Source organism: Pelobates fuscus, chromosome 1 (assembly GCF_036172605.1).
Source record: "Pelobates fuscus isolate aPelFus1 chromosome 1, aPelFus1.pri, whole genome shotgun sequence".
NCBI classification, from domain to species: Eukaryota; Metazoa; Chordata; class Amphibia; order Anura; family Pelobatidae; genus Pelobates; species Pelobates fuscus.
Window position 1 is genome coordinate 2,349,765 of NC_086317.1, and position 72,089 is coordinate 2,421,853.

A 72,089-nucleotide genomic window follows, 5' to 3' on the forward strand; every position below is an offset into this window, starting at 1 on the left:
ATCCCCTTTTATTACACCCTCCCTGGGGATATCCCCTGTTATTACACACTCTGGGGGGATATCTCCTGTTATTACACCCTCTGTGGGGGATATCCCCTGTTATTACACCCTCCCTGGGGATATCCCCTGTTATTACACACTCTGGGGGGATATCCCCTGTTATTACACCCTCCCTGGGGGATATCCCCTGTTATTACACCCTCCCTGGGGGATATCCCCTGTTATTACACCCTCCCTGGGGGATATCCCCTGTTATTACACCCTCCCTGGGGATATCCCCTGTTATTACACACTCTGGGGGGATATCTCCTGTTATTACACCCTCTGTGGGGGATATCCCCTGTTATTACACCCTCCCTGGGGATATCCCCTTTTATTACACCCTCCCTGGGGATATCCCCTGTTATTACACACTCTGGGGGGATATCTCCTGTTATTACACCCTCTGTGGGGGATATCCCCTGTTATTACACCCTCCCTGGGGATATCCCCTGTTATTACACACTCTGGGGGGATATTTCCTGTTATTACACCCTCTGTGGGGGATATCCCCTGTTATTACACCCTCCCTGGGGATATCCCCTGTTATTACACCCTCCCTGGGGATATCCCCTGTTATTACACACTCTGGGGGGATATTTCCTGTTATTACACCCTCTGTGGGGGATATCCCCTGTTATTACACCCTCCCTGGGGATATCCCCTGTTATTACACCCTCCCTGGGGATATCCCCTGTTATTACACACTCTGGGGGGATATCTCCTGTTATTACACCCTCTGGGGGGATATCCTCTGTTATTACACCCTCCCTGGGGATATCCCCTGTTATTACACACTCTGGGGGGATATCTCCTGTTATTACACCCTCTGGGGGGGATCTGGAGGAGCTTAGGCATGTCCCATGTGATTTGTAGAAAGGATCTCAATTTACCAGGTGGTTACTCTGCGTTCCAAGCTAAACCCGGAAGTATCTGTGTGCGTGTCACCTGGAAAGGGAAGTGACGTCACATACCCGGAAATCGCTGGGTAACACGTGTCTGACTCCCATGTGTGAATTGCAGGAGTGAAATCATGAAGTTTTCATACAGAGTGAGTTTATTATAAATATTGTATTATTACACCTTCTATATCCGGTATATTATATATATATTGTATTATTACACCTTCTATATCCGGTATATTATATATATTGTATTATTACACCTTCTATACCCTGTATATTATATATATATTGTATTATTACACCTTCTATATCCGGTATATTATATATATTGTATTATTACACCTTCTATACCCTGTATATTATATATATTGTATTATTACACCTTCTATATCCGGTATATTATATATATTGTATTATTACACCTTCTATATCCGGTATATTATATATATTTTATTATTACACCTTCTATATCCGGTATATTATATATATTGTATTATTATACCTTCTATATCCGGTATATTATATATATATTGTATTATTACACCTTCTATATCCGGTATATTATATATATTGTATTATTACACCTTCTATACCCTGTATATTATATATATTGTATTATTACACCTTCTATATCCGGTATATTATATATATTGTATTATTACACCTTCTATATCCGGTGTATTATATATATTGTATTATTACACCTTCTATATCCGGTATATTATATATATTGTATTATTATACCTTCTATACCCTGTATATTATATATATGGTATTATTGTACCTTCTATATCCGGTATATTATATATAGTGTATTATTATACCTTCTATACCCTGTATATAATATATATATTATATTATTGCCGATATATCCCGGGGTTTTTTATTTCCCTACCCCTATACCGGGGATATCCATTGCTCAGGTGACCATCTGCATCTGCTGTATCAATTGCAACCATGTATACAGAGATACCTCTATGCCCCTTGGGGCATTTGAATCTCAGCCCCAAGCTCTACCCCCCCTGAACCACTTTCTTACCAAGAGGAGATTATATGGCATTCCTTCCCACCTTTCCTTGTACCTATAGACCTGTACGCTCTGGTACTTATCTCCCCTAGTGTATGATCTATTTATTAGTTTTGTAAGTTTTTAATTAGGTTTAATAAAGGTTGGGCTATCTGTTCCCCCTGTATATATACTTATTCCTTATCACTCAGTTTGATCCCCGATCCTTTGGGTCACTCATTGAGATTTTTTCTTCTACTCTGTATATTGGAATATACCTTGTATACACTGTATATTTCTATTCTGTCCTGTATTGTATTATTTATATGATACTTTGTATATCCTGCATTCTCTGTGGTCCGTGACCCTCACTCTGGTCTCCCATATGTTTGTTGTTATAGTTCAGCAATCTTCTTGGTGCATTTTATCGGCGTGGGAATTTGAACTTCACCCCGGATGGAAACTCTCTAATCAGCCCTGTGGGAAATCGGCTCACTGTTTTCCACCTCAAGAAGTGAGTGCAGATAAGTGTAAAGGGTTACTGGTGAAATATCGGTATGTTTTAATTTGTTCAATAAATGGTGAATGACTGTATTTCTCCCTCAGTAATAATGCAGAGACTCTGCCCATGGCGTCTCGCTGTAACATCTCTTGTGTTGCTCTGTCTCCCGATGGCTCATTAGCAATACTCGTGGACGAAGGTAAGTGACCATATGCAGTGGGTAACCTCACTTGTCTTTCTTGTTTCTGTTAATTTTTCCCCCCCTTTTGTATAGTGACCGTACACATGGTTATTCACATGGTGTTAGACAGGTATCCTATAATGATGATTAAAATATTCATTTCCACTATTATATCCCGGTACTTTAAAATCCATACTTTGTCCCATTAGTCTCAGTTTTCTCTTGTCCTGGATGGTAATCTTTCAATCCGCTCTGTAAACGATGGGAGTTGGCACTGCAGTGTTTTAGCTGGTCTTTATGGTGTCAATGTGGACTCTCCTTTCTGTGTCCGTTCTTTGTGTAGAATGGTAAATGCCATGGTACTGTTATTAAGCCAAGGCTAGACCACCTTGATCAGGTCTTCTATGAGGGAGTTAGCTAGGCTAGTTAAAGGGGCACTAGTGTCACCAGATCTACAGCTTAATGTATTTGTTCTGGTGAATATAGTCAGTCCCTGCAGGCTTTTTTCCAGAGAAAAGGTAGCGTTTATATTGCTCCCTAGGGACACTTCCAGTGGCAGTTACTCAGACGGCCACTAGAGGTGCTTCCTGTGCAGCACTGACGTTCAGTGTCTTCATGCTCAGCAGGGAGACGCTGGACATACCCCATAGAGATGTGTTAATTTTATGTATCTCTATGAGGAGGTGCTGATTGGCCTCCCTATGCTTTCCAAGTTTTTATGTTCTCAGCCAAGGGGGTAGAATCGTCCATGACTGACCCGCACGGCGCTGGAGAAAGGTGCATAAACTGTTATTTTAGAACATATTTGTATTCCTTACACGATAGTGTTCCTTTAAGGGAAGTACCCAATTGAACACATTGCAAAACTAATACACACACACACACACTCACTGATAGGCGCACACACATACACACACACACACGCTCACTGACAGGCACACATACACACACACACACACACACTCACTGATAGGCGCACACACATACACACACACGCTCACTGACAGGCACACATACACACACACACACACTCACTGACAGGCGCACATACACACACACACACACTCACTGACAGGCGCACATACACACACACACACACTCACTGACAGACAGGCACGCACGCTCACTGACAGACAGGCACGCACGCTCACTGACAGACAGACAGGCACGCACGCTCACAGACAGACAGGCACGCACGCTCACTGACAGACAGACAGGCACGCACGCTCACAGACAGACAGGCACGCACGCTCACTGACAGACACAGGCACGCACGCTCACTGACAGACACAGGCACGCACGCTCACTGACAGACACAGGCACGCACGCTCACTGACAGACAGGCACGCACGCTCACTGACAGACAGGCACGCACGCTCACTGACAGACAGGCACGCACGCTCACTGACAGACAGGCACGCACGCTCACTGACAGACAGGCACGCACGCTCACTGACAGACAGGCACGCACGCTCACTGACAGACAGGCACGCACGCTCACTGACAGACAGGCACGCACGCTCACTGACAGACAGGCACGCACGCTCACTGACAGACAGGCACGCACGCTCACTGACAGACAGGCACGCACGCTCACTGACAGACAGGCACGCACGCTCACTGACAGACAGGCACGCACGCTCACTGACAGACAGGCACGCACGCTCACTGACAGACAGGCACGCACGCTCACTGACAGACAGGCACGCACGCTCACTGACAGACAGACAGGCACGCACGCTCACTGACAGACAGACAGGCACGCACGCTCACTGACAGACAGACAGGCACGCACGCTCACTGACAGACAGACAGGCACGCACGCTCACTGACAGACAGACAGGCACGCACGCTCACTGACAGACAGACAGGCACGCACGCTCACTGACAGACAGACAGGCACGCACGCTCACTGACAGACAGACAGGCACGCACGCTCACTGACAGACAGACAGGCACGCACGCTCACTGACAGACAGACAGGCACGCACGCTCACTGACAGACAGACAGGCACGCACGCTCACTGACAGACAGACAGGCACGCACGCTCACTGACAGACAGACAGGCACGCACGCTCACTGACAGACAGACAGGCACGCACGCTCACTGACAGACAGACAGGCACGCACGCTCACTGACAGACAGACAGGCACGCACGCTCACTGACAGACAGACAGGCACGCACGCTCACTGACAGACAGACAGGCACGCACGCTCACTGACAGACAGACAGACACGCACGCTCACTGACAGACAGACAGGCACGCACGCTCACTGACAGACAGACAGGCACGCACGCTCACTGACAGACAGACAGGCACGCACGCTCACTGACAGACAGACAGGCACGCACGCTCACTGACAGACAGACAGGCACGCACGCTCACAGACAGACAGACAGGCACGCACGCTCACTGACAGACAGGCACGCACGCTCACAGACAGACAGGCACGCACGCTCACTGACAGACAGACAGGCACGCACGCTCACTGACAGACAGACAGGCACGCACGCTCACTGACAGACAGACAGGCACGCACGCTCACTGACAGACAGACAGGCACGCACGCTCACTGACAGACAGGCACGCACGCTCACTGACAGACAGACAGGCACGCACGCTCACTGACAGACAGACAGGCACGCACGCTCACTGACAGACAGACAGGCACGCACGCTCACTGACAGACAGACAGACAGGCACGCACGCTCACTGACAGACAGACAGACAGGCACGCACGCTCACTGACAGACAGACAGGCACGCACGCTCACTGACAGACAGACAGACAGGCACGCACGCTCACTGACAGACAGACAGACAGGCACGCACGCTCACTGACAGACAGACAGACAGGCACGCACGCTCACTGACAGACAGACAGACAGGCACGCACGCTCACTGACAGACAGACAGGCACGCACGCTCGCTGACAGACAGACAGGCACGCACGCTCGCTGACAGACAGACAGGCACGCACGCTCGCTGACAGACAGACAGACAGGCACGCACGCTCGCTGACAGACAGACAGGCACGCACGCTCGCTGACAGACAGACAGGCACGCACGCTCGCTGACAGACAGACAGGCACGCACGCTCGCTGACAGACAGACAGGCACGCACGCTCGCTGACAGACAGACAGGCACGCACGCTCGCTGACAGACAGACAGGCACGCACGCTCGCTGACAGACAGACAGGCACGCACGCTCGCTGACAGACAGACAGGCACGCACGCTCGCTGACAGACAGACAGGCACGCACGCTCGCTGACAGACAGACAGGCACGCACGCTCGCTGACAGACAGACAGACAGGCACGCACGCTCGCTGACAGACAGGCACGCACGCTCGCTGACAGACAGGCACGCACGCTCGCTGACAGACAGACAGACAGGCACGCACGCTCGCTGACAGACAGACAGGCACGCACGCTCGCTGACAGACAGACAGGCACGCACGCTCGCTGACAGACAGACAGGCACGCACGCTCGCTGACAGACAGACAGACAGACAGGCACGCACGCTCGCTGACAGACAGACAGGCACGCACGCTCGCTGACAGACAGACAGGCACGCACGCTCGCTGACAGACAGACAGACAGGCACGCACGCTCGCTGACAGACAGACAGGCACGCACGCTCGCTGACAGACAGACAGACAGGCACGCACGCTCGCTGACAGACAGACAGGCACGCACGCTCGCTGACAGACAGACAGACAGGCACGCACGCTCGCTGACAGACAGACAGACAGACAGGCACGCACGCTCGCTGACAGACAGACAGGCACGCTCGCTGACAGACAGACAGGCACGCACGCTCACTGACAGACAGACAGGCACGCACGCTCACTGACAGACAGACAGACAGGCACGCACGCTCACTGACAGACAGACAGACAGGCACGCACGCTCACTGACAGACAGACAGGCACGCACGCTCGCTCGCTGACAGACAGACAGGCACGCACGCTCGCTGACAGACAGACAGACAGGCACGCACGCTCGCTGACAGACAGACAGACAGGCACGCACGCTCGCTGACAGACAGACAGGCACGCACGCTCGCTGACAGACAGACAGGCACGCACGCTCGCTGACAGACAGACAGGCACGCACGCTCACTGACAGACAGACAGGCACGCACGCTCACTGACAGACAGACAGGCACGCACGCTCACTGACAGACAGACAGGCACGCACGCTCACTGACAGACAGACAGGCACGCACGCTCACTGACAGACAGACAGGCACGCACGCTCACTGACAGACAGACAGACAGGCACGCACGCTCACTGACAGACAGACAGACAGGCACGCACGCTCACTGACAGACAGACAGACAGGCACGCACGCTCACTGACAGACAGACAGGCAGGCACGCTCACTGACAGACAGACAGACAGGCACGCTCACTGACAGACAGACAGACAGGCACGCTCACTGACAGACAGACAGACAGGCACGCTCACTGACAGACAGACAGACAGGCACGCTCACTGACAGACAGACAGACAGGCACGCTCACTGACAGACAGACAGACAGGCACGCTCACTGACAGACAGACAGATACAGCAACACTCAATCATATTTTCTCAAACACCAAAAATCGGTTTTATTTTAAGTCCTGACAGCCTCGCTATCTTTGGGAGAGCTGGAGTGGATGCTTCCCCTGTGGTCCAGTGGCGCTGCTCTGGTCATCTTCTTGCTCTGCTCCTTGTGCTATTAAGTGATCCTGGTCTAGGCTGACGTCATATTATTGGCTCCTGGCATGAATGCAGGGCACGCGAGGAAGCAGAGCAGGAAGATTAGAGCTCCCTCGCCGGCTGACAAACACCCGGGAAGACTTCCTAGTCATAATGGCGAGCATCTGGGATCTGGGATTTGTTTAGCCATAAAGGAGTTTGCAGGAAGTAAGTGGTTTCAAAACAATGTTCTCAGAAGCTAGTCGCTTTACTCCAGTTATAACTGCTATACCTAGAAAATCTAGGAGATAATACCTTCCTCTGCCGCCGGTGTACTGCGGCTAATACTGAGCGCATTTCCCAGAAGTCTGTTTTGTGCTGGTTTCTTGCTCCCTTTAATGGCCTCTTTCTGGTTCTCATGGCTTTCTCCATTTCCCTCACAGAAGGTGCAGCTCTACTCGTTAGTTTGGTTACAAAGTCTGTTCTGAACCACTTCCTTTTTCACCAACCTGTGCACAGCGTGCGTTTCTCCCCGGACGGCAGGTAAATGAAAACCCACGCTCCATGCCGCTCCCGTCTTTCTCTTTGTACTCCAAGCACAGTGACCTCTCTCTTCTTCTCTACAGAAAGTTTGTGGTTTGTAAAGGATCCATAGCTCTACTCTATCACGCACCGGGGAAGAAGCGAGAGTATAATGCCTTTGTATTGGATAAAACGTTTTATGGTCCTTACGATGAAACATCATGTATTGACTGGACAGATGATTCCAAGTGAGCTGAGCACATATACTCCCTCATGCTGGGGGGGGCAGTGTGGGGAGGGGGGCTGATGGAACATTGAGTCTGGGCAGAGTGGGGATGCAAGGTGGTCTGGGCAGCGGGCAGTGTGGGGATGCAAGGTGGTCTGGGCAGCGGTGGTCTGGGCAGCGGGCAGTGTGGGGATGCAAGAAGGTCTGGGCAGCGGGCAGTGTGGGGATGCAAGGTGGTCTGGGCAGCGGGCAGTGTGGGGATGCAAGGTGGTCTGGGCAGCGGTGGTCTGGGCAGCGGGCAGTGTGGGGATGCAAGAAGGTCTGGGCAGCGGGCAGTGTGGGGATGCAAGGTGGTCTGGGCAGCGGGGAGTGTGGGGATGCAAGGTGGTCTGGGCAGCGGGCAGTGTGGGGTTGCAAGGCGGTCTGGGCAGCGGGCAGTGTGGGGATGCAAGGTGGTCTGGGCAGCGGGCAGTGTGGGGATGCAAGGTGGTCTGGGCAGCGGGCAGTGTGGGGGATGCAAGGTGGTCTGGGCAGCGGGCAGTGTGGGGAGGCAAGGTGATCTGGGCAGCGGGCAGTGTGGGGAGGCAAGGTGATCTGGGCAGCGGGCAGTGTGGGGATGCAAGGTGGTCTGGGCAGCGGGCAGTGTGGGGATGCAAGGTGGTCTGGGCAGCGGGCAGTGTGGGGAGGCAAGGTGATCTGGGCAGCGGGCAGTGTGGGGATGCAAGGTGGTCTGGGCAGCGGGCAGTGTGGGAATGCAAGGTGGTCTGGGCAGCGGGCAGTGTGGGGATTTTAAGGTGGTCTGGGCAGCGGGCAGTGTGGGGATGCAAGGTGGTCTGGGCAGCGGGCAGTGTGGGGATGCAAGGTGGTCTGGGCAGCGGGCAGTGTGGGGATGCAAGGTGGTCTGGGCAGCGGGCAGTTTGGGGATGCAAGGTGGTCTGGGCAGCGGGCAGTTTGGGGATGCAAGGTGGTCTGGGCAGCGGGCAGTGTGGGGATGCAAGGTGGTCTGGGCAGCGGGCAGTGTGGGGATGCGTGGGAGTGAGAAGGCTGAGGATGGGGACTGTAGGAGTGAGAGGAAGCATGATGGGGGTCATTGTGAGTGAGGGAGAGGCTAAGCAGTGGGCACTATGCAAGTTATGTTCCTGGTGAGGGGGCATATGACCCAGTTTGTAAATGTGTGAGTTATTATCTTGTATACGTTATTTCAGTCTAATTGTTTTGATCTCTCCACCCAGGTGTTTTGCTGTGGGTAGTAAGGACATGTCCACCTGGGTATTTGGAGCTGAGCGCTGGCAGAATCTCATCTATTATTCGCTGGGAGGACACAAAGATGCCATAACCTCTTGCTTCTTTGAGGAGAACAGCCTAGACGTGAGTATTATTTAATGGCCAGTGGAACCTCCATTCGTTGCAGTCTCATCTCTGAGTTATACACAATAATAACCACCAACACACAGTGATATATACTTATTATAGGAAAATCGCGATATAATCATAGAATGTGAGGGCAGATAAGAACCATTCGGCCCATCTAGTCTGCCCAATTTTCTAAATACTTTCATTAGTCCCTGGCCTTATCTTATAGTTAGGATAGCCTTATGCCTATCCCACGCATGCTTAAACTCCTTTACTGTGTTAACCTCTACCACTTCAGCTGGAAGGCTATTCCATGCATCCACTACCCTCTCAGTAAAGTAATACTTCCTGATATTATTTTTAAACCTTTGTCCCTCTAATTTAGACTGTCCTCTTGTTGTGGTAGATTTTGTTCTTTTAATGGTGTATATAGTGTACCTCTGATAGGTATTGTGTTTAGTGTCTGGTGAGTGACTATAGACACTCGGGTTGTAGATCAGCACCAATCCACCCATCTTCCATTGCCTTTTTTTGTTTTATCTTAGTTATACACGCTCAGTGTGGATGCCACACTCTGTACATGGCAGTGTGATACGGAGCTGGCTGGGCTCATTCCTAGACATGAAAGTAAGAAATGTCGTGAGATGGACACAGAGGCCGATGAAGGACAAAATGAGGAAGTCCGAGGTTCAGCCAATCCTAGTCCAGAGGAGAAAACTGGCAGAGTGCAGTATAAAAAGACTGGCAGGTATGGACGTTCTGTGAGTGGTGGATATGTCCCCAATCATCAAATATACACTGGTTCCACAAATAGAAACAAAGTATAAAAATACTGCCGGTGTTCAGTGACCTATTATACAAAATATTGCAGGGTTTACCAGTGTCACTAATGTTGCAAACATTCCTTTCTGTGTTTTGCTGCCACTCTCTCTATATTCACAGTCTCTCTCTCTCTCTCTCTCTCTCTCTCTCTCGTTGTAATCAAAAGTATTCAACCCCCATTGAAAATCATGTTTATTGATAACATTTACAGACTTTCAGCTGTTTGCAATGAACAAAGCAAATAAAATGATTCAAGTGTTTTTTTCCCCAAATTCAACTGAAATTGCAACTTATACTGTCTTCTCCAGTCTCCGAATTATTCGAGTTATGGCAAGTTATGGCAAGCATTCTCAGTACGTAGTAGAGCTCCCTTTTGCTGTTATAACCGGTTGCAATGAGATGCACAGCCAGGCACCAGCTTCTGGCCGCGTTCCTGAGGAATCCTAGCCCATTCTTCTGGTTTGTGTGCTGCAATCGCCTTCTTAATATCCCACCAGAGATTTTTTATGTCAAGTCAGGTGACTGTAACGGCCACTGAGAACTTTTCCAGGGCTACTTCTGCAACCAAGTATTGATGGAATTTGAGGTTTGTTTGGGATCATGGTCTTACTGGAAGGTCCAATGATGCCTAAAATTCAGCTTCCTCACAGACGGCATGACATTTTCTCCTAGGATTTCCTGATACGAATGAATCCATCTTGCCTTACACATGCTGCAGGTTTCCAGTGGCAGAGGATGCAAAGCAGCCCCAGAGCATCACCGAACCACCACTCTGCTGAACTGCTTCATTCTTCTTCCTCCAGACATACCGCTCGTGCGTTGCGTAGCGCTCGTGCGTTGCGTGGCGCTCGTGCGTTGCGTAGCGCTCGTGCGTTGCGTAGCGCTCGTGCATTGCGTGGCGTTCGTGCATTGCGTGGCGCTCGTGCATTGCGTGGCGCTCGTGCATTGCGTGGCGCTCGTGCATTGCGTGGCGCTCGTGCATTGCGTGGCGCTCGTGCATTGCGTGGCGCTCGTGCATTGCGTGGCGCTCGTGCATTGCGTGGCGCTCGTGAGTTGCGTAGCGCTCGTGAGTAGCGTAGCGCTCGTAGGACCCAAAAGTTTCAGTTTTGTTTCATCGCTTCACAGAACAGAATCCCAAAACTTCTGTGGCATATTTATATGATTTGGAGCATATTGGAAATGAGCTCTTCTTGTACTTTTGGGTCATTCGTGGTGTTCATCTTGGAGTTCTGGCATGGAAACCTTCTGTGTTTAGTATGTGCTACATTGTACTCACTGAAACCCCCAGTGCTTGTTGCCACCAAGTCTTACTTCAGATCTTTTTCAGTCACTCTCAGAAATCTGACTGCAACTATTGATCGCTTCCTTTTTTCCAAACATCCAAGCGGCAGTCATTATAAGTGGGATGTAGCTGCCCATTTCTAACAGGACAGGTAGCATTGAAAAGGTTAGAAAACAAAATGCAGTGCCCCACCCCCAGTCTCGTCCCTTCCTAGCCCTGTAAAGGACAACTCCACCCTGAACTCCCCAGTATATAACCAGCTGAGAGAAGAATAGACTTAACTTGTAATGGCATCAATGTTACTATGGTATATGGCAATAAACATTCTCATTGTAGCACGATGTTGTACAGTAGTATCTTATTGTATAAATGCGCATTACATTTGCCATCAAAAAGTATTTTTCAGCTTCCAGGTTTAAAAAATTGAGGAGAGTATTAGGTACGATGGCGCATTAGATTTGAGTAAATACAGTGTGTATGTTTATATATATATACACACACACACACACACACACACCTGAGTAAAAAATTATCCGCACTATGACTGTAGAATTTGTTAATCAACTTTTAGAAAAATATATAATTTTTCTACATAATCTCATTGCTTTTCAATACACTTTGTCCTTTTGTCAACAAACAAACCGTATTACATCATTAAAAAAATAAATGTTTCGGAACCTCTCCCCCGCTGTGGCTTGCTTAGAAAACGCATGCATAACCTGAGGAACGGCAGGGCAGGCCGTCTGGGATGGCCCCGCACAATCTGCAAAAGACAAAAACATGTTGCCCCCCCCCCACTAAATTAATGCTCCGAATATGGAGACGGCTCATCCCGAAACTCGGGGTAGACAAAGACCTACTGTACGCAGCTTCCTTGCAGGCTGTTGCCTACCAAACAGACATATGCCTAGACCCCTGGACAAAGCGAGGCATCCTGCACATAAGCACCCAATATGACGCAGGCATTAAAACATTCCCAGTACTCCAACAGGCACACTCCCTCCCATCCAGGGAATTATTCATGTATTTACGCATCAAGAATATATTGCACGACCCCAAATTGGAGGCTAGGGGAAGCTCAATCATGCCATGATTTGTCCTTAAATGCTTGGGGAAACTAAAGAACGCCAAAGCTCTATCCTTCTGCTATAATTCCCTTGTGGCTCTGGGGGACAACGAGGTACTCTCGTACATGCAACAATGGGAGAGAGACCTAGACACACAATTCCAGCCAAATACATGGCAGCTAGCATTTAGGAACACCAAAATGGCCGCCAGAAGTCTAGCTCACAGGGAGGCGTTCTACAAACTCACCATGAGGTGGTATATGGTGCCTGCAAGACTGGCACACATCTATCCTGGTACATCTTCCACCTGTTGCCAGAAGCAGGTGGGCACCCTGCTGCACATGTTCTGGACCTGCCCGGGCATTACTAAATTTTGGCAGGCACTAGAACAGTTTTTCCTAGCGGAACTAAAAGCAATCATACCCAGAACTCCTGAATGCTACCTCTTACACATGTTCCCAACCCCACCCCAGGAGGAAGAACTACATATAATTACACACTGCCTTATAGTGGCAAAAACTGCAATAGCATATAGGTGGAAACAGCCACAGCCCCCCACTCTAACAGAAGTTTTGGCCCAACTTGAAACCACAAGTAACTATGAACAGATGGCAAACCACCTCCAAGGTGATGAGAACAAACATATTAGACGATGGCAAAGATGGGTCCAAGTTAGAGATAGGTATAGATAGATGTTAACCAAAACAAACTGACCTGACCTTCTCCCAAGGGTAACACCACACAAACGAACATGGGTGCGACAACAACAAAACATACCTGCTCAGGTGGGCTGGACTCCCACCCAGATGTTGGCCAAAGTACAATTACATTATAAACGAGCGACCCAATGCGTCAGGCTGCTACCTCACGTCTCCCCTTTACCCACCCCCACCCCCACCCCAAACACCCTCAGTTTACCCAGGTTGCTCGGGGTTTTTCATGGTACACACTATGTTAGCTATGTTGACACTCTAATGATGTATTCAAGTTGACATGGCATGCGCAGTTGGATTTACATACAATACTCTGACTGTACCGATGTGACCCCGGTTCTACACCGAGCACGAGAGGTATAACCACGTGTCCTAAGCTAAAGGATCACCACCTCGCCGAATAGATACAGCCAAGGTTCATGACGATGAGCTCGCTAAGGGATAACAGGTCTGATACATCTGTCATGATATGCTACAAATTGTAATGTCTGATACCATACATAACTTGCTGCTGTAAAAAAATAAATAAAAAATTGTCAGCCTAACAGCATCCTATCGTGACCATATCCCAATCACGTCAGATTAAATATGGTAACACAAGCTGACACAGTATGCCAAGGTTAGCATAGACACACCAGGCCCATTAAGGAAGAACTTATATGGAGAATGGGTTTATGACCCACTAATACACTGAAGCACCGGCGGACATCTCTACTCTCTCTCCCACACTGCTAAATTGAAATATACAATGTCTAAATAATGTAATTATCCTTATCTTTACTTCTTCATCAGAGGTGAATCTTCATCCTCGTAGGGTTGCTTGCAGGGGACCAAACGGCTTAATCAGGACTCAAGGGAGGATGTTTAAACACCTCAAAACTTTTTTGCACAGTATGGACCGTGTGGGCAGACATTTGCGGACAGGTATTGTCATGCAAGATCAAAATGTCCTTGGATAGCAGTCCTCTTCATTTAATCCAAAGTTTAGGCTTCAGCTTTTCAGTGAGAATCTCCCTGTAACGAACACGGTTGATTGTCGAATGTTTTTCCTGATCGCCATCAATTTTCCAGCTGATAATTACTTTTGAACTTTTTCTTGGTTGGCGATTGAGGATGTTCCCATTCCATTCTCTGCCGTTTGCGCTCAGGCTCGTAGTGATGAATCCATGTCTCGTCACCAGTAATGATTCTTTTTAAGAAACTTCCACCTTCCTTTGAGTATCAGTCCAACGTTTGTTTCCAGATGTCCAAACACTTCTGTTATTGCTCTTCCATAAGTTGTTTCTCTACTCATCTCACGCAAACTTTACGAAACCCAAGTCTGTCGTGGATTATTTCATAGGCAGAGCCATGGCTTATTTGCAACATAATCCACTGTCACTCGTCTATATGACAGAATCTTTCCACATGCATGCTCAATGTTGTCATCAGACGTGGACGGGCTCCAGCTCCTTCTTCAGGGCTGACACTTGTGTGACCTTCCTTGAACTTTTCTATCCTTCATGACAAAACACTTTCTCCATACTCTGTACAATCTTCGATAAATATCAGCACCAGGCACATGATCAGACCTCAAAAAAGTATCCCTTCACACTTCTGGTGGGGCAGCCATTTTTTTTATTGCACCGCAGTTATTATTGAACCGAAGTAAGACGTTCACACCTGCAGAGCAATGTCTGGGGGACCGTGACCTTTAACAGAAAGCGCTGATAAGACAGTGCAGCTAACCCAATTTTTAATATAACCGGAGTGTTATGAAAGGCTGGGCCTGTAGTTGTGGGAGGGGCATGATTTCCCTATTTAGAGACCGCCATTCCTGGATTTTCGGCTGCTGCAGACCGCCATCTTGCTTTCTTTCCTCGTGGAGAACTTACCTGTCTTCAAAGTGTCTACCCATTCCTGGATCAAAGTTCTTCCTACCGTGGAAAGCCGCAGGGTTCTTCCCCCTCCTCCGGTCAATATTACACGGTCACAAAGCTTCTGTAAACCGTGAGTCGTTGACCCCATCGCAGGCGCTTAGCGTCATCACGGGTCAACTCTATTTCACATACTTACCCTCTGTTCGTATACTTTCGTGCAAGCTTTCGTTTACAACTTCATACGAACGGCGGTTTGGTAGTTTGCCACTATTGTCTATCAGTTCATATACTTGTTTTGTGGGATTATACTCACCTGTTTGACGGTTTTCGTTTCGCACGAACGATACTCACGTTTCACGCAGCATGTATGTTTTAATGGTTCTTTCACTGGAGCGTTCGGCAGTTATACGTTACATTGTTCCTCTTTGGGAGCCGTTCGTAAAGATTTCTGTGGAATGCCATATTGTACTTGTAGGAAGCCTTAAGTCCATGCGACCATTCGGTTAAAAATTCCATGAATTAGACTGGGTACACTAGGGACCCCTAGAGGTTATACAGCAGTACTGCACATATTACTAATCGACCAGAGAGAGGGGATTTTACAGTTGAATTTAGCAGTGCTGTTTTGGCAACTAATCTTATATATATATATATATATATATATATATATGTATGTTTTAGGTTGCAGAACCTGTACCCCCCCTCCCCCTCTGTTTTTTCGTGCTGTACCTCTGAGGTTCAAGGCTGTTAAAAACCCTGATTGCCTCTGTTTCTGAATCTTCACAATTTGAGTGGGTTCTATAATCTCGATCAGTTAGTTATTCGTTTATGCTCATTTCAAATGCTAACATGGACTTTATTCATATATTAGAATACAAACACAATCAAACAAGTGAAAAGATGGCGCTATGGTTGTTAAAATAAAAAATTAAAAGTGAAAGCAGCACCTAAAAAAGTGTATTAGCCCAGTAAACACTCCTAAAACCACAAAAAAACAGACAATAGGTGCGCTATATTCTAAAGTGCAATACTATTAAAGCAGCACACAATATAAAATCACAGTGCAATGGCATAAAGTGCTCAATTCTGTGATAATACATTTATACACACTTATAACAATCTGTGTAAACAATGATATAAAGTGCTCCAGTTTAGTGAAAATCACACACACACACACACACACATATATATACACAGCAAAATAGTATAAATAATCCGCTCTTTAGTGCAAAAAAAGTGAACTGAAAAAAAAACACTTAAAGTGATATTGTGCAAGGAATATGTAAAAACAACTTACACTAGCAGCAAATGTCCAGGTAAAACCCCAGAATGAGGAACATAAAAAACAGAAAGATTTTATAAATATATATATAGTGTAAATTTGTAAAATACAGAGAATATAAAAGTGTAGGTGAGGTAGGTAATGAACTCACAAACGCAGAGCAAATGAGTCTGCTCTAACTTTGACAGCCTTAGTAAGCAGACTTTCACTCCAACCGGTGGAAAAATGAACAGCCTTTATTGAAACACGGATAAAAATCAAAACTTCAATGTCACCCTGATCCCTTGTAGCGAAGAGCGGTCCTGCTGCTGAGTAAATGCAGTTGCCGGCTGGCCTAAATGTTCGTGCAGATTACTGTTTCAGCTCCGTTCTCGATCGGATACGTCCGGGAGGCGGGGTTAAGCGTGATGACGTTATCTATCCCTGAGTTTGTCCTAGCTTTTGGGATTTATAGGGACGTGGTGTGCTCGAGTTATCCGCAATGCGGAGAGGAGTTTGACCTATATTTACACAAGTTGGTGGACCTGGGGCATAAATATGGTGGTACCTCTTTTTATGATTACCACAGATCATTCTCCGTAAAGGCGTCTGCAGCCCTGGCTCAGTTCCGTATCCAGCTGGCTCCAGTCTGTCTGAAAATTAAACTATTTTGCAGGCACCTTACGGGCCTCATGTCCCCAGTTTGTAGCGTTTGCTCCTCTTCCTCACACACCACTAACCTATGTCCTAATAACCCCGAGCAAGGTGCATCATATCCTTTTCCTACTCCTTCAGCTAAACCTGAGAGAGTGATTAGGGACAAGCTCGGCCATAATATTATTACGGCATCGTGGATTGTAAGAACCTGCTATCCGCCCTCACCAATCCAATCTCAGTAAATAATCTGTTACAGATGGACTTAGATCAAGGTTTCCTACTAGGGCCGTTCAGTTCCCCTCCTTTCTCAGCTTGGAGAACTAACCCCATTGGGGTGGTCTCTGTGAAAAATTCTGATAAGCAAAGGTTGATTGTCAACCTCTCTGCTCCCCACTCTTCCACAGCACCCAGTTTAAACTTCCTAATTCCTTCAGAGCAATTGTCCCTGCCGTACGCTTCTATCGATGACGCCATTTTGACAGCAGGGAAGGGAGCATGGCTTAGTAAGACAGACCTCATTCACGCCTTTAAACTCCTCCCTATTCACCCTTCTTTGTGGCATCTACATGGCATTAAGTGGGAAGGTTCTTATTACTCTTTTACTCGACTCACTTTTGGTGTAAAGAGTAGCCCCAGGATCTTTGATGCCTACGCCGAGACCCCACAGTTATTCACTATTTGGACGACTTCTTAAGTGTTGAGAGTAACCTATTCCCACCCAAAAGCCTAAGGATCACGACCCAGCTATTCCAATCACTGGGGGTCCCTGTCTCCCCTAAAAAGACCAGTTTGCCAAGAAATAAGATTGAACGCATCCTATCAAACATCGACCAATATCTCTCTGCTGAATCCTGTAATCGCACAGAACTACTGTCCTTATTAGGCTCACTCAACTTTGCCATGAAAGTTATACAACAGGGTAGGGCTTTCATATCAAGACTGCTCAATTAGTTTCCCCGCTTCCAGACAGACCGCTCCCGCATCACACAAGATGGCCCAGCTACAGCAGATTTACGCATGTGGCAAGAATTTCTCAGGAATTGGAATGGGAGAAGTTTGTTTATCCCTTCACTTACGTCCGACTCCCTCACTATTTTCACGGATGCAGCAGCCACCTCTGGCTTTGCAGCTATTTTTGGTGATCACTGGCTTTGGGGGGCTTGGCCTAGGGAGGTATATAATGTACTAGGGTTTTTCACCACGTCTGCCCTGTTCGAGCGCTACCCTATCATAGCTGCTGCAGTAGCTTGGGGAACAGCTTGGTCAGGTCAAGCGGTGGGATGCTGTTCGGATAATTTGGCAACCTGCCATATAATTAACGATGGTCATTCCAAGTCTTTGATGAAATTGACTTGGCTGGCAGCCAACTATAATTTCTTCCTGTTATATGTGCATATTCCTGGCATTCAGAACGTAGCGGCTGATCATTTATCTCGCTCTCAGTTTCAGGAATTCCACAATGCATTACCAACGGCAGCCCTAGTGGCGACCCCGGCTCTGTCATGGCAGGACATGATATTGGATTTGGAGATCTGTTAAAGCATGTAGACTCCGATCGTAACTAGCTTTGTCCGACAACACTAGGAAGTCATATGACAGGGCTTTCCATGTGTATAACAAATTCTTGTTGGACTTTCAAGTTGTAAATAAACACTTAATGGAAACTATTGTAGCCTTTACTTCTTTTTGCCACCTTAAATTAAAATTATCATACAACACCATCAAATTATATCTGACAGGGATACACCACCATATACTCACACTCTGGCCAAACAACCACAGTTTCCTATCTTCTTATCAAATAAAAAACATACTCAAAGGTATTAAAAAATCAAAACCTATGCCAACATCTTCTAGATCACCTATCCATAGTCATATCTTTAAATCATTATCAGACCTCATGGATACAACCCCTTTCGAAGCACATACCAATCATGTTATAAAAACGCCATCTACTTAGCTTTCTATGGGTTCCTCAGACCCGGAGAATTCACCACTACCAATATCACTTCCCAGACTGCCTTAAGAGATCCCAAATCATTAAAATACAGGACCACTACTTATTATCCCTCAAACACACCAAAACCACACCAATGGACCTGCTGGTAAAAATACCCTATTACCCTACTGGCAACAAATGGTGCCTGGTTCAAGTCCTAGATACATTCCTAACCACCGTTCCAGGGTCCCCAAACCAACTTCTGCTCACATTACATGATAAGGTTCTTCCTACCAGTAAATTAATGCTGTATGTAAGAGTAGTGCCTACCAAGTTAGGTCTTAATCCATCTCACTATTCCGGACACTCCTTTCGCATTAAAGCAGCCACCACTGCTTCCAGCAGAAACATACCGGTTTATATTATCAAAATGTTGGGGCGGTGGAACTCCTCAGGATATACCAGATAGATTCCTCATCTAATACAGAAAATACGTGAAGCATTTTGTAATCTGAATATGTGATATATCATATGTGACTGTACTTGTAGGCTGAATAAATTTTCCATGGTATACTCTTTTTGCCCTTTTTATTACTGGCCTACCGCATCGGCACACCACAACTGACTGTTCCTATTTACTATGTTATCATATGGTATAAGTTATATAAGCTACATACTGTCATTACGGCTTTCTATGCCCTGAACACAAATAGCTATAGCGATATATTCACAGGTCCTGCCTTGTTCTTTCTCTGTCTTCTGATGTTTCTACCTTTGTTCTCTCTGTTATCGAGTCTCCTTGTTATTACTTTATAACACCTGTATTCCCTTTATCTCTGTCCAGGCACTTTTTTAATAAGGAAGGTGATTTCACCAATCTCACATCGGCCGCCTTTCATAAGAAGCTCCATCTCCTTGTCACAGGATTTGCCTCTGGAATATTTCATATTCATGAAGTCCCTGAACTCAGCCTGATCCACTCACTCAGGTACTAAGGAAAGGAGGAAGTGCCATAGGATGCACTCACTGAGTTACTATGTGTAGGAGGGGGAACCATAGGATGCAATCACTGAGTTACTATGTGTAGGAGGGGATGCCATAGGATGCACTCACTGAGTTACTATGTGTAGGAGGGGGAACCATAGGATGCAATCACTGAGTTACTATGTGTAGGAGGGGGTACCATAGGATGCAATCACTGTTACTATGTGTAGGAGGGGGAACCATAGGATGCAATCACTGAGTTACTATGTGTAGGAGGGGGTACCATAGGATGCAATCACTGAGTTACTATGTGTAGGAGGGGGAACCATAGGATGCACTCACTGAGTTACTATGTGTAGGAGGGGGTACCATAGGATGCACTCACTGAGTTACTATGTGTAGGAGGGGGTACCATAGGATGCACTCACTGAGTTACTATGTGTAGGAGGGGGTACCATAGGATGCAATCACTGAGTTACTATGTGTAGGAGGGGTAACATAGGATGCACTCACTGAGTTACTATGTGTAGGAGGGGTACCATAGGATGCAATCACTGAGTTACTATGTGTGTGGGGGGGGGTACCATAGGATGCAATCACTGAGTTACTATGTGTAGGAGGGGTACCATAGGATGCAATCACTGAGTTACTATGTGTAGGAGGAGGTACCATAGGATGCACTCACTGAGTTACTATGTGTAGGAGGGGATACCATAGAATGCAATCACTGAGTTACTATGTGTAGGGGGGGTACCATAGGATGCAATCACCGAGTTACTATGTGTAGGAGGGGGTACCATAGGATGCACTCACTGAGTTACTATGTGTAGAAGGAGGTACCATAGGATGCACTCACTGAGTTACTATGTGTAGGAGGAGGTACCATAGGATGCACTCACTGAGTTACTATGTGTAGGAGGGGATACCATAGGATGCAATCACTGAGTTACTATGTGTAGGAGGGGGTACCATAGGATGCAATCACTGTTACTATGTGTAGGAGGGGGAACCATAGGATGCAATCACTGAGTTACTATGTGTAGGGGGGGTACCATAGGATGCAATCACTGAGTTACTATGTGTAGGAGGGGGAACCATAGGATGCAATCACTGAGTTACTATGTGTAGGAGGAGGTACCATAGGATGCACTCACTGAGTTACTATGTGTAGGAGGGGGTACCATAGGATGCAATCACTGAGTTACTATGTGTAGGAGGGGGAACCATAGGATGCAATCACTGAGTTACTATGTGTAGGAGGGGGAACCATAGGATGCAATCACTGAGTTACTATGTGTAGGAGGGGGTACCATAGGATGCAATCACTGAGTTACTATGTGTAGGGGCGGTACCATAGGATGCAATCACTGAGTTACTATGTGTAGGAGGGGATGCCATAGGATGCAATCACTGAGTTACTATGTGTAGGAGGGGATGCCATAGGATGCAATCACTGAGTTAGTATGTGTAGCAATGGGAACCATAGGATGCACTCACTGAGGTGTTGAAGATACCACGGGATCATTTCTACAGTACTAAAGATAAACCTTTTTACCTCTCTTTGGTCATTCCACATTCTGTGACTCCTTTCCTGCTTAACGATTCTTTCCTCTCTCAGTATTTCAGACCAGAAAATCTCTTCCATTACGATTAACAACACTGGGGAATGGATCGCATTTGGCTGCAGTGGTAAGTGGTCTCCATCCTTGTCTTTGGAATAGAATTTTATTACACACGTTAAGCCTCTGATGTGAGAGGTTTACCTATCCACCATTTGTTTGATCCTCCCCTTGTCTTCTGGTTATCCTAGGCCAGGTTTGTTACCCTTGTCCTCTGGTTACCCTTGGCCAGTGCTCTTCTCCTGTCCTCTGGTTACCCCAGGCCAGTACGGAGTTACTATGTATAGGAGGGGTACCATAGGATGCACTCACTGAGTTACTATGTGTTGGAAGGGTACCATAGGATGCACTCACTGAGTTACTATGTGTTGGAAGGGTACCATAGGATGCACTCACTGAGTTACTATGTGTTGGAAGGGTACCATAGGTCCTCTGGTTACCCTAGGCCAGTGCTCCTCCCCTGGATACCACGTCCACCCCCCCCCCTTTTGTCCTCAAGTTATCCCAGGCTGGTGCTCCTCCCCATGTCCTCTGGTTACCCCGGGACAGTGCTCCTCCCCAAGTCCTCTGGTTACCCTGGCCCAGTGCTCTTCCCCTTGCTCTCTGGTTACCCTGGCCCAGTGCTCTTCCCCTTGCTCTCTGGTTACCCTGGCCCAGTGCTCTTCCCTTTGCTCTCTGGTTACCCCGGCCCAGTGCTCTTCCCCTTGCTCTCTGGTTACCCCGGGCCAGTGCTTCTCCCCTTGCTCTCTGGTTACCCTGTGCAGTGCTCCTCCCCTTGTCTTCTGGTTATCCCCGGCCAGTGTTCCTCCCCTTGTCCCCTGGTTACCCCACAAGTTGTTTCTTCCAGGGCCTTCCTTCCTGTCCTCTGGTTACTACACTACATGCTCCTGCCCCCAGTTATCTCTGACCATTCTGCTCGCTCACCCTTCTGTTTCCACGTGCAGGTTTGGGACAGTTGCTGGTTTGGGAGTGGCAGAGTGAGTCGTATGTGCTAAAGCAGCAAGGCCATTTCAACAACATGGTGTCTTTGAGTTATTCTCCTGATGGACAGCATATCGTTACTGGAGGCGAGGATGGCAAGGTGAGGTACCAGTATTTCCTGATTTGGCGGAAGCAGTATAATTCCTGTGATGACTGTTGCCTATATGTTTTATATCTGTATCTATTGCCTTTTATTTTATTATAGACTTATGGTGTGACTTATACTAGTTCAGTAATGTTCTGTTGATTTATTAAGCCCCACTTTCTATTTGTTTTTTGTTGGGATATTCTGATGACAATACTTCTTATTGAAGAAACACTATAGTGTCAGGAATAAACACGTGTTTCCTGACACTATAGTTTGGAAACTACCATTTTGGTGACCGGTCCCCCGTACCTTTTCCAGCAGGGCGCAGGTCCTGTCGTGGCTTACTCCACCTTCTTGGCTGAGATCATCAATCTTGATGATCTCAGCCAATCCAATGAGTGCAGCAGGAGCACCTCTAGTGGCTGTCAGTATGTTTAACCTTTCAGTGGAAACTTTTTTCTTTAAACTGCAACGTTACAGAGTTGAAACTACATGAACCCTTCACTGAGGTCCTTCATTGAGGTGTAGCGGTCTGAGTGACTTTAGTAGTTCTTAATGTTTATGATTAAGATCCTATTTTGGAAATGCGAAAGTTTTATTAGGGCATGTTATCCCATAAAAAATAAACATTTCAATTGCGCATGTGTTCTTGTGTTATATGAAGTAAATATTGTCTGGCTGGTCACCCAGCAGACACATTAATAAATCGACCCCTGGGAGCGCATTGTGAGTGGGTTATGAAATGTAAGCCTCCTGCTCAATGGTTCTGTCAAAAACCATCTCTTTCCTGTCTCATTCGAAGCCCATGTGTGATCACGTCTTGTTTTGCAGGTCAAGGTGTGGGATACAAACAGTGGTTTCTGCTTTGTGACATTCACGGACCATACAAGCTGCATCACAGCTGTGACTTTTACCACCAGTGGACAGGTGGTACTCAGCGCTTCCCTAGATGGCACAGTGAGAGCGTTCAGTCTGCTCAGGTACTTGCAGCTCATAACCAGTGTGTGAGGCGGTATAGGTTTCTATAACTGGTGGGTGAGGCGGTATAGGTTTCTATAACTGGTGGGTGAGGCGGTATAGGTTTCTATAACTGGTGGGTGAGGCGGTATAGGTTTCTATAACCAGTGTGTGAGGCGGTATAGGTTTCTATAACTGGTGGGTGAGGCGGTATAGGTTTCTATAACCAGTGTGTCAGGCGGTATAGGGTTCTATAACCGGTGGGTGAGGCGGTATAGGGTTCTATAACCGGTGGGTGAGGCGGTATAGGGTTCTATAACCGGTGGGTGAGGCGGTATAGGGTTCTATAACCGGTGGGTGAGGCGGTATAGGGTTCTATAACCGGTGGGTGAGGCGGTATAGGGTTCTATAACTGGTGGGTGAGGCGGTATAGGGTTCTATAACCGGTGGGTGAGGCGGTATAGGTTTCTATAACCGGTGGGTGAGGCGGTATAGGTTTCTATAACCGGTGGGTGAGGCGGTATAGGTTTCTATAACCGGTGGGTGAGGCGGTATAGGGTTCTGTAACCGGTGGGTGAGGCGGTATAGGTTTCTATAACCGGTGGGTGAGGCGGTATAGGGTTCTATAACCGGTGGGTGAGGCAGTATAGGGTTCTATAACCGGTGGGTGAGGCAGTATAGGGTTCTATAACCGGTGGGTGAGGCGGTATAGGGTTCTGTAACCGGTGGGTGAGGCGGTATAGGTTTCTATAACCGGTGGGTGAGGCGGTATAGGGTTCTATAACCGGTGGGTGAGGCAGTATAGGGTTCTATAACCGGTGGGTGAGGCAGTATAGGGTTCTATAACCGGTGGGTGAGGCGGTATAGGGTTCTGTAACCGGTGGGTGAGGCGGTATAGGTTTCTATAACCGGTGGGTGAGGCAGTATAGGGTTCTATAACTGGTGGGTGAGGCGGTATAGGGTTCTGTAACCGGTGGGTGAGGCGGTATAGGTTTCTATAACCGGTGGGTGGGTGAGGCAGTATAGGGTTCTATAACTGGTGGGTGAGGCGGTATCCCTATGTTAGAGGGAGTGGGGTATAGTGACACAGTAACAGTGGGGTTGAGGGCCTGCTCAGTGAGTTTACATGTTAGAGGGAGTGGGGTATAGTGACACAGTAACAGAGTGATTGAGGGCCTTGCTCAGTGAGTTTACATGCTAGAGGGAGTGGGGTATAGTGACACAGTAACAGTGGGGTTGAGGGCCTGCTCAGTGAGTTTACATGTTAGAGGGAGTGGGGTATAGTGACACAGTAACAGAGTGATTGAGGGCCTTGCTCAGTGAGTTTACATGCTAGAGGGAGTGGGGTATAGTGACACAGTAACAGGGATTGAGGGTCCTGCTCAGTGAGGTTACATGCTAGAGGGAGTGGGGTATAGTGACAGAGGGATTGAGGGCCCTGCTCAGTGAGTTTACATGCTAGAGGGAGTGGGGTATAGTGACACAGTAACAGAGGGATTGATGGCCCTGCTCAGTGAGTTTACATGTTAGAGGGAGTGGGGTATAGTGACACAGTAACAGAGGGATTGAGGCCCTGCTCAGTGAGCTTACATGTTAGAGGGAGTGGGGTATAGTGACACAGTAACAGAGGGATTGAGTGCCCTGCTCAGTGAGTTTACATGTTAGCGGGAGTGGGGTATAGTGACACAGTAACAGAGGGATTGAGGGCCTGCTCAGTGAGCTTACATGTTAGAGGGAGTGGGGTGTATTGACACAGTAACAGAGGGATTAAGGGCCTGCTCAGTGAGTTTACATGTTAGAGGGAGTGGGGTATAGTGACACAGTAACAGAGGGATTGAGGGCCTGCTCAGTGAGTTTACATGTTAGAGGGAGTGGGGTATAGTGACACAGTAACAGAGGGATTGAGGGCCCTGCTCAGTGAGTTTACATGTTAGAGGGAGTGGGGTATAGTGACACAGTAACAGAGGGATTGAGGCCCTGCTCATTGAGTTTACATGTTAGAGGGAGTGGGGTATAGTGACACAGTAACAGAGGGATTGATGCCCTGCTCAGTGAGGTTACATGTTAGAGGGAGTGGGGTATAGTGACACAGTAACAGAGGGATTGAGGGCCCCGCTCAGTGAGTTTACATGTTAGAGGGAGTGGGGTATAGTGACAGTAACAGAGGGATTGAGGGCCTGCTCAGTGAGCTTACATGTTAGAGGGAGTGGGGTGTATTGACACAGTAACAGAGGGATTAAGGGCCTGCTCAGTGAGTTTACATGTTAGAGGGAGTGGGGTATAGTGACACAGTAACAGAGGGATTGAGGGCCTGCTCAGTGAGTTTACATGTTAGAGGGAGTGGGGTATAGTGACACAGTAACAGAGGGATTGGGGGCCCTGCTCAGTGAGGTTACATGTTAGAGGGAGTGGGGTATAGTGACACAGTAACAGAGGGATTGAGGGCCTGCTCAGTGAGTTTACATGTTAGAGGGAGTGGGGTATAGTGACAGTAACAGAGGGATTGTGGGCCCTGCTCAGTGAGTTTACATGTTAGAGGGAGTGGGGTATAGTGACACAGTAACAGAGGGATTGAGGGCCCTGCTCAGTGAGGTTACATGTTAGAGGGAGTGGGGTATAGTGACACAGTAACAGAGGGATTGAGGGCCCTGCTCAGTGAGTTTACATGTTAGAGGGAGTGGGGTATAGTGACACCGTAACAGAGGGATTGGGGGCCCTGCTCAGTGAGGTTACATGTTAGAGGGAGTGGGGTATAGTGACACAGTAACAGAGGGATTGAGGGCCTGCTCAGTGAGTTTACATGTTAGAGGGAGTGGGGTATAGTGACCGTAACAGAGGGATTGAGGGCCCTGCTCAGTGAGTTTACATGTTAGAGGGAGTGGGGTATAGTGACACAGTAACAGAGGGATTGAGGCCCTGCTCAGTGAGTTTACATGTTAGAGGGAGTGGGGTATAGTGACACAGTAACAGAGGGATTGAGGCCCTGCTCAGTGAGGTTACATGTTAGAGGGAGTGGGGTATAGTGACACAGTAACAGAGGGATTGAGGGCCCCGCTCAGTGAGTTTACATGTTAGAGGGAGTGGGGTATAGTGACACAGTAACAGAGGGATTGAGGGCCTGCTCAGTGAGTTTACATGTTAGAGGGAGTGGGGTATAGTGACACAGTAACAGAGGGATTGAGGGCCCTGCTCAGTGAGGTTACATGTTAGAGGGAGTGGGGTATAGTGACACAGTAACAGAGGGATTGAGGGCCCTGCTCAGTGAGTTTACATGTTAGAGGGAGTGGGGTATAGTGACACCGTAACAGAGGGATTGGGGGCCCTGCTCAGTGAGGTTACATGTTAGAGGGAGTGGGGTATAGTGACACAGTAACAGAGGGATTGAGGGCCTGCTCAGTGAGTTTACATGTTAGAGGGAGTGGGGTATAGTGACAGTAACAGAGGGATTGAGGGCCTGCTCAGTGAGTTTACATGTTAGAGGGAGTGGGGTATAGTGACACAGTAACAGAGGGATTGAGGCCCTGCTCAGTGAGTTTACATGTTAGAGGGAGTGGGGTATAGTGACACAGTAACAGAGGGATTGAGGCCCTGCTCAGTGAGGTTACATGTTAGAGGGAGTGGGGTATAGTGACACAGTAACAGAGGGATTGAGGGCCCCGCTCAGTGAGTTTACATGTTAGAGGGAGTGGGGTATAGTGACACAGTAACAGAGGGATTGAGGGCCTGCTCAGTGAGTTTACATGTTAGAGGGAGTGGGGTATAGTGACACAGGAACAGAGGGATTGAGGGCCCTGCTCAGTGAGCTTACATGTTAGAGGGAGTGGGGTATAGTGACACAGTAACAGAGGGATTGAGGCCCTGCTCAGTGAGGTTATATGTTAGAGGGAGTGGGGAATAGTGACACAGTAACAGAGGGATTGAGGGCCCTGCTCAGTGAGTTTACATGCTAAAGAGAGTGGGGTATAGTGACAGTAACAGAGGGATTGAGGGCCTGCTCAGTGAGGTTATATGTTAGAGGGAGTGGGGTATAGTGACACAGTAACAGAGGGATTGAGGGCCTGCTCAGTGAGCTTACATGTTAGAGGGAGTGGGGTATAGTGACACAGTAACAGAGGGATTGAGGGCCCTGCTCAGTGAGTTTACATGTTAAAGGGAGTGGGGTATAGTGACACAGTAACAGAGGGATTGAGGGCCTGCTCACTGAGCTTACATGTTAGAGCGAGTGGGGTATAGTGACACAGTAACAGAGGGATTGAGGGCCTGCTCAGTGAGCTTACATGTTAGAGCGAGTGGGGTATAGTGACACAGTAACAGAGGGATTGAGGGTCCTGCTCAGTGAGTTTACATGTTAGAGGGAGTGGGGTATAGTGACACAGTAACAGAGGGATTGAGGGCCCTGCTCAGTGAGTTTACATGTTAGAGGGAGTGGGGTATAGTGACACAGTAACAGAGGGATTGGGGGCCCTGCTCAGTGAGTTTACATGTTAGAGGGGGTGGGGTATAGTGACACAGTAACAGAGGGATTGAGGGCCCTGCTCAGTGAGTTTACATGTTAGAGGGAGTGGGGTATAGTGACACAGTAACAGAGGGATTGAGGCCCTGCTCAGTGAGTTTACATGTTAGAGGGAGTGGGGTATAGTGACACAGTAACAGAGGGATTGAGGGCCCTGCTCAGTGAGTTTACATGTTAGAGGGAGTGGGGTATAGTGACACAGTAACATAGGGTTTGAGGGCCCTGCTCAGTGAGTTTACATGTTAGAGGGAGTGGGGTATAGTGACACAGTAACAGAGGGAATGAGGCCCTGCTCAGTGAGTTTACATGTTAGAGGGGGTGGGGTATAGTGACACAGTAACAGAGGGATTGAGGGCCCTGCTCAGTGAGTTTACATGTTAGAGGGAGTGGGGTATAGTGACACAGTAACAGAGGGATTGAGGCCCTGCTCAGTGAGTTTACATGTTAGAGGGAGTGGGGTATAGTGACACAGTAACAGAGGGATTGAGGCCCTGCTCAGTGAGTTTACATGTTAGAGGGAGTGGGGTATAGTGACACAGTAACAGAGGGATTGAGGGCCCTGCTCAGTGAGTTTACATGCTAAAGAGAGTGGGGTATAGTGACAGTAACAGAGGGATTGAGGGCCCTGCTCAGTGAGGTTATATGTTAGAGGGAGTGGGGTAAAGTGACACAAAAGGTAAGGATAGTATTAGACTAATGACCGTTGCAGGGAGGAATCAGTTGGGAGCTATTAACAGTTTAATTGATATGCTTTTATGAAGAAGTTGGTTTTTAATGATTTTTTGAAGGAGTGGCGACTGGGTGAGCATCTAACGGAGGAGGGAAGTGAGTTCCACAGGGACGGTGCAGCCCTCGAAGTCTTGAAGGCGAGCATCAGAGGTGGGAGTACGGACAGATGATAGACATAAGTCTGCAGCAGAGCTTAAGGGCCTAGACGGGTTATTGTGGGTTTCAGCAGATAATCCGAAGACACAGAATCCTGAGTTTTTTTTGTGTTTGGACTTTTGTTTTACACTGAACAAAATTAAAAATGCTACACTTTTTTTTTGCCCCCATTTTATTAAAGCTGAACTCAAAGATCTAAGACTTTTTCTATGTACACAAAAGGCCGATTTCTCTCAAATATTGTTCACAAATCTGTCTAAATCCGTGTTAGTGAGCACTTCTTCTTTGCCGAGATAATTCATCCACCTCACAGGTGTGGCATATCAAGATGCTGATTAGACAGCATGATTATTGCACAGGTGTGTCATATCGAAATGCTGATTAGACAGCATGATTATTGCACAGGTGTGTCATATCGAAATGCTGATTAGACAGCATGATTATTGCACAGGTGTCATATCGAGATGCTGATTAGACAGCATGATTATTGCACAGGTGTGTCATATCGAGATGCTGATTAGACGGCATGATTATTGGACAGGTGTGTCATATCGAGATGCTGATTAGACAGCATGATTATTGCACAGGTGTGTCATATCGAGATGCTGATTAGACAGCATGATTATTGCACAGGTGTGTCATATCGAGATGCTGATTAGACAGCATTATTATTGCACAGGTGTGGCATATCAAGATGCTGATTAGACAGCATGATTATTGCACAGGTGTGGCATATCGAGATGCTGATTAGACAGCGTGATTATTGCACAGGTGCCCCTTGGACTGGCCACAATAAAAGGCCACTCTAAAATGTGCAGTTTTATCCCACAGCACAATGCCACAGATCTCGCAAGTTTTTAGGTAACGTGCAATTGGCATGCTGACTGCAGGAATGTCCACCAGAGCTGTTGCCCGTGAATTAAATGTTCATTTCTCTACCATAAGCCATCTCCAAAGGCTTTTAAGAGAATTTGGCAGTACAGCCAGCCTCACAAACGCAGACCATGTGTAACCACACCAGCCCAGGACCTCCAAGATCGTCTGAGACCTGCCACCCGGACAGCTGCTGAAACAATCGGTTTACATAACCAAAGAATTTCTGCACAAACTGTCAGAAATCATCTCAGGGAAGCTCATCTGCATCGACCTGACTGCAGTCCGTCGCCGTAACCGACTTGAGTGGGCAAATGCTCACATTTGATGGTTGTCGCACCTTGGAGAGGTGTTCTCTTCACGTATGAATCCCGGTTTTCACTGTACAGGGCAGATGGCAGACAGCATGAATGCTGTTGTGTGGGTGAGCGGTTTGCTGATGTCAACGTTGTGGATCGAGTGGCCCATGGTGGCGGTGGGGTTATGGTTTGGGCAGGCATTTTATTGATGGCATTTTGAATACACAGAGATACCGTGACGAGATCCTGAGGCCCATTGTTGTGCCATTCATCCACGACCATCACCTCATGTTGCAGTATGATAATGCACGGCCCCATGTTGCAAGGGTCTGTAAACAATTCCTGGAAGCTGAAAACATCCCAGTTCTTGCATGGCCAGCATACTCACGGGACGGGTCACCCATTGAGCATGTTTGGGATGCTATGGATCGGCGTAGACGACCGCGTGTTCCAGGTCCTGCCAATATCCAGCAACTTCGCACAGACATTGAAGAGGAGTGGACCAACATTCCACAGGCCACAATCAACAACCTGATCAACTGTATGCAGAGAAGATGTGTTGCCCTGCGTGAGGCAAATGGTGGTCACGCCAGATACTGACTGTTTTTTGTACCCCCGCCTGGAACACCCCAATATAGTAAAACTGCACATTTTAGAGTGGTCTTTTATTGTGGGCAGCCTAAGGCGCACCTGTGCAATAATCATGCTGTCTAATCAGCATCTTGGTATGCCACATTTTCGAGGTAGATGGATTATATCGGTAAAGGAGAAGCGCTCACTAACACAGATTTAGACAGATTTGTGGACAATATTTGATAGAAATCGGCCTTTTGTGTACATAGAAAAAGTCTTAGATCTTTGGGTTCAGCTCATGAGAAATGGGAAGGGGGGGGTAAACAAGTGCTGCGTTTATAATTGTGTTCAGTGTATATAGAATACTTTACCCTTTCCAAAAATGTAGTGGTGCAGGTCCCTGTTGGTAATATTTCTTGTTGCCGTTCTTTAGTTACTTTCCAGCCTTTTAATGTTCCGTGGGATTCCTGCTGAAGACACTGTGTTTTTCCCCAGGTACCGTAATTTCCGAACCTTCACATCTCCACGTCCGACACAGTTTTCCTGCCTGGCAGTTGATGGGAGTGGAGACATTGTGTGCGCGGGGGCACAGGATTCCTATGAGGTGTATGTGTGGAGCATGCAGACAGGAAAACTCCTAGATGTAAGTTTGAGATCCCTAATCGCACATTCCTTCCATTCACACAAGTATGTACCACATTCCAACTATTCGAATCTCCTCTGCAGGTCTTGGCTGGACACACAGGTCCTATTAGCAGTGTGGCATTTAACCCTTGGAGGTCTGTACTGGCCACAGCATCGTGGGATAAAACTGTCCAATTGTGGGATATGGCTGACAGTTGGAGAACCACAGAGACCCTGAATCTAAACTCCGATGGTGAGTTCTGTGTACAACTTGCCATGCGTGTTGTATTCCTTGGTCCCAGCAGCAACCTTGCTATAAATGTTGCAGATCAGAAATTCGGTTTCTTTTAAATTTGTTTAGATGGTTTATTCTTGTTAAAAAGAATAATAAACCCTGTCAGAAAGCGATGTGTTTGAACAATATGCAAAATAGCCGGTTAGTTCTTCATTAGTGCGTTCTCGTCTACAAACACACGGGAATGTTTTATAGACCTGGTTATCCATGATTACCAGCCTGAAACGGTTACAGAGAGAGCTTCAAGGCTAAACTGACACTGAGGCCAGAGCCAGGTTACCCATAAGGCAGCGTGGGCGGCTACATAGTGCCTGGGCCTCCAGCACTGTAACTGCATCTCTGAGCTGGCAGGGATTTCAACAGATCCAGAAAGGGACACAGAGCGTCCCTGTTTCATGTTTGGGTGGATTGCAGCAGGAACGTTACTGTGTTTCATTCGTTGTTACTTGCTGCTAAAATGGGTTCATTTTGTCTCTATTTTCCCCAGTTATGGCAGTTGTATTCCGGCCAGATGGTAAAGAACTGGCTGTGGCCTCTCTAGATGGACAGATCACCTTCTGGGACCCTGAGAAAGGGAATCAGTCTGGATCCATTGAGGGCAGACATGATCTGAAGATGGGACGCAAAGAGTTGGACAAAGTGACTGCCAAACATTCCTCGAAGGGAAAGTAAGCAAGTCCGCGCGTGTGACCCTGAGCCGGCATTCTGTTTAGTACAGACAGACCCTGTGTGACCCTGAGCCGGCATTCTGTTTAGTACAGACAGACCCTGTGTGACCCTGAGCCGGCATTCTGTTTAGTACAGACAGACCCTGTGTCACCCTGAGCCGGCATTCTGTTTAGTACAGACAGACCCTGTGTGACCCTGAGCCGGCATTCTGTTTAGTACAGACAGACCCTGTGTGACCCTGAGCCGGCATTCTGTTTAGTACAGACAGACCCTGTGTGACCCTGAGCCGGCATTCTGTTTAGTGCAGACAGACCCTGTGTGACCCTGAGCCGGCATTCTGTTTAGTGCAGACAGACCCTGTGTGACCCTGAGCCGGCATTCTGTTTAGTACAGACAGACCCTGTGTGACCCTGAGCCGGCATTCTGTTTAGTACAGACAGACCCTGTGTGATCCTGAGCCAGCATTCTGTTTAGTACAGACAGACTCTGTGTGACCCTGAGCCGGCATTCTGTTTAGTACAGACAGACCCTGTGTGACCCTGAGCCGGCATTCTGTTTAGTACAGACAGACTCTGTGTGACCCTGAGCCGGCATTCTGTTTAGTACAGACAGACCCTGTGTGACCCTGATCCGGCATTCTGTTTAGTACAGACAGACCCTGTGTGACCCTGAGCCGGCATTCTGTTTAGTGCAGACAGACCCTGTGTGACCCTGAGCCGGCATTCTGTTTAGTACAGACAGACCCTGTGTGATCCTGAGCCGGCATTCTGTTTAGTACAGACAGACCCTGAGCCGGCATTCTGTTTAGTACAGACAGACCCTGTTTGATCCTGAGCCGGCATTCTGTTTAGTACAGACAGACCCTGTGTGACCCTGAGCCGGCATTCTGTTTAGTACAGACAGACCCTGTGTGACTCTGAGCCGGCATTCTGTTTAGTGCAGACAGACCCTGTGTGACTCTGAGCCGGCATTCTGTTTAGTACAGACAGACCCTGTGTGATCCTGAGCCAGCATTCTGTTTAGTACAGACAGACCCTGTGTGATCCTGAGCCGGCATTCTGTTTAGTACAGACAGACCCTGTGTGACCCTGAGCCGGCATTCTGTTTAGTGCAGACAGACCCTGTGTGACCCTGAGCCGGCATTCTGTTTAGTGCAGACAGACCCTGTGTCACCCTGAGCCGGCATTCTGTTTAGTACAGACAGACCCTGTGTGACCCTGAGCCGGCATTCTGTTTAGTGCAGACAGACCCTGTGTGACCCTGAGCCGGCATTCTGTTTAGTGCAGACAGACCCTGTGTCACCCTGAGCCGGCATTCTGTTTAGTACAGACAGACCCCGTGTGATCCTGAGCCGGCATTCTGTTTAGTACAGACAGACTCTGTGTGACCCTGAGCCGGCATTCTGTTTAGTGCAGACAGACCCTGTGTGATCCTGAGCCGGCATTCTGTTTAGTACAGACAGACCCTGTGTGATCCTGAGCCGGCATTCTGTTTAGTACAGACAGACCCTGTGTGACCCTGAGCCGGCATTCTGTTTAGTACAGACAGACCCTGTGTGACCCTGAGCCGGCATTCTGTTTAGTGCAGACAGACCCTGTGTGATCCTGAGCCGGCATTCTGTTTAGTACAGACAGACCCTGTGTGACCCTGAGCCGGCATTCTGTTTAGTACAGACAGACCCTGTGTGATCCTGAGCCGGCATTCTGTTTAGTACAGACAGACCCTGTGTGACCCTGAGCCGGCATTCTGTTTAGTACAGACAGACCCTGTGTGACCCTGAGCCGGCATTCTGTTTAGTGCAGACAGACCCTGTGTCACCCTGAGCCGGCATTCTGTTTAGTACAGACAGACCCTGTGTGACCCTGAGCCGGCATTCTGTTTAGTGCAGACAGACCCTGTGTCACCCTGAGCCGGCATTCTGTTTAGTGCAGACAGACCCTGTGTCACCCTGAGCCGGCATTCTGTTTAGTGCAGACAGACCCTGTGTCACCCTGAGCCGGAATTCTGTTTAGTGCAGACAGACCCTGTGTGACCCTGAGCCGGCATTCTGTTTAGTGCAGACAGGCCCTGTGTCACCCTGAGCCGGCATTCTGTTTAGTACAGACAGACCCTGTGTGACCCTGAGCCGGCATTCTGTTTAGTACAGACAGACCCTGTGTGACCCTGAGCCGGCATTCTGTTTAGTACAGACAGACCCTGTGTCACCCTGAGCCGGCATTCTGTTTAGTACAAACAGACCCTGTGTGACCCTGAGCCGGCATTCTGTTTAGTGCAGACAGACTCTGTGTGACCCTGAGCCGGCATTCTGTTTAGTGCAGACAGACCCTGTGTGACCCTGATCTCTGTGTTTTTATAGGACGTTTACAACGCTTTGTTACTCAGCCGATGGCCGCGCACTTTTAGCTGGTGGATTATCTCGATTTGTCTGTATCTATCATGTTGAAGAGCAGATATTGGCCAAGAAGTTTGAGATCTCTTGTAACCATTCACTGGATGCCATGGAGGTGAGCACTGGAGTGTAATCAAGGGGTTAAACAATTAAAGCATGGAGTTAGCGTTTAAAGGGACAGTAAATATATATATCTATCAGGTCTGGATATAGCTGGATATAGACATTTACTAACCCTGTATATCTGGGATATAGCTATTACTAACCCTGTATATCTGGGATATAGCTATTTACTAACCCTGTATATCTGGGATATAGCTATTTACTAACCCTGTATATCTGGGATATAGCTATTTACTAACCCTGTATATCTGGGATATAGCTATTTACTAACCCTGTATATCTGGGATATAGCTATTTACTAACCCTGTATATCTGGGATATAGCTATTTACTAACCATGTATATCTGGGATATAGCTATTTACTAACCATGTATATCTGGGATATAGCTATTTACTAACCCTGTATATCTGGGATATAGCTATTTACTAACCCTGTATATCTGGGATATAGCTATTTACTAACCCTGTATATCTGGGATACAGCTATTTACTAACCCTGTATATCTGGGATATAGCTATTTACTAACCCTGTATATCTGGGATATAGCTATTTACTAACCCTGTATATCTGGGATATAACTATTTACTAACCCTGTATATCTGGGATATAGCTATTTACTAACCATGTATATCTGGGATACAGCTATTTACTAACCCTGTATACCTGGGATATAGCTATTTACTAACCCTGTATATCTGGGATATAGCTATTTACTAACCCTGTATATCTGGGATACAGCTATTTACTAACCCTGTATATCTGGGATATAGCTATTTACTAACCATGTATATCTGGGATATAGCTATTTACTAACCCTGTATATCTGGGATATAGCTATTTACTAACCATGTATATCTGGGATATAGCTATTTACTAACCCTGTATACCTGGGATATAGCTATTTACTAACCCTGTATATCTGGGATATAGCTATTTACTAACCCTGTATATCTGGGATACAGCTATTTACTAACCCTGTATATCTGGGATATAGCTATTTACTAACCATGTATATCTGGGATATAGCTATTTACTAACCCTGTATATCTGGGATATAGCCATTTACTAACCCTGTATATCTGGGATATAGCTATTTACTAACCCTGTTTATCTGGGATATAGCTATTTACTAACCCTGTATATCTGGGATACAGCTATTTACTAACCCTGTATATCTGGGATACAGCTATTTACTAACCCTGTATATCTGGGATATAGCTATTTACTAACCCTGTATATCTGGGATATAGCCATTTACTAACCCTGTATATCTGGGATATAGCTATTTACTAACCCTGTATATCTGGGATATAGCTATTTACTAACCCTGTATATCTGGGATACAGCTATTTACTAACCCTGTATATCTGAGATATAGCTATTTACTAACCCTGTATATCTGGGATATAGCTATTTACTAACCCTGTATATCTGGGATATAGCTATTTACTAACCCTGTATATCTGGGATATAGCTATTTACTAACCCTGTATATCTGGGATATAGCTATTTACTAACCCTGTATATCTGGGATATTGCGATTTACTAACCCTGTATATCTGGGATATAGGTCTTTACTAACCCTGTATATCTGGGATACAGCTATTTACTAACCCTGTGTATCTGGGATATAGCCCTTTACTAACCCTGTGTATCTGGGATATAGCCCTTTACTAACACTGTATATCTGGGATACAGGTATTTACTAACCCTGTATATCTGGGATACAGCTATTTACTAACCCTGTGTATCTGGGATACAGCTATTTACTAACCCTGTATATCTGGGATACAGCTATTTACTAACCCTGTATATCTGGGATATAGCTATTTACTAACCCTGTATATCTGGGATATAGCTATTTACTAACCCTGTATATCTGGGATATAGCCATTTACTAACCCTGTATATCTGGGATACAGCTATTTACTAACCCTGTATATCTGGGATATAGCTATTTACTAACCCTGTATATCTGGGATACCGCTAGTTACTAACCCTGTATATCTGGGATATAGCTATTTACTAACCCTGTATATCTGGGATATAGCTCTTTGCTAACCCGGTATATCTGGCTATAGTGTCTGTTTTGTTAGAGCCTCGTATGGTTGGATGCTTTTCTTAATGTCTGTCACCGGCCCTATCACTTTCATACTGTCCTACCTGCACTTCGGTTCTATCAAAGCGGGTCTAACAATAATTTTTTTTTCTGTCCCAGGAATTTCTTGATCGCCGCAAGATGACTGAGTTTGGTAGTGTGGCTCTGATCGACCAGGGGGCTGGTGATGAGGGAGGGGTCAGTCTAAGCCTGCCTGGAGTTCGAAAAGGTGAGAACTAGTTATTTAGCTGAGCTCCACCACAAGCACGGGCCCGCTGGGCTCGAGCACAAGCACATAGTTCTGGCTGCTAATTGCACTTTAATCTGGTGCATTCTCATTGCGAGGGATTGTACCCAAGCTCTAGGACAGGCATAGGCAACCTTCGGCACTCTCGATGTTTTGGACTACACCCCCCATGATGCTTTTCCAGCATTATGGGTGTAAGACCATTATGGAGGATGTAGTTCACAACATCTGGAGTGCGGAAGGTTGCCTATCCCTGCTCTAGGATATAGAGTGGAATCCACACTTTTTCACCAGCGCTCCCTCTTTTCAGGTGATATGAGCTCCCGACAATTCAAACCAGAGATACGTGTAGCCTCTCTGAGATTCTCTCCAACTGGTGAGTAATAAAATGGGGGATATAATTATTGGCGGGATATGTAGACTCGAAGTGCTAGTCTTTTGTATGAGGTACACTCTTTTTATTACATCTGATTTTGTGCCTTGTAGGACGCAGTTGGGCAGCCACCTCCACAGAAGGTCTCCTCATCTTCTCTCTGGATTCCAGTTGTGTATTTGACCCGTTCCAGTTGGATGAGGAAGTGACAGCTGGCGCAATTCACCGGATGTTGCGTGCTGGAGACTGGACGCATGCTATTGTCATGGCAATGAGACTTAATGAGAAGCTCCTCCTCCAGGAAGCTTTGGAATGTGTGCCCTGCACAGACAGTGAGTAGCCCGAAGACGGTTTGTAATGCTGTTCATGTGGTTTTGTTCTTGATTGAGGCCCATTCATACTGTATTGGCTATTCCCAATGCTGTCAGCAAAGAACACACTCCGCAGGACTCTACAGACAGACTGTAATGTTTACCAGGTCTGCAGGGATGGGGGAACCAGGAAATGCACAGTCCTACTGGGACCCATCATTCTCTATCCCATAATGCAGATACCGGCTATGTGCCGAATACCGTGTGGGCTTTTTATCTAACTTAACTTACTTATTAGACCCATACCAACTGTGTATCAGATGCAGGGAACTAGCCCGGCCCTCTATCCTCTACCAATCAAAAGCTTTGCCCTCTATCCTCTACCAATCAAAAGCCCGGCTCTCTATCCTCTACCAATCACAAGCCCGGCTCTCTATCCTCTACCAATCACAAGCCCGGCTCTCTATCCTCTACCAATCACAAGCCCGGCTCTCTATCCTCTACCAATCACAAGCCCGGCTCTCTATCCTCTACCAATCACTAGCCCGGCTCTCTATCCTCTACCAATCACTAGCCCGGCTCTCTATCCTCTACCAATCACTAGCCCGGCCCTCTATCCGCTACCAATCACTAGCCCGGCTCTCTAGCCTCTACCAATCACTAGCCCGGCTCTCTATCCTCTACCAATCGCTAGGCCAGCTCTCTATCCGCTACCAATCTCTAGCCCGGCCCTCTATCCTCTACCAATCACTAGCCCGGCTCTCTATCCTCTACCAATCACTAGCCCGGCTCTCTATCCTCTACCAATCACTAGCCCGGCTCTCTATCCTCTACCAATCACTAGCCCGGCCCTCTATCCGCTACCAATCACTAGCCCGGCCCTCTATCCGCTACCAATCACTAGCCCGGCCCTCTATCCGCTACCAATCACTAGCCCGGCCCTCTATCCGCTACCAATCACAAGCCCGGCTCTCTATCCTCTACCAATCACAAGCCCGGCTCTCTATCCTCTACCAATCACTAGCCCGGCTCTCTATCCTCTACCAATCACTAGCCCGGCTCTCTATCCTCTACCAATCACTAGCCCGGCTCTCTATCCTCTACCAATCACTAGCCCGGCTCTCTATCCTCTACCAATCACTAGCCCGGCCCTCTATCCGCTACCAATCACTAGCCCGGCTCTCTATCCTGTATCAAATCACTAGCCCGGCTCTCTAGCCTCTACCAATCACTAGCCCGGCTCTCTATCCTCTACCAATCGCTAGGCCAGCTCTCTATCCGCTACCAATCTCTAGCCCGGCCCTCTATCCTCTACCAATCACTAGCCCGGCTCTCTATCCTCTACCAATCACTAGCCCGGCTCTCTATCCTCTACCAATCACTAGCCCGGCTCTCTATCCGCTACCAATCACTAGCCCGGCCCTCTATCCGCTACCAATCACTAGCCCGGCCCTCTATCCGCTACCAATCACTAGCCCGGCCCTCTATCCGCTACCAATCACTAGCCCGGCCCTCTATCCGCTACCAATCACTAGCCCGGCCCTCTATCCGCTACCAATCACTAGCCCGGCCCTCTATCCACTACCAATCACTAGCCTGGCCCTCTATCTGATTTAGTCCATTTTATGTACTTGGTGTGGTTTAGAGTCATGCTGCTGGATGTGACATGTAGTTTGGTTATGTTTGTTGTTTCTGTTTAGTCTCTGTTCTTTGCTCTTCGCTGCCGGAGTTATACGTGGAGAGGCTCCTGGTGTTTTTGGCCTCGCAGATCGAAAGCTCTCGTCACCTGCAGTTCTATTTGATGTGGGCACATCAGCTGCTGATGCTTCATGGACAAAATCTGAAGAACCGGTAAGTCTTAATGAGCAGCAGTGCTGGATCCCGGGGTTGGACATCTGAGGGTAGAGGCTGTTAAACCCATTACGGCTGGTGGAATTAAAAACAAAAAGCAGCGTTCTGTGAGGTGGAAAACTTGCTTTTCAGGCAGTTGTTCGGCTTTTTGTTTTTTTGGTTCTGTGTAAATAATCGTTTTATTCTTTATTTATCTAGATCGATTTCTCTGCTTCCAGCCATTCACTCCTTGCAGAAAAGTCTCCAGGCTCACTTTACTGAAATCTCCAAACTGTGAGTGTATAGACCCAATCCTGACCTCATGCACAGGTCAATCCTTACCACGTTTCCATTCCCTGCCACCCAACTCTCCTTTCTATACCCGCTCCTGCCACCTAACTCTCCTTTCTAAACCCGCTCCTGCCACCTAACTCTCCTTTCTTTGCCACTCCTGCCACCTAACTCTCCTTTCTATACCCGCTCCTGCCGCGTTCCTCTCCTTTCTATACCCGCTCCTGCTGCGTTCCTCTCCTTTCTATACCCGCTCCTGCCGTGTTCCTCTCCTTTCTATACCCGCTCCTGCTGCGTTCCTCTCCTTTCTATACCCGCTCCTGCTGCGTTCCTCTCCTTTTTATACCCGCTCCTGCTGCGTTCCTCTCCTTTTTATACCCGCTCCTGCTGCGTTCCTCTCCTTTCTATACCCGCTCCTGCTGCGTTCCTCTCCTTTCTATACCCGCTCCTGCTGCTTTCCTCTCCTTTCTATACCCGCTCCTGCCGTGTTCCTCTCCTTTCTATACCCGCTCCTGCTGCGTTCCTCTCCTTTCTATACCCGCTCCTGCTGCGTTCCTCTCCTTTCTATACCCGCTCCTGCTGCGTTCCTCTCCTTTCTATACCCGCTCCTGCTGCGTTCCTCTCCTTTCTATACCCGCTCCTGCTGCGTTCCTCTCCTTTCTATACCCGCTCCTGCTGCGTTCCTCTCCTTTCTATACCCGCTCCTGCTGCGTTCCTCTCCTTTCTATACCCGCTCCTGCTGCGTTCCTCTCCTTTCTATACCCGCTCCTGCTGCGTTCCTCTCCTTTCTATACCCGCTCCTGCTGCGTTCCTCTCCTTTCTATACCCGCTCCTGCTGCTTTCCTCTCCTTTCTATACCCGCTCCTGCTGCTTTCCTCTCCTTTCTATACCCGCTCCTGCCGTGTTCCTCTCCTTTCTATACCCGCTCCTGCTGCGTTCCTCTCCTTTCTATACCCGCTCCTGCTGCGTTCCTCTCCTTTCTATACCCGCTCCTGCTGCGTTCCTCTCCTTTCTATACCCGCTCCTGCTGCGTTCCTCTCCTTTCTATACCCGCTCCTGCCGCGTTCCTCTCTTTGTACCGCCATGCTTGCTTGCAGTGCCTGTGTTCCCTGAGTCCATGTCTGTTATGGATCCTTCTTTTCAGTTGCAGTTAGTTGGTGTCTGTTACCCTCTTAATGTCCTGTGACTCCATACTCGTCTTTACCTTCTGTCCTTCTCTTTCCAGCTGTGATTGGAATCGCTATAACTTGAAGTTTGCACTGTGTTTATCACGCCAGCGGGGAGCAAAGCGAGCAGCGGAAGAATCCGTACATGACTCTGAGTCAGACATGGAGTCTCTTGATACGAACCTGGGAGAGGAGGAGATGCATGTTTGAGAAGCCCTCTCCTCCTCTGTGTTGCTTATAGACGGTCTGGTACACTATGTAGAGATCCTGAATGATCTTTTGTGGACAGCCTTGTTGCTGCGGTGGATGCAAGTTCAGAAATCCTGTAAGCTCCTGGGGTCTGAGACTTCCCGTGTTATGTGCTACCGGTACAATATGTGGAACCAGGAATATGACTTCGCTCAGGATGTCTTATAAGGAGTATCCAGTATTTCAGGATTCGCACATTCTCTGTTCTGCCACGTTCTAGGAGTGATCTCAGGGTGTGTTTCAGACAGTGGACTCAAGGACGGTCCGTTTCATCTAGATACAGATAATCCCGAACACCTAGAAGCCGTAATCCGTTCTAACCCAGAGTCAGTTTATATGTAAACCAGCCGACATGACCTCCTGTGGAAATTACGTGTGTATCCTCGCTCAAAAAAAACCCCTATTATTAACATCCATTCACAGAGGGGAAACCTTCCTTATAAGAGACTGTTTTTTTTGGGGGGGGGGGGAGGTTTTACCATGTAACCTTCTCTGTTTCTAGTCCGGTGATCATTTTGTGAATATAATTGATTGTTTACCTGTGTGATGTCTGCTGCGTTATAAAATTCATACAGTATCATTTTAAGGGGCCTCTTCCTTTTTTTTAACAACTGACGTGTACGTTGATTGTTGGCCAGCCTCAAGTTAACCTCTTCCATCAATTACACCTAGTGAGTTGTGAGAAACGATCATGGTTTATTCAGATATTTCAGGCAGAGACACTAAAAAGATACTGTAGCGGAGTAGTAGTATTATCCACGGTATCTCCGCTGGTATACAGGATGAAGCAGGTCCAAAACAGGCAAAATGCAGGTAGCGTAGTTACAATCCCTTCCTCCCAAGAACTAGACGATACATAGCTTGGAGGTCAACTGAGGTTTTTAATTACTGGCACAGTATTTATGTGGTTACAAATGTACGGGGTTTCCCAAGTCCCAATGCAGGATTTGTCCAGTAGGGGACTACATGGGGGACTGGGTTTTACACATACAATACCCATCGTACATTGCTGTACCAAGGAGACAACTATCCCAGAATGCATTGCTAATGGGAGTATCCCTTGGTACAGAGGAACCAACACAATATTTGGGCTAGACAGTTAGTTAACCTTTTATTACATAGCTGGGACCTGGGCGCACAGTTAAGTGAACTTGCGCTCAGATCCCAGCACAAATAACCAAACGCCGTTCAGTTTCCCTTATCAGGACGACTTCGTTTAACCGATTGCCTGAATGGAGGGAATGAGAGTCCCGAAAACGGTAAACTCCCGAACGGCTTGGAAGTCCAGCGGGGCTTGTGTTGCCGAGTAGCCGATTTTAGTTCCAGGCACTCGACGACAAAACCCTGCTGGCTTTCCGCAAACAAAGATGGCCGCCGCCTCGTGTTCAATACACGAATGGCGGCCACCCGCAACAAACCGCAATTAACTTCGATACAATGTTGCAAAGTACTTCATTGGAGACACACGACCGGCTATGGGTGGTCTCCCATTCGGTACTTTGCTTATCCCACGAACAGTGCGATGATTCCTTGTTCGTAGGTACCCAGGCTTAACATTAGCGGTATTCGTATGCTGTAACACCCGAATGCCGCATACATTGCAAAATACAGAGCATAGCCGGAAAATTATACAGTTCGTTTTAAAACTACAGTTTGGATCTATAAGTGGCTGGATTTGCCACAGATACATTTACATTAATTAGGAAATGGGACGCGTGTCACAATTAACAGGAAAAAAATATAAAAATTGACAAATTGCGTTCAATATATAAGTACATTTCAAAATCGATGACATAATAACCTGTAAGTACTATTTCTGGGGAAGGTTTATGAGAAATTCCTGAAACGTTGTAACAACTTGTCACTGGCAGCCTCTCATGTTAATATTAATATTCCCAATCAGATGGTAACTGGATAAAATGACCCAGAATTGATCACAAATCAAAGCAAGCAGATCATTCTCAGACTTAGTAGCTTTAAACATTGTGTAAACCAGCAGGTCTTCAGTGCAAACAATTGTACGTTTCAGGTATACAATGCTCCTGTGACATACTGAGTGAGCAATCAGACCACAAAGCTCTTTCAGCCTGACATCGTGCTGATAAAGGCGTCAGGGACAGCACACTCCTGAATAATATGTAGGCAGGAAGCAATCATGAAGCTGTTTGTGGTCTGTCATATTCAATTTAACCTCCAAACCATGATATAGGCATGTTCCACATACTAAATCCAGTAAGTAGCTGTTAACAAATAGACTTTTCGTGGTAATATTGAATCTGAGTTATCTAACAGGCATAAAAGCAAATAGGTTTTAAAATGATCTTATCAGAAAATCCGCCTGCCGCATTCCCTCTCTCTGACATTACCACCTTCGACACAACTAATCTAAAGTCCAACTTTGAAACAGTGTGTAATAAAGGTTCAAACAAAATAATCTTTTTTGTAAATTGGTGAACATTCACCATTTTAACAAGAACCTCTTACATACATCACTAAGTGGAATACCCCGTACTTCCAATGATACTACACCAACAGTGATACCCCGTACTTCCAATGATACTACACCAACAGTGATACCCGGTACTTCCAATGATACTACACCAACAGTGATACCCCGTACTCCTAATGATACTACACCAACAGTGATACCTCGTACTTCTAATGATACTACACCGACAGTGATACCCCGTACTTCTAATGATACTACACCAACAGTGATACCCCTTACTTCTAATGATACTACACCAACAGTGATACCCCGTACTCCTAATGATACTACACCAACAGTGATACCTCGTACTTCTAATGATACTACACCGACAGTGATACCCCGTACTTCTAATGATACTACACCAACAGTGATACCCCGTACTTCTAATGATACTACACCAACAGTGATACCCCGTACTTCTAATGATACTACACCAACAGTGATACCCCGTACTTCTAATGATACTACACCAACAGTGATACCCCGTACTTCTAATGATACTACACCAACAGTGATACCCCTTACTTTTATGATACTACACCAACAGTGATACCCCGTACTTCTAATGATACTACACCAACAGTGATACCCCGTACTTCTAATGATACTACACCAACAGTGATACCCCGTACTTCTAATGATACTACACCAGCAGTGATACCCCGTACTTCTAATGATACTACACCAACAGTGATACCCCGTACTTCTAATGATACTACACTAACAGTGATACCCCGTACTTCTAATGATACTACACCAACAGTGATACCCGGTACTTCTAATGATACTACACCAACAGTGATACCCCGTACTTCTAATGATACTACACCAACAGTGATACCCCGTACTTCTAATGATACTACACCAACAGTGATACCCCGTACTTCTAATGATACTACACCAACAGTGATACCCCGTACTTCTAATGATACTACACCAACAGTGATACCCGGTACTTCTAATGATACTACACCAACAGTCATACCCCGTACTTCTAATGATACTACACCAACAGTGATACCCCGTACTTCTAATGATACTACACCAACAGTGATACCCCGTACTTCTAATGATACTACATCAATAGGGATACCCCGTACTTCTAATGATACTACACCAACAGTGATACCCCGTACTTCTAATGATACTACACCAACAGTGATATCCCATACTTCTAATGATACTACACCAACAGTGATATCCCATACTTCTAATGATACTACACCAACAGTGATACCCCGTACTTCCAATGATACTACACCAACAGTGATACCCCGTACTTCTAATGATACTACACCAACAGTGATACCCCGTACTTCTAATGATACTACACCAACAGTGATATCCCGTACTTCTAATGATACTACACCAACAGTGATACCCCGTACTTCTAATGATACTACACCGACAGTGATACCCCATACTTCTAATGATACTACACCAACAGTGATACCCCGTACTTCTAATGATACTACACCAACAGTGATACCCCGTACTTCTAATGATACTACACCAACGGTGATACCCCGTACTTCTAATGATACTACACCAACAGTGATACCCCGTACTTCTAATGATACTACACCAACAGTGATACCCCGTACTTCTAATGATACTACACCAACAGTGATACCCCGTACTTCTAATGATACTACACCAACAGTGATACCCGGTACTTCTAATGATACTACACCAACAGTGATACCCGGTACTTCTAATGATACTACACCAACAGTGATACCCCGTACTTCTAATGATACTACACCAACAGTGATACCCGGTACTTCTAATGATACTACACCAACAGTGATACCCCGTACTTCTAATGATACTACACCAACAGTGATACCCCGTACTTCTAATGATACTACACCAACAGTGATACCCGGTACTTCTAATGATACTACACCAACAGTGATACCCCGTACTTCTAATGATACTACACCAACAGTGATACCCCGTACTTCTAATGATACTACACCAACAGTGATACCCCGTACTTCTAATGATACTACACCAACAGTGATACCCCGTACTTCTAATGATACTACACCAACAGTGACACCCCGTACTTCTAATGATACTACACCAACAGTGATACCCCGTACTTCTAATGATACTACACCAACAGTGATACCCCGTACTTCTAATGATACTACACCAACAGTGATACCCCATACTTCTAATGATCCTACACCAACAGTGATACCCCGTACTTCTAATGATACTACACCAACAGTGATACCCCGTACTTCTAATGATACTACACCAACAGTGATACCCCGTACTTCTAATGATACTACACCAACAGTGATACCCCGTACTTCTAATGATACTACACTAACAGTGATACCCCGTACTTCTAATGATACTACACCAACAGTGATACCCCGTACTTCTAATGATACTACACCAACAGTGACACCCCGTACTTCTAATGATACTACACCAACAGTGACACCCCGTACTTCTAATGATACTACACCAACAGTTATACCCCGTACTTCTAATGATACTACACCAACAGTGATACCCCGTACTTCTAATGATCCTACACCAACAGTGATACCCCGTACTTCTAATGATACTACACCAACAGTGATACCCCGTACTTCTAATGATACTACACCAACAGTGATACCCCGTACTTCTAATGATACTACACCAACAGTGATACCCCGTACTTCTAATGATACTACACCAACAGTGATACCCCGTACTTCTAATGATACTACACCAACAGTGATAACCCGTACTTCTAATGATACTACACCAACAGTGATACCCCGTACTCCTAATGATACTACACCAACAGTGATACCCCGTACTTCTAATGATACTACACCAGCAGTGATACCCCGTACTTCTAATGATACTACACCAACAGTGATACCCTGTACTTCTAATGATACTACACCAACAGTGATACCCCGTACTTCTAATGATACTACACCGACAGTGATACCCCGTACTTCTAATGATACTACACCGACAGTGATACCCCGTACTTCTAATGATACTACACCAACAGTGATACCCCGTACTTCTAATGATACTACACCAACAGTGATACCCCGTACTTCTAATGATACTACACCAACAGTGATACCCCGTACTTCTAATGATACTACACCAACAGTGATACCCCGTACTTCTAATGATACTACACCAACAGTGACACCCCGTACTTCTAATGATACTACACCAACAGTGACACCCCGTACTTCTAATGATACTACACCAACAGTTATACCCCGTACTTCTAATGATACTACACCAACAGTGATACCCCGTACTTCTAATGATCCTACACCAACAGTGATACCCCGTACTTCTAATGATACTACACCAACAGTGATACCCCGTACTTCTAATGATACTACACCAACAGTGATACCCCGTACTTCTAATGATACTACACCAACAGTGATACCCCGTACTTCTAATGATACTACACCAACAGTGATACCCCGTACTTCTAATGATACTACACCAACAGTGATACCCCGTACTTCTAATGATACTACACCAACAGTGATACCCCGTACTCCTAATGATACTACACCAACAGTGATACCCTGTACTTCTAATGATACTACACCAGCAGTGATACCCCGTACTTCTAATGATACTACACCAACAGTGATACCCTGTACTTCTAATGATACTACACCAACAGTGATACCCCGTACTTCTAATGATACTACACCGACAGTGATACCCCGTACTTCTAATGATACTACACCGACAGTGATACCCCGTACTTCTAATGATACTACACCAACAGTGATACCCCGTACTTCTAATGATACTACACCAACAGTGATACCCCGTACTTCTAATGATACTACACCAACAGTGATACCCCGTACTTCTAATGATACTACACCAACAGTGATACCCGGTACTTCTAATGATACTACACCAACAGTGATACCCCATACTTCTAATGATACTACACCAACAGTGATACCCCGTACTTCTAATGATACTACACCAACAGTGATACCCCGTACTTCTAATGATACTACACCAACAGTGATACCCCGTACTTCTAATGATACTACACCAACAGTGATACCCCGTACTTCTAATGATACTACACCAACAGTGATACCCCGTACTTCTAATGATACTACACCAACAGTGATAACTAGCTAATAGATTGCTCACATTCAATAAGCAATTGGTCCTATAAATGTAACTGTTTAGTAGAGCATTCCCCTCTCTTTCTGATACAACAGACCTCATAGCATTCTAAGACCTAGTCTGACCAGTAGAGGACAGCACTTTTCTGTCCAATCTACCTGACATAACTGTCCAAATCTATAGAGTTAGACCAAATATTACTTCCTTCTGGTATTTCCATTGGAATTTTTTTCATCTTTAGAGCATTCAGCTCTGTTTTACCCAACTACCGTATATACTCGAGTATAAGTCGAGTTTTTCGGCACATTTTCTGTGCTGAAAAACCCCAACTCGACTTATACTCGAGTTAATGAGTGCAGTGTGTGTGCATGAGTGCATTGCCATAATACAGACAATGGGGCTGTGGGGGCTGACAGAGAGCTCTTACTTACCTCTCCTGCAACTCCTGTCAGCTCCCTTCTCCTCCGCGCCGGTCCGGTCTGCTCCCAGTGTAAGTCTCGGGAGAGCCGCGGGGTCAGAGCGCGGCCGCGAGACTTACACTGGGACTTGCAGAGGGAGCTGACCGGACCGGCGCGGAGGAGAAGGGAGCTGACAGGAGCTGCAGGAGAGGTAAGTTACAGCTTCCTGCCAGCCCCCTTCACTGAACTGCCAATGCCACTGGACCACCAGGGAGTGAGAGCCCCCCTCCCTGGCCAGCTAGCAAGCAGGGAGGGGGGACAAAAAAATATGAATTAATAATAAAATAATAATAGTTAAATAAAAAATAATACAACAAGAAAATTATTAAAATAATTAAAAAAATAATAATAAAAATGCCCACCCCCCACCAAGGCTCTGCAACACACACACACACTGCACATATACACACACACTGCACATATACACACACTGCACTCATACACACACTGCACCACACACACTGCATTCATACATACACACACTGCATTCATACATACACACACTGCATTTACATACACACACTGCATTAACATACACACACTGCATTCATACACACACTGCATTCATACACACACTGCACTCTTACACACACACTGCACTCATACACACACTGCATTCACATACACACACTGCACTCATACACACACACTGCACTCACACACACTGCATTCACACACACACACTGCATTCACACACACTGCACTCATATACACACACTGCAAATAAATAATTAATTCATATAATTTTTTTAGGATCTAATTTTATTTAGAAATTTACCAGTAGCGGCTGCATTTCCCACCCTAGTCTTATACTCGAGTCAATACGTTTTCCCAGTTTCTTGGGGTAAAATTAGGGGCCTCGGCTTATATTCGGGTCGGCTTATACTCGAGTATATACGGTATTTTGTTTTTTGTGTGTTTTTTTTCTTTTCTTGCTATTAATATTTACACTTTGCATAAAAAAATTAAATGTTAAGTTTTAACAAAATATTTTTTATAAGGGCTCCTGAACACTAGGGACGATATGACCTTACCCTAACAAACTCCTGATTTGGTCACAAGTCACCGCTGGGACCCGGCACAGCTGCCAAAGAAAGGCTGGAAGAATAGTTCCAGAATCTGAAAATGGAATTGCAAAACTTAAGCCAAAATCATTCTGTTTAGCCACTGCTTTGCAATTGGGTTTTCCTTCACCACAACTTTTTGTTTAGTTAATAAAATCCAGGTGTCTCTTGGTCTGTTCGGGGACTTTACTTGAAAACAGTTTGTCTGATAAGTAGAGGGGGCTGTCTGCAGCCAAATGCAGTGATTGTGGTGCTTAGATCCGCCCCTTTTACAGCCAACTGCTCTTTCGCCCCTCATTAAAGAAAAACTTATATCTTTATCCGACACAGCTGGTGCTGTTATTTAACCGACACAGCTGGTGCGACACAGCTGGTGCTGTTTATGCGACACAGCTGGTGCTGTTATTGTTCTTCAAGGAATAGGTCAGATGATCTAATTTATACCTATTACTGTTTTACAACGCAAGTGGATTTGTCATCTTATCCAGAGAATTGAAGCTGACAGCCAGCTCTGCCCTGGGTCCCCAGCTCACCACCTTTACGCCCCCAAAATGGATTGCAAACACAGTAAGTCATCACGATTTCTACATGTCCACAGCCTTGTTCACGAAAAGCAAAGCCACAGCAGTTAATCTTCCAGGAATCTGGGGAACTGATGTAGAGACCAGAATCTCTACCCCAACATTATGGACCTGTGTGCTTACTGTCTGTGAAGGGTTTTATATGGATCAGAGTGGAAATGGTAAAATAGAAAAAGCATGTACTCATTGTGTAAGAAACAACCAGTAACAACATTAACGTAGGAGTGCACAATAAAATGTGACCTAATCTCCTTCTCCGCATTCTTACATTCATTAAACTCTCATCGAATAGCAATAAAACCAGCCCTCTGTTACGGATTCCATTTCAGAAACAATCACAATGAAAAATAACTCAAAAGGCAAATCCCACATTCCCTGCAGGTAGGTCTACACACAATGAGGTAGGTTGTCAAGCAGCCCTGTCTCATACACAAACTCAACAACTGGATTCTAGAATTCATTCTAAATGGAATTCTGCCTGAGTTCTGGATAATAACCCGCATTCATCCAGAAAGGCATTCACATTAATCCAGATAGTGAGCCACATTCACATTAATCCAGATAGTGAGCCACATTCACATTAATCCAGATAGTGAGCCACATTCACATTAATCCAGATAGTGAGCCACATTCACATTAATCCAGATAGTGAGCCACATTCACATTAATCCAGATAGTGAGCCACATTCACATTAATCCAGATAGTGAGCCACATTCACATTAATCCAGATAGTGAGCCACATTCACATTAATCCAGATAGTGAGCCACATTCACATTAATCCAGATAGTGAGCCACATTCACATTAATCCAGATAGTGAGCCACATTCACATTAATCCAGATAGTGAGCCACATTCACATTAATCCAGATAGTGAGCCAAATTCACATTAATCCAGATAGTGAGCCACATTCACATTCATCCAGATAGTGAGCCACATTCACATTAATCCAGATAGTGAGCCACATTCACATTAATCCAGATAGTGAGCCACATTCACATTAATCCAGATAGTGAGCCACATTCACATTAATCCAGATAGTGAGCCACATTCACATTAATCCAGATAGTGAGCCACATTCACATTAATCCAGATAGTGAGCCACATTCACATTAATCCAGATAGTGAGCCACATTCACATTAATCCAGATAGTGAGCCACATTCACATTAATCCAGATAGTGAGCCACATTCACATTAATCCAGATAGTGAGCCACATTCACATTAATCCAGATAGTGAGCCACATTCACATTAATCCAGATAGTGAGCCACATTCACATTAATCCAGATAGTGATCCACATTCACATTAATCCAGATAGTGAGCCACATTCACATTAATCCAGATAGTGAGCCACATTCACATTAATCCAGATAGTGAGTCACATTCACATTAATCCAGATAGTGAGTCACATTCACATTAATCCAGATAGTGAGTCACATTCACATTAATCCAGATAGTGAGCCACATTCACATTAATCCAGATAGTGAGTCACATTCACATTAATCCAGATAGTGAGCCACATTCACATTCATCCAGATAGTGAGCCACATTCACATTAATCCAGATAGTGAGCCACATTCACATTAATCCAGATAGTGAGTCACATTCACATTAATCCAGATAGTGAGTCACATTCACATTAATCCAGATAGTGAGTCACATTCACATTAATCCAGATAGTGAGCCACATTCACATTAATCCAGATAGTGAGCCACATTCACATTAATCCAGATAGTGAGCCACATTCACATTAATCCAGATAGTGAGCCACATTCACATTAATCCAGATAGTGAGCCACATTCACATTAATCCAGATAGTGAGCCACATTCACATTAATCCAGATAGTGAGCCACATTCACATTAATCCAGATAGTGAGCCGCATTCACATTAATCCAGATAGTGAGCCACATTCACATTCATCCAGATAGTGAGCCACATTCACATTCATCCAGATAGTGAGCCACATTCACATTAATCCAGATAGTGAGCCACATTCACATTAATCCAGACAGTGAGCCACATTCACATTAATCCAGATAGTGAGCCACATTCACATTAATCCAGATAGTGAGCCACATTCACATTAATCCATATAGTGAGCCACATTCACATTAATCCAGATAGTGAGCCACATTCACATTAATCCAGATAGTGAGTCACATTCACATTAATCCAGATAGTGAGCCACATTCACATTAATCCAGATAGTGAGCCACATTCACATTAATCCAGATAGTGAGCCACATTCACATTAATCCAGATAGTGAGCCACATTCACATTAATCCAGATAGTGAGCCACATTCACATTAATCCAGATAGTGAGCCACATTCACATTAATCCAGATAGTGAGTCACATTCACATTAATCCAGATAGTGAGTCACATTCACATTAATCCAGATAGTGAGTCACATTCACATTAATCCAGATAGTGAGCCACATTCACATTAATCCAGATAGTGATCCACATTCACATTAATCCAGACAGTGAGCCACATTCACATTAATCCAGATAGTGAGCCACATTCACATTAATCCAGATAGTGATCCACATTCACATTAATCCAGATAGTGAGCCACATTCACATTAATCCAGATAGTGAGCCACATTCACATTAATCCAGATAGTGAGCCACATTCACATTAATCCAGATAGTGAGCCACATTCACATTAATCCAGATAGTGAGCCACATTCACATTCATCCAGATAGTGAGCCTCATTCACATTAACCCAGATAGTGAGCCACATTCACATTAATCCAGATAGTGAGCCACATTCACATTAATCCAGACAGTGAGCCACATTCACATTAATCCAGATAGTGAGCCACATTCACATTAATCCAGATAGTGAGCCACATTCACATTCATCCAGATAGTGAGCCACATTCACATTAATCCAGATAGTGAGTCACATTCACATTAATCCAGATAGTTAGCCACATTCACATTAATCCAGATAGTGAGCCACATTCACATTAATCCAGATAGTGAGCCACATTCACATTAATCCAGATAGTGAGCCACATTCACATTAATCCAGATAGTGAGCCACATTCACATTAATCCAGATAGTGAGCCACATTCACATTAATCCAGATAGTGAGTCACATTCACATTAATCCAGATAGTGAGCCACATTCACATTAATCCAGATAGTGATCCATATTCACATTAATCCAGATAGTGAGCAACATTCACATTAATCCAGATAGTGAGCCACATTCACATTAATCCAGATAGTGAGCCACATTCACATTAATCCAGATAGTGAGCCACATTCACATTAATCCAGATAGTGATCCACATTCACATTAATCCAGATAGTGAGCCACATTCACATTAATCCAGATAGTGAGCCACATTCACATTAATCCAGATAGTGAGCCACATTCACATTAATCCAGATAGTGAGTCACATTCACATTAATCCAGATAGTGAGCCACATTCACATTAATCCAGATAGTGATCCATATTCACATTAATCCAGATAGTGAGCCACATTCACATTAATCCAGATAGTGAGCCACATTCACATTAATCCAGATAGTGAGCCACATTCACATTCATCCAGATAGTGAGCCACATTCACATTAATCCAGATAGTGAGCCACATTCACATTAATCCAGATAGTGAGCCACATTCACATTAATCCAGATAGTGAGTCACATTCACATTAATCCAGATAGTGAGCCACATTCACATTAATCCAGATAGTGAGCCACATTCACATTAATCCAGATAGTGAGCCACATTCACATTAATCCAGATAGTGAGCCACATTCACATTCATCCAGATAGTGAGCCACATTCACATTAATCCAGATAGTGAGCCACATTCACATTAATCCAGATAGTGAGCCACATTCACATTAATCCAGATAGTGATCCACATTCACATTAATCCAGATAGTGAGCCACATTCACATTAATCCAGATAGTGAGCCACATTCACATTAATCCAGATAGTGAGCCACATTCACATTAATCCAGATAGTGAGCCACATTCACATTAATCCAGATAGTGAGCCACATTCACATTAATCCAGATGGTGAGCCACATTCACATTCATCCAGATAGTGAGCCACATTCACATTAATCCAGATAGTGAGCCACATTCACATTAATCCAGATGGTGAGCCACATTCACATTAATCCAGATAGTGAGCCACATTCACATTAATCCAGATGGTGAGCCACATTCACATTCATCCAGATAGTGATCCATATTCACATTAATCCAGATAGTGGGCCACATTCACATTAATCCAGATAGTGATCCACATTCACATTCATCCAGATAGTGAGCCACATTCACATTAATCCAGATAGTGAGCCACATTCACATTAATCCAGATAGTGAGCCACATTCACATTAATCCAGATGGTGAGCCACATTCACATTCATCCAGATAGTGATCCATATTCACATTAATCCAGATAGTGGGCCACATTCACATTAATCCAGATAGTGATCCACATTCACATTCATCCAGATAGTGAGCCACATTCACATTAATCCAGATAGTGAGCCACATTCACATTAATCCAGATAGTGAGCCAAATTCACATTAATCCAGATAGTGGGCCACATTCACATTAATCCAGATAGTGATCCACATTCACATTAATCCAGATAGTGAGCCACATTCACATTAATCCAGATAGTGAGCCAAATTCACATTAATCCAGATAGTGAGCCACATTCACATTAATCCAGATAGTGAGCCACATTCACATTAATCCAGATAGTGAGCCACATTCACATTAATCCAGATAGTGAGCCACATTCACATTCATCCAGATAGTGAGCCACATTCACATTAATCCAGATAGTGAGCCACATTCACATTAATCCAGATAGTGAGCCACATTCACATTAATCCAGATAGTGAGCCACATTCACATTAATCCAGATAGTGAGCCACATTCACATTAATCCAGATAGTGAGCCACATTCACATTAATCCAGATAGTGAGCCACATTCACATTAATCCAGATAGTGAGCCACATTCACATTAATCCAGATAGTGAGCCACATTCACATTAATCCAGATAGTGAGCCACATTCACATTAATCCAGATAGTGATCCATATTCACATTCATCCAGATAGTGAGCCACATTCACATTAATCCAGATAGTGAGCCACATTCACATTAATCCAGATAGTGAGCCACATTCACATTAATCCAGATAGTGAGCCACATTCACATTCATCCAGATAGTGAGCCACATTCACATTCATCCAGATAGTGAGCCAAATTCACATTAATCCAGATAGTGAGTCACATTCACATTAATCCAGATAGTGAGCCACATTCACATTAATCCAGATAGTGAGTCACATTCACATTAATCCAGATAGTGAGCCACATTCACATTAATCCAGATAGTGAGCCACATTCACATTAATCCAGATAGGGAGCCACATTCACATTAATCCAGATAGTGAGCCACATTCACATTAATCCAGATAGTGAGCCACATTCACATTAATCCAGATAGTGAGCCACATTCACATTAATCCAGATAGTGAGCCACATTCACATTAATCCAGATAGTGAGCCACATTCACATTAATCCAGATAGTGAGCCACATTCACATTAATCCAGATAGTGAGCCAAATTCACATTAATCCAGATAGTGAGCCACATTCACATTAATCCAGATAGGGAGCCACATTCACATTAATCCAGATAGTGAGCCACATTCACATTAATCCAGATAGTGAGCCACATTCACATTCATCCAGATAGTGAGCCACATTCACATTCATCCAGATAGTGAGCCACATTCACATTCATCCAGATAGTGAGCCACATTCACATTCATCCAGATAGTGAGCCACATTCACATTCATCCAGATAGTGATCCACATTTACATTAATCCAGATAGTGAGCCACATTCACATTAATCCAGATAGTGAGCCACATTCACATTAATCCAGATAGTGAGCCACATTCACATTAATCCAGATAGTGAGTCACATTCACATTCATCCAGATAGTGAGTCACATTCACATTCATCCAGATAGTGAGCCACATTCACATTAATCCAGATAGTGATCCACATTCACATTAATCCAGATAGTGAGCCACATTCACATTCATCCAGATAGTGAGCCACATTCACATTCATCCAGATAGTGAGCCACATTCACATTCATCCAGATAGTGAGCCACATTCACATTCATCCAGATAGTGAGCCACATTCACATTAATCCAGATAGTGAGCCACATTCACATTAATCCAGATAGTGAGCCACATTCACATTAATCCAGATAGTGAGCCACATTCACATTAATCCAGATAGTGATCCATATTCACATTAATCCAGATAGTGAGCCACATTCACATTAATCCAGATAGTGAGCCACATTCACATTAATCCAGATAGTGAGCCACATTCACATTAATCCAGATAGTGAGCCACATTCACATTAATCCAGATAGTGAGCCACATTCACATTAATCCAGATAGTGAGCCACATTCACATTAATCCAGATAGTGAGCCACATTCACATTCATCCAGATAGTGAGCCACATTCACATTAATCCAGATAGTGAGCCACATTCACATTAATCCAGATAGTGAGCCACATTCACATTAATCCAGATAGTGAGTCACATTCACATTAATCCAGATAGTGAGCCACATTCACATTAATCCAGATAGTGATCCACATTCACATTAATCCAGATAGTGAGCCACATTCACATTAATCCAGATAGTGAGCCACATTCACATTAATCCAGATAGTGAGCCACATTCACATTAATCCAGATAGTGAGCCACATTCACATTAATCCAGATAGTGAGCCACATTCACATTAATCCAGATAGTGAGCCACATTCACATTAATCCAGATAGTGAGCCACATTCACATTAATCCAGATAGTGAGCCACATTCACATTAATCCAGATAGTGAGCCACATTCACATTAATGCAGATAGTGAGTCACATTCACATTAATCCAGATAGTGAGCCACATTCACATTAATCCAGATAGTGAGCCACATTCACATTAATCCAGATAGTGAGCCACATTCACATTAATCCAGATAGTGAGCCACATTCACATTCATCCAGATAGTGAGCCACATTCACATTAATCCAGATAGTGAGCCACATTCACATTAATCCAGATAGTGAGCCACATTCACATTAATCCAGATAGTGAGCCACATTCACATTAATCCAGATAGTGAGCCACATTCACATTCATCCAGATAGTGAGCCACATTCACATTCATCCAGATAGTGAGCCAAATTCACATTAATCCAGATAGTGAGCCACATTCACATTAATCCAGATAGTGAGCCAAATTCACATTAATCCAGATAGTGAGCCACATTCACATTAATCCAGATAGTGAGCCATATTCACATTAATCCAGATAGTGAGCCACATTCACATTAATCCAGATAGTGATCCATATTCACATTAATCCAGATAGTGAGCCACATTCACATTAATCCAGATAGTGAGCCACATTCACATTCATCCAGATAGTGAGCCGCATTCACATTAATCCAGATAGTGAGTCACATTCACATTAATGCAGATAGTGAGTCACATTCACATTAATCCAGATAGTGATCCATATTCACATTCATCCAGATAGTGAGCCAAATTCACATTAATCCAGACAGTGAGCCACATTCACATTAATCCAGATAGTGAGCCACATTCACATTAATCCAGATAGTGAGCCACATTCACATTAATCCAGATAGTGAGCCACATTCACATTCATCCAGATAGTGAGCCACATTCACATTAATCCAGATAGTGAGTCACATTCACATTAATGCAGATAGTGAGTCACATTCACATTAATCCAGATAGTGAGCCACATTCACATTAATCCAGATAGTGAGCCACATTCACATTAATCCAGATAGTGAGCCACATTCACATTAATCCAGATAGTGAGCCACATTCACATTAATCCAGATAGTGAGCCACATTCACATTAATCCAGATAGTGAGCCACATTCACATTAATCCAGATAGTGAGCCACATTCACATTCATCCAGATAGTGAGCCACATTCACATTAATCCAGATAGTGAGCCACATTCACATTCATCCAGATAGTGAGCCACATTCACATTAATCCAGATAGTGAGCCACATTCACATTCATCCAGATAGTGAGCCACATTCACATTAATCCAGATATTGAGCCACATTCACATTAATCCAGATAGTGAGCCACATTCACATTAATCCAGATAGTGAGCCACATTCACATTCATCCAGATAGTGAGCCACATTCACATTAATCCAGATAGTGAGCCGCATTCACATTAATCCAGATAGTGAGCCACATTCACAATAATGCAGATAGTGAGTCACATTCACATTAATCCAGATAGTGAGCCACATTCACATTAATCCAGATAGTGAGCCACATTCACATTCATCCAGATAGTGAGCCACATTCACATTCATCCAGATAGTGAGCCACATTCACATTCATCCAGATAGTGAGCCACATTCACATTTGTGGCGGGACATCGTCACTAAGTGCCATGTCCCCTGAGTATTCAGAGGTTTGGTTTTATATTTTGTGTCTCCAATATGTACTGTGATGGTTTTCCCTTGTTAAGTATGTGTTTCTCTTTGTATTTGGCAATCACTTGCCCCTGTCCCCTGTGGCAAACCTAGCCACTTACAGAATGTCCTTGTATATATCTTGCTATTACTGCATTGCAGAACATTTAAAAGTTGACAGTTGACAGTTAACTCTTGGAACCGTGAATAAAGATTGTCAGTTGACTCCCAGGCTATGTGTCATGTGGTCCTTGGAAATGGGAATTATGCTGTGTGTCCTGCCTTCTGTATGATGAATCCTGATTACCAGCGGAGAGCCCTTGGATTAAACCCTGCTGCTCCGCTACAATTGGTGGCAGCGGTGGGATCATTCCTACAGCCCAGGAGGACAGCTACAGAGCAAGCATGGCGCCCAGCTATACTCAAGAGGAGTTTGATGCTATGTTGAAAAGTCTGCTGGCTTTCTTCGGACCCAATCTGTAACGGACCGTTTCGCTCACAAGGGAATAAAAACCGTTTAGGCGATAATCCCCCTTTCCAGATACACAAGCAACTACTGCAAGCACCAATCTCCCGAACTGCAAACTATACGAATCTTCCAACTCCCGAACTGGAAACACACGAACCCTGGAATAGCTGAACAGGAAAAGCATACAATCGGCTTACACTCCTGGCAGTCAGCATACAATCCAATTCCCCCAATAACGAGACGACACTTCGGTTTGAGGGTCAAGCAGAATCTGAGGTGCTGGAACACCCAGCCTGGTTTTTATTGCAGTTGTTACAAATACAGGTCCGCCCACAGGGAGGTATAAAACAACCACTCACACATCAGTTACATCCCACATATTCCCTCCCCTTATCCTGAGAGGAAACTCAATTATACATACAGTTAAAACATACTTTCTACCCAACTTTCATAACTCTAAAACCATACATCACATTCACATAAAAATACATATCCGCAATCAATCCATTCAGGGGAACAACATATTAAAAAAATGGCATGAATCAGACCAGGGGTTCAAAAGTTAGTAAAGTATCTTTTAAAACCCCTGCCAGCATGGCTTTCCGGCTCAGACCGGTTTTACAGAGCCCTCTCTCCTGGAGAAGTAATCCAATTACCTCCCAGGACAGAGACAGACTCCATTGAGCACATGGGGACACAAAGACAGTAAAACACTTTAAAATACATAGTCACCTTTTACACATAACACACAGACATTTCACATATCCCCAGATAGCTGGGATCTGAGCGCACAAAACTACCGAATAGCGCGCAGATCCTATTCACACAGTTCAATTGCCATGAAGCCGAAGTCTTTAACTACACGAATGGGCTCCATGGCATAGCTATCTGGGTTAACACATTCACATAAAGTCTGGTCCATAGTCCAAAGGCAAGAGGCGGGCAAGCAGCCCCCTCCAAGGACACGTGGCGAGGTCGGTTTCGCCACACAATCCACAGGAGAAATTCGTGCAGCTTGTGAGGAGAATAGTAGGAGAGCAACTGCAGTTCAAAGCAGAGCAGGCAAGAGAGAAACGCCAGCAGCAGTGTGAGTCACAGGGAGCCGAAGGTGCCGTCCTTCCTCCGCAGCGGCAGTGCGAAGTGCAGGGAACAGAGACAGTCGGTCTCGTTCCCCAGCAGCAATGTGAGTTCCAGGGAGCCGAAGGTGTTGTCCTTCCTCCCCAGCGGCAGTGTGAAGTCCAAGGAACGGAGACAACACAGAAAAATGTCTAAGTCCCATTCGAGTGCACGAATGGGGCTGTTTGTAAAAATAGCCCAGTCTAACAGTGCGTTCGAATTGTCGAACGCACTTCGATTCCAGTCGAAGCGTCGAAGTTCCTGAGAAGGTAACGGTCAGCGGTGTTCATGCAAATGTGTAACCGATTTTAGTTCCATAGATTAAGTGGCATGCACCGCTGACTGCGTTCGACTAAATTAAAATGGCCGCCGCCACGTGTTCGGTTTTTGAATGGCGGCCACTTCGACTAATTCGGCACTTCAACGGCATCCGAAGTGCCAATTTAAAAGTACAAATCCTTTCTCTGGGAGTTAAAGGGCCAGCAGCAGCACGACAAAAATCCATTATGCCCAAATCTGTTATTTCAAGGGCCCAACCTCCAAGGGACCATAATCACATGGCAAGAGGCTGGCAAGCAGTCCTCTCCAGGCACAAGTGGTGGGGCTAGTTCCGCCACAGTGCCTTCTCCTGTCCCATTGTTCTCCAGCAGGGCGTTGTCCCAGGGACACTGCCAGACCAGTTCATACTGGCTGCCTAGTCCCTCCTCAATCTCTATATCAGTCCTTGTTAAACTTAAACCCTATGGCGATTTGACTGTGTACGTGGGATCGGAGCGCTGTTTGGATATATTGAGCGCTCAGATCCAAGCTATCTGGGGAATGTGGCAGTTCTGTTCAGTATGATAGGAATTATGCATTTTTGTGTATTTTTGCTGTTGTTGTGAATAGAGATATTTTCTGTATCTGTAGATAATTGGCTTACCACACCCAAGCCATGCTTGCAGTCGGTCAAAAAGGACTCCCAGCTAACTTTTTAACCCCTGAAGGGAATTGTATTATTTTTGAGTATGTTTGTACTTGGAGTATGCTGATTCTGAAAATGTGAGGTTTATGTGAATGTAATGTATACTTTTAAAGTTATGAATATTGTGTAAAACTGTGTATTTTCCTGCCTGTGATAATTACTGTGGCGAAAGTAACCTCGCCACTGTTTTTTTGGAGGGGCCTGTTTGCCAGCCTCCTGCCCTGCGACTATGGCCCTGGTATGTATTGCCCTTCTAGGAACTGATTTGGGAATATTGTATTTTATTATGCTGCTGCTGGCCCTTTAAGAACCATCTGGGGACATACTGTGGAGTTACTGGGTTGCCACCATTTCATGTATCAGAGGCACATGGTGAGAACAATGGATGGCGTCCATTTTAACTCACAGACACTGTTTTTTTTTTTAATTCTTTATTTTTGTCGTGCATGGTTTGACAAAATGAGGTACGTTGCCACAACAGCAAACATAATCACAGTAAGTTCACAGGTTTATACATATGTGGCATTGAGGTAAAAGCACATTTTTTTTTTTGAAACTTTGTTAAACATAGCATTAATCGTCTTGGCATTTGCTAATTAGGTACATGTTAATAGTAGGAAAGACAATATATAACGGTGTGGGTTCTCGCTTGTATAGATAGTTAAACATAGCATTATTCATCTTGGTGTTTGCTAAATAGGTACATGTTTATATTAGGAAAGACAATATATAACGGTGTAGGTTCTCGCTTGTACAGATAGTAGGAAGGACCTGTCATAAGGTCGAAAACAGAGGAGTGACAAAGGGGGAAAACATGGCATGCATCTGCATCCTAGCGTCAAACAGTTAATGAGTTAATTGTTATGAGGCTGACCTATACGATGTCACATATCTAATGTAGTGTTTGGGCATGTGGCACTATATGTAACTGCAGGTTAAGCTAGGTCTAGATAGGACTTTTTATACAAAACAAGATTGTAACATCCTCTGATCAAAAGGGTTCTTGCATTCCAACCATGGGCGGCCTGGGGTAGAGCCAAACATTATTTAAAGTAAAACCGCTGGGAACAAATGTAGTCACAAAAGTCCTGAGGAGCACAGATTAGTGCTGATAGTAGTCTCCCTTATATGCACTGGGCATCAGAGTCTGGGTGCTTCGCTGATATGCTAGCATGAAACTGTCCAGGCTAAGAATACCTGTGGGGGGCAGTGTGTTGGGTGCTTCAGCCGATGCCTATTGCCGGTAAGAGCTGGGCTTTTTCATTCTGGGTCTCTCCCTTGTCGCCCCTTAGCTTGCTAACGTTGTTTCGGTAGTCGGCTCCGGCGGTGTTTAGTGGCGCCATCTGCACAGTCGCTCGGGTCGTCTTGATCTGTGCATGGGGTCGGTGTAAGCTGTGCTGTACGCCATGATTTTGATCAGGTGACTGGCCTGTTTGCAGCGGTGGTGTCCGTTGCGGGTAGGGGGTTGCACCCGATAGGCTTTCCGCCATTTTCCGTCTCTGGGCCCGCTTGTACCTGCGCAATCGGGCGGCCATTTTGGAGCCTCGTGGCGTCTGCTTATAGTAGCTCCGTCGTGCTGCGGGCCGTATCCACGAGGTCACCATTCTCTCGGCTTGACGATAGGTAGCTCCCCTCTTCTGCAGGGCATACCTGAATTTTGCGCAGAGGTGGTCAAATGTCTCCAAAGGTGACATGGGTTGCTGGGTACGTGTGCTCTGCCTTCCCTGTTTGCGCCGGGCTGCCATTGTGGGTTTGCTCTGTGGGACAGTTTCCCCGTTTTGGCTTGTGTCTGGGTTGCCTGCTTGCTGCCATTGTGGACCGGGATATCCCCCGCCGGTCCAAAGGGGGGGGGGTTGGTTGCAGAGAAGTCGCTTTGTGGCTTTTGCTTCGGAGAGAGCGCCCGTCTCTCCCCGGTTTCAGCCTCAGTAGGCCGCATTTGTGTATCTGCATTCCCAGCCTCTACGGGTCCCAGAGTGGTATCACTGGATTCCGGGGGGCACCCCCTACGTGGGTGGCGCACCCCTGAGTGGCTTTGGGTGAAATGGTCGGCGTTTTTGCCCCGGGTTGTGCCCGCTCGGCAGGAGCCCATTTCAGCTGCGTCCGCACGGCTCGGCGGTCAAGCTCCGCCCAACTCACAGACACTGTTGTGACTTTTCTACACGGTGCCATCTCGTCGGTATTTGGTGCACAAAGACATCATGCAGTAGTTTTAAACTATACAACAGGGGACACATTATACAGTAATTATTTTTCATATAGCCTGTATATGTTCTGCGGAATCTGCATTAAACTGTATCTTCCAAACTACTGAACGGATCTGGGTGAATTTTGGATATGTGGTTCACCCAGATCCCCCGGTTCCGAGGATATACAGGGTTATTGCATGGGGTTTTTATGGGGTTATTGCATGTTTTGGGGTCCCTGTGATATGTTTTATAAAACTGTATTTCTCTGTCTGTGATAATGAGATTACCCATTGTGTTCAGTAATTGTATCACAGGCAGAGGGGAGGATTTTGTGTGGGAGTGTCTGTGTGTATTGTACGGATTGATTGGTTGTATTTCAAAACCCTGTGGGCAATACTATGTTTGTGGATTGTGAATAAAAGAGGCTGTATGTGCCAGTACAGTCTGTTCTCCTTGACCTCAAAACGTCATCTCGTTATTGGGGGAATTGGATTGTATGCTGATTGCCAGGAGTGTAAGCTGATTGTATGTTCAGCTGTTTACAGCATTCAAATGCTTGAGAGCATTTGTATGCTACTCCGGTTCGGTGGTTGTGCTGCAGTGCTTGGAGCCCTCAGGAAGCGCTAGGAGCATCCTTCAACGGAGGTACCCAGTCGGGGTGCCCGTTGATCCGTTACAGGCGGGCAAGAGCCGCGTGCGCATTCAGTCAGTCCATAGGAAAGCATTCTCAATGCTTTCCTATGGACGCTGGTGTCTTCTCCCTGTGAAAATCACAGTGAGAAGCGCGGAAACGCCTCTAGCGGCTGTCAATGAGACAGCCTCTAGAGGCTGGATTAACCCTAAAGTAAACATTTCTCTGAAACTGCTATGTTTACCGCTGCAGGGTTAACACTAGATGGACCTGGCACCCAGACCACTACATTAAGCTGAAGTGGTCTGGGTGCCTACAGTGGTCCTTTAACAAAGAAAATCTCTGCTAAAATAAGTAGAGATTGATAGATACAGAGAAAGATGTAATATACCTTCAATAAAGAAAAACTTACCAAAAAGGATAATTCTACTAAGATGAAAACTGCACCCAACTCTACTTAATATAGGAATCCTATAAGAAAACGTTGTGCTTAAAAGGGGGAGCCAATACGACACTGCACCCACGAACGAATCAGAATTTCACGCACTTGTGGAAACGGCATGGCGCAACCGGTCATCTAGCGCCGGCGTATTCGCTGCTATTAAACGCCGAGGAAAAAACCTGAATGGGAGCCCAAGTAAGTATGGAAAGTTAGGGACCTACTGTAATAATAGTACTATCTGGCTGTTTCCATCTAACTGGTTCAATAAAGACTTCAATTTAAGAGAGCTTATCTTCAAACTTTGTATTAACAACAAGGATAGTCCCCTGTATATTCAGACCATCATATTAGAGATATATTAGCTATTAGACATTTAACCATCGCAGGTTATAAATATTTGAAGATACTTTAAACACTTAAGCTTACTCACCACAATATTTTGAGAGTGGTTTTATACGTGAAGACCTTTCGAAGCCTTTGCCTACTCGTTATGATTGTTACTTTTAAAGAAATCAACGCTCTCCACAGTCAGTCAGTTCAGCGGTTATTTTATTGCTATATATTGCTATATACACACTACCATTTGATCGTCCTGAGAGCAACTTCTTGTCAATAGCAATATCTCTCTGGAATCCCAGATTTTAGAGTGAGTAAAGAGAGCTGGTTATCTCTACCTTGATATCGGTTATCTCTACCTTGATATCGGTTATCTCTACCTTGATATCGGTTATCTCTACCTTGATATCGGTTATCTCTACCTTGATATCGGTTATCTCTACCTTGATATCGGTTATCTCTACCTTGATATCGGTTATCTCTACCTTGATATCGGTTATCTCTACCGTGATATCGGTTATCTCTACCTTGATATCGGTTATCTCTACCTTGATATCGGTTATCTCTACCGTGATATCGGTTATCTCTACCTTGATATCGGTTATCTCTACCTTGATATCGGTTATCTCTACCGTGATATCGGTTATCTCTACCGTGATATCGGTTATCTCTACCGTGATATCGGTTATCTCTACCGTGATATCGGTTATCTCTACCGTGATATCGGTTATCTCTACCTTGATATCGGTTATCTCAACCTTGATATCGGTTATCTCAACCTTGATATCGGTTATCTCAACCTTGATATCGGTTATCTCAACCTTGATATCGGTTATCTCAACCTTGATATCGGTTATCTCTACCTTGATATTGGTTATCTCTACCGTGATATCGGTTATCTCTACCGTGATATCGGTTATCTCTACCTTGATATCGGTTATCTCTACCGTGATATTGGTTATCTCTACCTTGATATCGGTTATCTCTACCGTGATATCGGTTATCTCTACCGTGATATCGGTTATCTCTACCTTGATATCGGTTATCTCTACCTTGATATCGGTTATCTCTACCTTGATATCGGTTATCTCTACCTTGATATCGGTTATCTCTACCTTGATATCGGTTATCTCTACCTTGATATCGGTTATCTCTACCGTGATATCGGTTATCTCTACCGTGATATCGGTTATCTCTACCGTGATATCGGTTATCTCTACCTTGATATCGGTTATCTCTACCTTGATGTCGGTTATCTCTACCTTGATATCGGTTATCTCTACCTTGATATTGGTTATCTCTACCTTGATATCGGTTATCTCTACCGTGATATCGGTTATCTCTACCTTGATGTCGGTTATCTCTACCTTGATATCGGTTATCTCTACTTTGATGTCGGTTATCTCTACCTTGATATCGGTTATCTCAAGTGATATATAGACACAGCTTGGTAAAAGCTCCTCACACTACACCTTTCATCTAATTGTCTAACCAAGTCATATTAAGCAGGGGTCAAACCTTACACAGTTTTGGCTCCGCGCACTATTTTGTATCCGCCCATGGATTTGCGAATGAGCATCCAATCAGGGATAGAGGCGCCTTAGTTAAACCTCTACCCTATTAGAAGAGCCTTCTCGGCGTTATTTGTATGGAGTGGCTTCTATGATTAGGGAAGACATTATTAGACATATTTAGACTATACCACCCATACAAGATTTATTTCATTTACATTTTTTTTATTTCTAATTTTGTATTCCTTTTTTTTCGATCTTCTATTTCATGTTTTATTATTTGTTTAGAGGCCAACTTTCGTACTGCATTTATTCTATCTAGAGGAGGGGAGGTGGGTGCTAGTATTTTTTAAGGGGTGCCCTCGAAGGCACAGCAGAGTAGGGAAGCTAGAATCTCTCTCTTTAGCTTTCTCTCCTTCTAATACATTCTGCTATATTTCCCACCACCATATTTATCTTTTCCCTCCTCCCCACTCATTAGATTAGCGACATTTGCTACTTTCAGTCAGTGGTTGCACTTGTTGTTATTCTGTATCTACTTTTTACAGGATTTACCTTAGCTTCTGACCTACTGACTTACAGTGTGATATTATGTAATTCCTACTAGTTATCTCTTACTGTGATTTCTCTCTGTTATTTATGGAAATAGGTTACACTTCTTTATTACACTTCTTTATTACTATTTTTTCTTTATATTATTTAGGGGCTTTATTTACTCCTATCTAAGCAGAAGTTATATTAATTTTTTTTCTCTATTTTTTATTACAATTTAGCTACATGATTTTTTATGCTATACTTATAAAAGTTAAGTTTTATTGGGTTACTCACCTTTAGAAGGGTTCACCTACTTAATGGTTCACCCCTTTTTCAGCTTATTAGAGTCCCACATAAAAAACTTTGTTTTCCAATCCCCCAGCCCCTGTTTCTGCCTTTTCACTGTATTTTTGTAGGGAGGTTTCCCAAACTCCTCAGGGCTTTCCCAAACTCCTCAGGGGTGTCCCAAGCTATCATGGTCTGGGGATTAGTCACCATCGGGGGGTGTCTTACCTGGGTCTCCCAAGCTGGTGAACTGGTCCTTTCAGTTCTTGCTTGTGCCCTGGTCGTCAAGGGGTGAGCAGCTGCGGTAGAAGTGGGAACGTAGGCAGAAGTGAGGGGGCCCAAATCGTTGCCCCAAAATCGTTGCTGGCACCGGTAGTGAGTTGTTTCAGGAAGATCTGGGAGGGCAATTGGCCACGAGGTGTCCTGGTTCATGGCATCAGTGACACTTCACCTTGGAATACTCTGGAGGGACCGAGTTGGGCCGGGTGGAACAGAGACCCTAAACTCTGATCGTGGAGAGGATCTGGATACAAGGGGGGCCCAGGAATCCACTCAAGGGGTAGGTCAGGATAACGCAGGATATAGTCGCCTGGCATCCGCTTCTGTAAAGGTGTGGCGACGTCGGTCTCCTATCCACTTACTTAAATCCTGCAGTAAGTTATTAAAGAAATGCTCTAGGAGGAACAGCTGCAGCACCTCCTTGGCAGATACGGCTTGGCATCCATCGATCCAATGGGTAACGGTTCGACGCAGCCTATTAGCCCATTCCATGTGGGTATCACATCCTCGCTTCTTGGTGTCCCGGAATTTCCGCCAGTATGCCTCAGGGGTTATGGCATACCGTTTAAGTAGGGTGTCTTTGACAAGGTGGTATTGTTTTACCTCATCCTCTGGTATGGCCCAGAAGGATTCCGCGGCTTTCCCGAATAGCTTGCCAGACAGGATAGTGACCCATTCCTCTGTGGGTATGTGGGGATATTTATGGGATGATAATATTAAACAGTTGAGAATTGCCCACTATTTCAATTCTCTTAGATCTTAGAGATCGTTATCATGTAAGTGAAATATATTCCATACAAATAAAATCACAATTTGTTATAAAAATAGATATAATTTATTGTGACAATAAAATAATAATAATAATATTAGGAAACATGCGTGATAATAATCAGTGAATATTTAGTATAACATAAGTATGCAATACAATGGCAATGTTAAAACACATTCCAATGGCTAACAGCATCAACTGTCAAGACTTACAAGATTTATGAGGGTATTTCACAGACACAGAAAGCAAAACTTCACACAGCCCAGCGAAAAGTCGTAAAACCTTGGCTAACAGTTAGATCAACGGAGTAACCCTTTCAATGCTGGCTAGATCCTCCTAGGCATAATATCCTATTCTCATGTAATTTTCAATTAAAATAACATTCAAACCAGCTCATTAATCATTTACTGGAACCATCCAATAAGAATAATCTACCAGATTCTATAAGCTGAATTTGAATTTGCCTAAAAATATATTTTATCTTATTTAGAGCAAATCAATACACCTGGATAAAAACAGTGGTATGCTAACACGTGATAATATCACATTAATATATAATTATTCTTAATTCCACCTGCAGAATGCAATGTGTATAACTATATATTCTTTAGTTAACTAAGATGTCTACATATTGAAATCTGACCGTGATTTATCCAGTCATATAGCATGCTATTAGATTTGAATTAATTTAGATTAATTAAATAAAACCAGCATAATTACCAGTTATGTAGATGTTCTCATAAGATGTGTAGGTAGTCCCAGGAACTTTAATGCGAGTATGATTGGTTGTATGGAGGTGTGTAAGTAATAGAGAAAAGTGATGTTGGTTAGAAAGTAATAGTAAAATTCTAAGTGTCAAAATTATAGATCAGGGTGGTGCAGTAGACATTGCTTACCTCGATTTCAGTAAGGCTTTTGACACTGTTGCACATAGAAGGCTTATCAACAAACTACAATCTTTGAGTTTGGATTCCAATATTGTTGAATGGGTAAGGCAGTGGCTGAGTGACAGGCAACAGAGGGTTGTAGTCAATGGAGTATATTCGAAGCTTGGGCTTGTCACCAGTGGGGTACCTCAGGGATCTGTACTTGGACCCATTCTCTTTAATATTTTTATTAGTGATATTGCAGAAGGTCTTGATGGTAAGGTGTGTCTTTTTGCGGATGATACTAAGATATGTAACAGGGTTGATGTTCCAGGAGGGATAAGCCAAATGGAAAATGATTTAGGTAGACTAGAAAAATGGTCAGAGTTGTGGCAACTGACATTTAATGTGGATAAGTGCAAGATAATGCATCTTGGACGTAAAAACCCAAGGGCAGAGTACAGAATATTTGATAGAGTCCTAACCTCAACATCTGAGGAAAGGGATTTAGGGGTGATTATTTCTGATGACTTAAAGGTAGGCAGACAATGTAATAGAGCAGCAGGAAATGCTAGCAGAATGCTTGGTTGTATAGGGAGAGGTATTAGCAGTAGAAAGAGGGAAGTGCTCATGCCATTGTACAGAACACTGGTGAGACCTCACTTGGAGTACTGTACACAGTACTGGAGACCCTATCTTCAGAAGGATATTGATACCTTAGAGAGAGTTCAAAGAAGGGCTACTAAACTGGTTCATGGATTGCAGGATAAAGCTTACCAGGAAAGGTTAAAGGATCTTAACATGTATAGCATGGAGGAAAGACGAGACAGGGGGGATATGATAGAAACATTTAAATACATAAAGGGAATCAACACAGTAAAGGAGGAGACTATATTTAAAAGAAGAAAAACTACCACAACAAGAGGACATAGTCTTAAATTAGAGGGACAAAGGTTTAAAAATAATATCAGGAAGTATTACTTTACTGAGAGGGTAGTGGATGCATGGAATAGCCTTCCAGCTGAAGTGGTAGAGGTTAACACAGTAAAGGAGTTTAAGCATGCGTGGGATAGGCATAAGGCTATCCTAACTATAAGATAAGGCCAGGGACTAATGAAAGTATTTAGAAAACTGGGCAGACTAGATGGGCCGAATGGTTCTTATCTGCCGTCACATTCTATGTTTCTATGTTTCTATGTTTCTATGTTTCTTGAGTTGTGTCCAAGAGAGTTTGAGAGTTGAGTGTTGGTGTGTCCAGAATATCTTTCCTGGATCTCTCTGAATATCCGAATCTGAAAGCCCAAACTAACCTCTCTCTTCCCTTTGTTCCTAACTTTTTAAAGGGAAAGATTCTCTGTACATCATTAGTTGGTAGAACCAATAGGATACTGAAGGTGTGGTCAACCTGCAGATCGCAATTTTGAATTTTGGTCCATAGAGGGCAGTAAAACCTCAGTAAACCTTCCTATCCAGGAAAGAGTTAACTTGTCCTGATGATGATTTTGACGTCATTTGGCTTATCTATATGACTACCTATAACTTAAATTTGCTGTCAGTTCAAAGCGTTTCTTTGGATTTTCTCCAGGCAGCGCGTCGACAATTCCTGTTGTAATTTCTAAAATTGACAGTTATAAACTCAATTTCACCCCTTAGTTACAATGGGACCTTGTAAAATTTAGAAAGTAAAATTAATTACTTAGTCTACTCTGTCACTAGTGTCTGTGTTTAAAATTATTTCTATTCCATTAACATTTAAACAGAACATTCCATCCCCCTGCTTCATTGCTTATCACTTGGCTTGTTTACATAAAGCATTCCTTAGCTCAGGCTGATGGCAAGTGTTACTGAAAGCAAGAAAATACATGTTGTGTCTGTCTTTCCTGAAATCCAAAATGGTGTCCGCTCTGTTCTGAGTGACTCTGGCAATATACACTTTTAATTTCTATCTTAGCACAAAATGTCTGCCGATATAAATATCCTGACAGGTACCTGGTGAAGCGCACACTGCCTTTCAAAGTCTGCCAAATAGCTGTAGATCTCTCCCTCTGCTTCCAAGAACTGTTTATATGCAGCAAAAGGTACCTTTCGCTTCTCCATGTTGGCAGGATCAAGGGTGACTGTGGGTGGCTCTGCAGGGCGCTGGGCAATAATGCTTTGTAGCTCGTATTCCCTCTTTTCTCAAGCTTCCGCTGCTACCTCGGCAAAAATATGAGTAATCCGCTCCTCCAAGGGGTTTGGCCCATAGACTGCCAACTGCTCCCTCACTATACAGACCGTTTCATCTCCAGACGTGGTAGGAGGTTCAGCCATGGTAGAGTTCTGATCCAGCTGCTGTAGCTCCGCAATCAGCTCCCTTTTAGGTCGGTTGCTGGTAATCCCTCCACGGCTTTCAAGTAGATCCTTGAGGGTCGTATTTTTTAGCTGCTCATATTGGCTTTCCATCCGACCTGCACGCCTCCTGGGCTAGAAGGACCATCCCACTGCTGCCACCAAATGTGACGGTTACCCCTATAGAGTGAGTGTATCTACCGTCTGGACATCCTTCTTCCCATAGATGGAGTGTTGCAGGATCCCAACCCGATATCCTGAAGAGATAGTATAGCTGAAGAGAGCTCTAACAAGAGCTAGCAGTGATATAGCAGTTATAGCTGATCCCTACAACACGAGACGAAGCTGCGTGTTGAGGGTAAGAAGGTCTGGTTTATTAAGGAAAATGCATTTCTTTATACACATTTTCAGGCCAGAGGCACACCCCTTGGACCTGATGGAACACAGGGACAAAAGGAGCATAAACCAATAGGAACAATAATTATTACGGTAACACTCCCACATACAGTCAGCAATCCCTCCCCTCTGCATGTGATATAATTAAGCTAGCTAATGGAATAACTTAATAATCCACAGGCAGAAAA

At 45.2% G+C, this 72,089-nt stretch overlaps 1 protein-coding gene across 1 annotated transcript; it reads left to right on the forward strand.

Annotated features, from left to right (window-relative positions):
• Positions 1 to 961: 961 nt before the first annotated feature.
• Positions 962 to 42,049, forward strand: PWP2 (PWP2 small subunit processome component). Its single transcript, XM_063445766.1, has 21 exons — positions 962 to 1,090; positions 2,352 to 2,464; positions 2,557 to 2,651; positions 7,768 to 7,867; positions 7,951 to 8,094; positions 9,305 to 9,440; positions 9,971 to 10,173; positions 19,870 to 20,013; positions 21,628 to 21,698; positions 22,573 to 22,709; positions 23,529 to 23,677; positions 31,293 to 31,440; positions 31,524 to 31,674; positions 32,204 to 32,384; positions 34,742 to 34,889; positions 37,117 to 37,225; positions 37,554 to 37,619; positions 37,730 to 37,948; positions 39,628 to 39,778; positions 39,977 to 40,051; positions 41,274 to 42,049. The coding sequence occupies exons 1-21, from the start codon at positions 1,073 to 1,075 to the stop codon at positions 41,422 to 41,424; spliced, it is 2,709 nt and encodes a 902-aa protein (XP_063301836.1). The 5' UTR covers positions 962 to 1,072; the 3' UTR covers positions 41,425 to 42,049.
• The last annotated feature ends 30,040 nt before the right edge of the window (positions 42,050 to 72,089 follow it).

Bases quoted from the DNA above. Each gene is read 5' to 3' on its own strand.
- PWP2 (XM_063445766.1), top strand. The intron at 22,710-23,528 runs GTGAGGTACCAG...CTTGTTTTGCAG, and splicing joins CTGGAGGCGAGGATGGCAAG to GTCAAGGTGTGGGATACAAA. The intron at 39,779-39,976 runs GTAAGTCTTAAT...TTATTTATCTAG, and splicing joins GGACAAAATCTGAAGAACCG to ATCGATTTCTCTGCTTCCAG.